Source organism: Mastomys coucha, unplaced genomic scaffold (assembly GCF_008632895.1).
Source record: "Mastomys coucha isolate ucsf_1 unplaced genomic scaffold, UCSF_Mcou_1 pScaffold20, whole genome shotgun sequence".
NCBI classification, from domain to species: domain Eukaryota; kingdom Metazoa; phylum Chordata; class Mammalia; order Rodentia; family Muridae; genus Mastomys; species Mastomys coucha.
The window spans coordinates 81,543,484-81,606,517 of NW_022196903.1; the positions used below are offsets into that span (position 1 = coordinate 81,543,484).

Here is a 63,034-nt window from a genome sequence, read left to right on the forward strand (position 1 = left end):
GCATGGCACTCTCATGGAGTCTGGCAGTCTGAGGTCTGTAGGCTTCCTTCAGGAAATGGTGTGCCTGCCATTCTCTTGGAAACAGGGCACCTGAGGTTGTCAGAGGTCCATAGATCCACAGGCTCTTGGAGAGGGCTAACTGTTCCCCTCACGGAAGCTGTGAGGAGGCAGCTGCTGCTGGTGGGCACATCCTAATTTCCTCATCAGAAACCTAATGTCGGCTCGGCAAGAATGAAGACATTCTCAGCCTTCCTAACACTGCGACTTTAACACAGTTCCTCATGGTCGTGGTGACCCCCAACCGTAAAATTATTTTTGTTGCTACTTCATAACTGTAATTTTGCCATTATGAATCTTAATGTAAATATCTGTTTTCCGATGGTGACCCCCGTGAAAGGGTCATTCTACCTCCCTGAAAAGGTGTGGTGACTCCCAGGTTGAAACCCAATGTTCTGTTTATATGCCCCTTCTGTTGGCTTTCAACACATTTCAGTACATTGGATAAATGTTCCTAGGACTCTTGCTGTGAGGGAAAGGAAAAGGCTGAGGGCAGAGATGGAGCTGGTTTCCTGGAAACAGAGATTTCACAGGGTTCTGAACACCTTGTTGGAGGAGATAGGCAGAGTACTGTTGGCGTGGCTGAATCTCTGTTCCTTTACTCTGTAGCCACTAAATCATTTTTCCTCTGCCGCTTATTTAGTAGACCTGTTGAGGATTGGTAGCCAAATTTGGGCTGCTGCAATGGCCCAGCCTCTCTTCCTAACTGCTTGGGTACCAGTCTCATATTCATGGGCTGAAGGTAGCTTCAAGAAATGACTGATGGGGCTGGGTGGTGGTGGCACACACCTTTTAGTCCCAGCACTTGAGAGGCAGAGGCAGGTGGATTTCTGAGTTCGAGGCCAGCCTTGTCTACAAAGTGAGTTCCAGGACTACACAGAGAAACCCTGTCTCAAAAAAAAAAAAAAAAAAAGAGAAATGACTGATGGGAACCAAGGTGCAGCCTGGCTGAAGTGACACACACAGGGGTAGAGGACCAGGACTAAGCACCTGTACCCTGCAAACTGAAAGGTCTTGAATGGTGGGGCTCAGAGGGGACACTGAGGTGGATTGTGGGAGCAAGGAGTTTATTAGAAGAGTTATTAATGCCATGGACGACAGCAGCAGCAGCCTGGCTGGGGCTCTGAGACAGGTCACCTGCAGACAGAGTCTGGGTCCCTTACACCCCTGGCAGCAGGAGATTTCACAGCCAGGCTCTCATCCTGCAGCCAGCCAGGCTCTCATCCTGCAGCAGAGAAGGGGAGGACTGGGATGTGTGGCCACAGTAACCATAGCTACATCTCCAAGTAAGAAATCTGGGCACTTGGAAGTCTGTTGGCTAGAGATTTATAGACAGAGCCGTCGGAGACAGGAGGGGCCCCTGCAGGTGTGATGGCTGAGCAGCAGTCTGGTTTGGATTCTATCCTGGGCCAGGTGCCCCATAGGACCTGAAAATGGAGGGCCTGTGGTATCCTGAAGCCATGGGCCAGAGCCTGGGGGCTGTGCCCTTACTTTCTGCAGTGGGGTAAGGGAGGGATATCCTCCCTTTAGGAACATCCAAGTGGCTTTAGGCCTGGAAGGGAGCACAGAGAAAAAGTCAGTGACCTTTAAGATGGTGCCTTTAAGATGGAATGAGTATGAGTATTGTGAAGCCAGAATGGGGTGCTGTTATTTGACTGGGACCTGGTTTTTGGTCCCACCCTCCCACTAGCAGTGAGCTGGTCAATGGAACCTGGAGTACCCAAGTCAGAGTGAAGTGTCCGCTGGAGGTCAGCAGAGTGGGCCTCAGTGGGCTCCATTGCAGACCCTAATTGTAGGCTGTCTTGACTTTGCCTGGGACCTGGTAGAAGGCTTTGATATTTTGAGCAAGCATGTAAGGAGGCCCTTGTGGGAAACGTTGTGAGTCAGCAGGCCAGGGCTTCACCCTGGGGATCTTGAACCCTAGGTATGGATATGGAGAGTTCTCATTCTAGGATTCTAGGCCTGAGAAACCTGCTGCATTGATCATGGCCATACCAGAGCCACTGCTTCAGCAAGGAGGTGACCTCCCAACCCCATCCCACCACCCTACCCCCACCCTGCCTCTGCCCTGCACAGAAGCTGTGCAGAACCACGCAGAGATTCAAGGACAGAAGTGGAGGTGCTGGCTTGTGCCTTGGACAAGAGTCTCAGATTCCTTTTTCATCACCTTCTGGTTTGCTTTTGTGCCCTGAGCCCCACTCCTGTCTCTGTTGCTGTAATGAGCAACAGATCTGAATTTGGAGGGCACCTGCTCAGAGTCCCAGGGTTTCTATTGTGTTTTCACATGTGAACTGGGCTCACAGAATAGAGAGGGAGAGACTGAATAGTTAGAACAGGCCGAAGCAGCAGCAGCAGCAGCAGCAGCAGCAGCAGCAGCAGCAGCAGCAGCAGCAGCAGCAGCAGCAGCAGCAGCAGCAGACAGATCAGACTCTGGAATCAAGTTTGGTGGGTGTCGAAAGCCAGCAGAAATGAACGCTCTTGCACAAAACTTAGGAGAGCCAGATCAGCAGCTTGTCCCTTAGGAGGGAGCTTATTTATGCCAGTCCTGGTTTTCAGCACCAGATGAATAAAAAAAAAAAATGAAATAAAAAGAGGAGGACATGGCTAAGTAAGGAGAAGATAGTTATTGTAGGTACAAGGGAGACAGTAGGCAGAGAGAGGCGGCCAGGCTGAGCATGGCTGGCAGGCTACATGGACTATGAGAACAAGGGGGGAGAGGGACAGCAAGAGAGGTGGCCAAAGCCAGGAGACCAAGAGATAAGTGTAGCTAAAATGGCTGAGTTATAAGGCACCAGAGGCTGGGGAGTAGGGAAGGGAGGGGTTTAGGGTGGAGGTGGTACAAAGAAGTGCTGAGAAGAACCCAGGTACTAAGAGCTTGGGGTGGGGAGGAGGATGGGGGGGGGCTGACCAGCATCAGCTTTGATATGTTAATAGCTACCTCAGCCATTCGTCCAGTATTTGAGACCTAACTGGAGACACACAAATAGTGATAGAAACAGAGGCAGTTTATTAAGAAAGAAAAGGGCACTCCTGAGGGTGGAAGGGGGCCAGTGAGCTGGGAGAAAGCCAGCTGGCCCCTCAGATTTCGAACTCTTTATATGTTATTGACATAGCAACTGCCTTCTGCACTTGTGTATTCTGGGCTTGTCTTTAGCATGCCCAGGTAGGGAAGGGTTTCCAGTTTCCTTTGCTAACTATTGTACATGTCAGTCTCCATGCCTTTCTCCATATTCCTACTTTGCTGGTAACAGCATCATAGTTTGCCAGCCTCCTCAGACTCTTGGGAAGACCAGCCTAGTGGCCACTACTGCTGGCCGCCCCTGCCCCCCATGTAATTTCATTTTCTGTTTTATATTCTCATTAGAAGCCCTGGTTTCTTGCCTGTTCCTGCCTTGTGCACCTGCTGTCTCCCTTGGGCCCTGCTACCTGCCCCATGACCCTTAGTTTGGGATTGTTTTCTATATTCTGGCTCAAAAAGGAGTTGATCTGGGATGTATTTAATAAATACCCATTCCTGGGCCTCCCCCTAGATGGTCCGTACTCTGTGCCAAGCTTTGGGGCATCCAGTTGCTTTGGGGACACAACGGTCAGTCTTCACCTGGTACTCGTTTACACCCTCGGTGGGAGGCTGTTGGCCCTGCTTGAACTCTTGCAGTAAGCTCCTCGGTCCCCTCCAATCACATCTTGCTTCTGTCCCTGAAGGGTTGGCCCCTAAGGAGCTGGGATGAGATAAGAGGCCACTGTGGATTGGACCTAGGTACCGAAAGTCACGAGATATGTCTGCTTGGCTCCCACCTTGCTGGGTCACTGATCTCACTTGAGTATAGGGAAGGAGGCAAAAACCTCAACCTCAGACAGCAGGACAGGCCCTGGCAGGGGCTTCTGAGAGCAGAATCAGGGAGCTGGGAGAGGACTAAGGCTTGAGAGACTGGCTAATTTTACTTTTGGACCATTTAAGCAGCCTTCTTGCATGCCTACCACTTTCTGGAATCCTGTCATTAGCTATAGGAAGACCCAGTACTTCACTGCTATATAGCCCGGCACATAGTAGGCCCTCAATAAATATTTGTTGAATAAATGAGATGGGATTCAAAACCAAGAATAGGTTTTGGGTATCTTTCAATCTTTCATGTTATCTCCACACACGGGGCCCAGCTCCAAGAGCTTCATGGGGTCTAGGCCACCTGTCAGGGCAGGTGTGGATCTCACCTCAAACACTAAGTACAAAACTATACTTGTGTCTCTGTGAGGGGTATAGGACTTCCTTTTAATACAGAGAGTTTTTCGTCAAATCTTGGGGATCCTGAGCTTCCCAACTCAGGAGCCAATCTGCAGCTGCTGGGGCCCCCTCCATTGCTTCCTCACTGCCATTGCTGCCTGAGTCTGTGCCACTGCAGGTCTACCTGGATCGCAGGCTCCTGGATCCTGCCCCTTGCTGACCTCTTCGACTCTCCTGTCCCCACTCTCTCCTTTGCCATTCCTTAACAGGCTATCCAGATTTCTTTGCAGGCTAAATTATCTTTTATTTATTACAATATCAATCTCCTTGTTAGAGACTTGGTCTTGACAACACTGAGTGATAGCAATCTAGAAATGACAATCTATTTTGGGACTCATGTCATCTATTAGGAGGCGGTCAGGGCCCCTAACACATCTGTGCCTTGTCCCAGCCTCTAGCTTACATGAAGCAGCTGAGGTCCAGCAAAGAGGTGGGCCCGGGAGGTGTGTCTGGCATATAGTCCAAGCAGACTTCCCAGTTCCTGCTCTTGTCCTTGTAACTGTCCCGCTAGCTGGGGTCACAGGGGCACCTGGAAGGTCACATCATGACAGATGAGAAGCCACAGGGTGGGCAGGGAATGCAGAGTGAGTTCCTAAGTTCACTCAGCCTCCTGGGGCTCTGCTCAAAGACAACCATCAGGTGTGCCAAAGGGGTTCTGCGTGTGTTTCACTGGCAAAGGGCCCAAAAACTGGCTCTAGCCTCAGGGAGACCTCCCCAAGGGAAGGGATAACTACTATTTGTTGCTTAAGCAGCATCCTGGCCCCTCCTTTGCACTGCCTGTACTGCCAATGTTAACATGGATGAAAGATACCCCCTCCCTGAAAGATATTGACATAACAGAAGAAACAAATTAATTTTTCTGATAATTATAGACTCTGGGTCTTCTCTATATAAGGGCAAATCCTATGTAAACATTGCCCCCCAAAAACCCAACAAGTATTTGAAACATTTCCACCATGAGAAGCAAAGAGGCCGTCTCTGTCCTTTTCTTAGTGTGTGCTACAGAAGGAATAAACTACATTTGTTGGGCAATATTCATTTTTCAAAACTTTCGAATTCCCCTGTGTCCCTCTGCCCCCAAGAAGTTTCATTCAGGCCCTGATCTAGACAAAGGAATTTTCAGTTCTGTAACCTAGCTATACTTTTTACTCTAAAAACTGTATTTTATATTCTCTTTACTCAATCACTGGCCTAGTAGTCTTGAGGGCCTACGTTCCATCCTGCCACCAAAAAAAGGAAAAAGTTTACCATTCTTTATTAGCACCATAATTAGCAGATGTAGTTTTTCTCTCTCAGAAATTTCCAAATTAGGTTTAAGTGAATTTTATTTTTAAGTTCAGGAAGAGAAAGGCCCTCATGGAAAACAACCACCGACCGACCACCCTGGCCAGAGCCATGGCTGGCTGTGGGCAACCTAGTCCCTTAGACCAGTGGGCCTGAGGAGCCCTTAACTGAGCAGAGCAGAGCAGAGCATAGCATGACCCAGCCAAGAGGCTGGGGCTTTCCTGTGCGTGTGGCTTGTGGGTTCTGAGTAGCGTTAGCTATTCATCTGGAAGCAAGGGTCAGAGTTCTTGTCTGGGGTAAATTGCACAATAAGTAGAGATTCTCCAGACTTTTAAGCATTACAGGACATGTTTTTCACTGTTACACCTGACAGCCCTGCCTCCTCACTCCTAGCTTTGAATAAAGAGACGGTTTTTGGTTTTGTTGCTTTTTAATGTTCCTGTGCCATAGCTAAGGTAGAAGAGCGGCGTCAGGGCACAGAAAGCCAGGGACTGTGGGTTCAGGGAGGTGGTACCTTTCATTATTGCTTGGGCCAGGACTTTGGGCACTTTTGTAAGTCTGCCTGATAAAACTTAGCATTGGGGAGGCAGAGGCAGGAGGATCTCTGAGTTAGAGAGATCCTGGTCTATATAGTGAGTTCCAGGATAGCCAGGGCTATGCAGAGACCCTATCTCAAAAAAAAAAAAAAAAAAAAAAAAAAAAAAAAAAAAAAAAAAAACCACCCGAAAAGGGAAGGATGATTCCTAGGAATCATGTAGGCATGTAGGTCCACAGAGACATTGATCTAAGGAGTGTCTGTCCTTGCCCATCCAGGTTGGTCTTCTGTTACTAAATACCAACGCCTTGGGCTTCTATTATTTTTTTATTTCCCCTCTCCCCCGGCTTTTATTATTTTTTGAAGCTTCCATTAATACTGCCCCCATCTAAATCCAATGTCTTCCATCGTCTGGAGGCTTGAGCCCCTTTTCTACTTGGGGGCCCTTCTGTGAATTCAGCTTTACACTAATCTCCCCAACACTTCCTCGTGCCCTGTTAACTGTCCACAGAGAGAGCCTCCCCAAACACGCCGTCTCAAGTAGGGTTGCCCAGTGCCATTCCTGTGACTTTTATATGTCTTTTCTTCAGCGAAAGTTCAATGCATTTCTGTGCTAGCTTGTCTCTTCTGGTCCTGTCAGCCAGTCTATGTAACCAAGTCCTGTGTAACTGGCACTCATGGCCACAAATGTTCATTTGCTTAAGTGAGCTAGGAAAGACCTCAGGCCCGGTGCTGGGACGATCCAGAGTGCCTCAGGCGATCCACAAAGCTCACAGTAAGCTCAGAGTAACAGGGATGAAGGAAAAGCGTGTTGCTGACATGGTCTTGGCCCACAGAGGATGGCCCAGCTCCTAGAAAGAAGCAGCTGCCTCACCTACTGTCCCACTACTTTTCAGCTCAGCAGTTGGCCGTTAGGTTAGCGTTGGAAGCGCCCATCCCCCGCCTCCCCATCCTATCTCCATGGAGATCCACTCTTTCCCCGCCCACCGGTCACGGAGGCAGAGGAGGGGACGCCCCTGCACTGCAGTCACAATGCCCTCTCACAGACCCTTCTCCAGCCAGTAGAATAGGGAGGGTGTTGGGGTCTTGACGATGTGTTTGGTGTCCCGAGGAGAGAGAGGAGAGAGGAGAGAGAGAGGAGAGAGAGAACCCCTCCAAGATCCAAAGGGTTACAGTACAGTGTCTTTGTGCTGGCTAACAAACCTCTGGCTGCTGGCCCACTTCTCCTGTGACCACAGTGAAGAAAGGCCATATTCCTGTATTTTCCAGGCCTTGGCAGCAAGCTCCTTATGGCTCATTATCTCAAATCCAGAGCCCTGGTCCCTGCAGTATCAGGGATATATAACAGCCACATACGGCACACCGCTATCATCTCTTGTCCTTTTATTTTTATTTTTTAAAGAATTATTTATTATTATTATTATTATTATTATTATTATTATTATTTTATTATTATTATTGGTATTTTCGAGACAGGGTTTCTCTGTATAGCTCTGGCTGTCCTGGAACTCACTCTGTAGACCAGGCTGGCCTCGAACTCAGAAATCCACCTGCCTCTGCCTCACAAGTGCTGGGATTAAAGGCATGCACCACCACCACCCGGCTTTATTTATTATTATAAATAAGTACACTGTTGCTGTCTTCAGAATAAGGTGTCAGATCTCATTACCAGTGGTTGTGAGCCACTATGTGTTTGTTGGGATTTGAACTCAGGACCTTCGGAAGAGCAGTGCTCTTACCCGCTGAGCCATCTCACCAGCCCCTAGTTCTCTTTTTTTTTTTTTTTTGGTTTTTCGAGACAGGGTTTCTCTGTTGAGCCTTGGCTGTCCTGGAACTCACTCTGTAGACCAGGCTGGCCTCAAACTCAGAAATCTGCCTGCCTCTGCCACCCAAGTGCTGGGATTAAAGGCATGTGCCACCACTGCCCAGCTGCCCCTAGTCCTTTTATTTATTTAATTTCCTTTTGATCCAGGAAAAAAAACTGATAAGATACCAAGACAACAAACAAAAAACTGAGCAAAACACAGTGCTGGTCAAATCCCTCTCAGGGCTGCTCAGGCTTGGGCCACGGAGAAAACACAGGTGAACCAAGCACTTCATGGGGTTAGAACTGGGGGGGGCAGAAGTCCTGCAGCTGTGTCAAACCTCACATGGACCCCATGGACCCCAGGATACATGGTGCACTGAGTAGTCCTTTGTGTGTGTTTTTATTGTCTTTTGTTTTTATTTTTTGTGTGTGGTTTTTTGTTTTGTTTTCGTTTTTAAAGATTTATTTATTTCATGTATGTGAGTACACTCGATATATTCAGACACACCAGAAGAAGGCATTGGTTGCCCATTACCGATGGTTGTGAGCCACCATGTAGTTGCTGGGAACTGAAGTTAGGACCTCTGGAAAAGCAGTCAGTGCTCTTAACCGCTGAGCCATCTCTCCAGCCCTGTTTTTTGTTTTTTTAAAGTCATATCTTACTGGGAGAGGGGCATGCCAGAAGAGGACAGTTGTGAGCAGCCCGGTGGGGAGTTGATATTAAACTCAGATCCTCTGGAAGAGCAGCCAGTGCAATCATACTATTCGCTTTTTAAAAGAACTGGTTCTCACCCAGCCTGATGGTACATGCCTGTTGTCATCCCAACACTCAGGACACTAAGGCCCTGTTTCCAAACAAAACCCTCAGATTTAAAGCAAAACTGAAGACAGCTCTGTAGTTGCACAGATGGGACCACAAGCTGTGACTCCTAACTACTCCCAGCTGAAGCATGGAGAGCTAAGGCAGACTCAGCTCTGTTTCCAGAAGGTCAGAGGGTATCTAGAGTAGACTAACAAGGGGAAGGGGAGGGTCCAGGAAATATACCAAAAATACCAAAGGCAGCATCAGTGTAGGAAAAGGCTTCCAGCCCTGTGCTTCTACCATTCTGGCTGTATGAAGTTGCTAGTTTTCTTTTCTCAGGGTCTCTTCTGTCTTTCCCAGTTCAATTCTGTTATTATGCAAGAATGAACTCATCAACCCTCTAGACAGGTGCCTTTACCCATTACAGGATTTGGGGAGACCTACAAGGTCATACACCCAATGTAAACTCCCGGAAAGGCACTCAAAGGTGGCTATGACTCGTCCAGTACTCTGAGGGTCCCTTCTAATCTAGGGGACACATTGACTACCCGTGGTGAGACCCCAGTAAGCCCCCACCTTCACTAGAAGGGAGAGTATAGGCTCGGGCTCTGGGTGGGTGGGGGTGTTCTTGAACTTACCTGCAGGAAACAGATTCTCTCTTGAGAATCAGCCATTCCTAAGACACTGTGCAAACTGGATGTCAAGAAATACAGCAAGGAACAGATAGTTTTCCCAGGGAAGAAGGTGCAGAGAGGGCAGATTCCCCAGTGGGAATCTGTGAACCTGGGAAAGGTTCACAGGGAAGGGGAAGATCCATTCTCTGCCAGATAGAGCCGCCTTACATCACCCCTGGCTGTTGATAGCTAAGTGGACAAGCTGGGGGAAGTCTGCCTGGGGCTTCTTGTACCTAGTCTGCAGGCAAAAGTTGGAGTTGCTTCCTTTTGATCTGAGAAAGCGATGCCAACATTGCTCTGAGTTCAAGGTAGGATGTCTGGAATTGAGAAGCTGTGGAGTGAACTAGGGTGGAAAATTTCGTCTCCAACGAGGGAATCATTGTGGGTGCTGCCTGCCGATGCAGAAGGGTGCTGTCTGCCTGCAGTCTAGACTAGATGCTTGGTTTTGGTCTTCCTTGTAGGTCTCAAGAAGAATGAATGTTCCATATGTGAACTCTGATGCAGGGGTTATGGTGGCAGGAACTGGGTCAGCCTTAGCTAGACTCTGTGTGCATGAAAAGTGTCCTTCACACACATCCCTTCTGCCATGGGCCGACCCAGTCAGAGTCCCTCAACCCCGGGGAGAATCAGGGCTCCGGTACTCAGGTGGGCAAGGAGTTGGTGAGTGACAAACAGATGCGAACACAAGAGAGTGCTGAATCTGAGTGTAATTTCTCATAGCAAGCATCAGACTTTTATAGTCATTACAGAAGAAATAAAGAAGCTAGATACACTGAGGTCATCTGAAGCACAAAGATTCTACAGAAGAATATGTACATGACAATTGGCAGGAACTAGGCAGTGGTTACAACTGAAATAAGGTCAGCCTTATCTAAGGTCAGCTTATTCTTTTTTTTGTTTGTTTGTTTTTCGAGACAGGCTTTCTCTGTATAGCCCTGGCTGTCCCGAACTCACTCTGTAGACCAGGCTGGCCTCGAACTCAGAAATACATCTGCCTCTGCCTCCCAAGTGCTGGGATTAAAGGCATGTGCCACCACTGCCCGGCTCAGCTTATTCTTAGAAGCCAGGTGTGAGATAGTCCCCATTCTAGTCTATTATATAATCCATCACCAGCCAGCCCCAGGTAAACACCTAATCTTCTGGGCTATCAGAAGTATGCACCAGGGGTCCCTCTGTTGCTAACCTTACCATGAATAATACATTACTCTAGCCCCTGGGAGTGACTCTTATTTAGTAAATTGCAATGTCTGATTTCTTTCACTATCTCTCTAACAACGCTGGAGGCGATTTGTCTGAATAAGTAACATTCTTTACGAAATTCCAAGCCAAGGATCAGCTCAGCATTGACTAGACTAGGATGTTGGAACACTGGTGGGGTCAGGAAACAATGCCCAATCTAACTTGACTATTTGCAAATCATTCCTTGGGGGCACCTCTATACCTATAATAAGACAATACTAAGAGAAAGCACACAAAAACTCTCCATTGACTATCTCAAGGACAAATATGGACCACATTCATATTAGGGGACGCCAAGGACGTCCAGGAGACCAGTTTCCTTGAAACTTTTTTGCCTCAGGAACTGCAGCCAAGCTTTTGGACTTGTCACGCAGACTCCACTGGAGTGGGTGTGGCATTCATCCTCTAACCCAGGCCTCCCCCATGTCTATAGTGTGTGTGCAGAGCTCACTCCTGGCCTTGCAACTGATACCATGTTGGCTGTGAGGCCCTGTGGGAGAAGGCTTGCCTAAACACACATGCGGCCCGGTTCCTATCCTTAGCACCTGCAACAGCCAGTGGGGAAAAAAGAAAGGTGATGGCACCTCACATCATGGTTTCCCAGGTGCCAAGAACAGCTAGCGGCAAAAGGGGATCAGCTTGCTGGGGCAGGAGGTTGGAGGTGTGGGCTCTGCTGGCTCTGCTGCCTCTGTGCCCACCCCTCCAAGCCGCTCCCCTCCTGGCTGCCTGCTTTTGCTCTCTTCCTTCCTGCTCTGGTACCCATGCTTTCATTCCTACTTTGTAGTCACGGTGACATAGACGAGCCGAGGAAAAAGCCCTCTCTAGATTGCAGGTACCTGTGGCAGACTAGCTCCTCTGGGTGCTTATGATACTCGCTTACACATTTGAGAAGAGAGGACATTTACTCGAGTTTTTCTTGAATGTTAGGTCTTATAAGAGGGAATTCATTAAGGCCACAGGACATTTAAAAGGTCATATGCAGCAAATATTCTGGAAGCTAAGGAAGGAGAGGATCCATACCCATGCCCATATTTTAAGGATGTTTTGCAGAGGGAGACAAGGATCTGGAGGACGTTCCAATCTCTCTCTTGTCTTATAGATGGGAACTCAGCAAAGGCTCTCTCTCCCAGCCCCTCCTTACCAACTGAGAGCTCTTGATCCTAAGAAGGGAACACTGGTCACCGAAATCTGCAGAGCTGTGTGAAGACTTCACGGCTTGAGAGGTCAGACTGGCTTTTTATGAGGGAAACCTCAGAGGCAAATTCCTGTGTTCCCTAAGGATGTCAACATTTTTTTCTGAGTGCTGTCCATGAAAGAAGTCCTGTCAGGAGAGCTCCTAGAAGCAACAGAGTTTCACTAGGTATAGCAGAAGTCCCTCACTGCTGTAGAGTCAGGAGAACAAGGGGTTAAATTCGAGGAACTTGAAAGCAGAGGGGCGTGTTCTCAGAACCTGGGGTGACTCTAGGTATGGCTTCTCATGGGTGGGGGTTGAGGGGGGGTAGTGTCTAATTCTTCCTTCTCACCTAGTCACTATGGCAGTGACCTTAGGAGGTCAGAAGATAGTGTAGCCTAGTGGCCAGGAGTGTCCTTGAATTCTTGGGACCAGGAATACTTTTACTCCAATTAGATATCCCCACAGGACTAGGTGGAACATTTAGACCAGCCCATTGAGAATTGCCCTGTGAGGACACTGTGTTAGATGCTACTTGTAACCTTGAGTGCTTGTCCTGATGGTTGTGGACTGAGATCCAAGCAGAAAGGTGGAAAAGCCATTGCCTCTGAAAGTGAGCAGACTGGTTAGCAAACAGCAAGTGTCTGAAAGGACCCATGAGCTGCATGTAACCTGTTACAGTTGGATGCTATTAGTCTCAGAGACAAGTCCTGCGAACTCTAGGAATCCTTATGTGGACTAGATGGGAGAATGATGGATCTCAGAGGCAAATGAGAACCAGGAGCAGAGCTAAGGAGCAGAGGGGGAAGGGCAGCAAGTGAAAAGGACAAATAGACAAACATGACTCCAGCCAGTGCTGAGGCTGATGTGCCTTTAATTTTTTCAGCCAGCTTCTCTAACATTCTAGGTACTAGCAGAGAATAGAGACAGTTTTTAGATCAAAGACAAAGTGATTAAACAAGGCAATGAACAAAGTGATCACCCGAGGCAGTAATCAAACAACACAATAAATAAAGTCCCCAAGTCACTGGTTCTGGGGGCTTACCAGATCTTGGGCTAGGGAGCGTGGATCTCTTGTGGTAGCTGAGGTGGGATGCAAACCTGCAAAGTTTTAGGATCCGAGTCTTGGCACCAATGTTATGATCATAAAAAGAGAAAGAGCTATAAGAATATGTTCTGGCGGGGTGTGGGGGAAGGGATGTCTCAGCATGGGCCCGTGAGACGCCTGTATAGTATAAATAGTTTATTTAGGGCATGGGGAGGGGAGTTAAGAGGGTAACAGAGGCAGAGAACAAAGGAGAGAGTAGAGAAGTGGGGGCCAGCCATGACCATGTGGAGAGAGGGGGAAGGGAATGGGGAGAGAGAGAGAACAAAGGGGCAAGAGGCAAGTGAGAGAAGCAGGAGTAAGAGAGAGAGGAGGGGGGCAAGCAGCCCCATTTACGGGGCCAGGTAACTGTGGGGAGCAGGATACCTGGCTGCTGCCAGGTATCTGTGGGGGTTGAGTTTATACAGAATGCTAACAGGAACTAGATGGGCGAATGATGGATTCAGAGGCAAAACCATGAGCTGTCAGCTATGGCTGATAATGAGCTAGCAGGTTGGCTTGTAAAGGTTCGAAGGAAGTTTGAGAGTCCCTTAAAGAGCCTACCAGGGCTGTCCATGTGATCATGGTTTCTGGCCAGCTGGTTGTGATTTTTAATAAGGGACCAGCATCCTCAAGGTTAATCTGGGAAGTTCTTCAAGATTAGCACACACCGGCTGTGGTCCAGAGGGACCAAGGCTGTATCCCATGCTGGCAGCTGAACTTGGTAATGTGTGAAGAGTCTTGCACATGGCCCTGGATTAGTGGCAGAAGTGCCAAGACTGGATGAGACAAGCTTTGTGTGCTGTGGAAGGCAGAACCAGAGAAGGGGTACTGGCCTGGTCCTGTGGAGTCCAGAAGATTGAGTTGAGTCTAGACACAGGAGATTACGTTCTGGTTGTAATTGCACCCCTTTTCTTCCTTTGGAATTAGGGGGGTATATATTTGTTCTGTTTGTGTTTGGGGGGAGATTTCTGCAAATGACTGCATTGGTAGATGTTTGGGTCCCAGAGCAAGCAGATCAATACTGGCTCTTGGGTTTCCCCTGATATATCAATAGGTAGATAGGTTGGAGCCTATCTAGCTCCTCTCTGCATCTGATTCTGCCTCCAGCTTCAAGTGACTGTTAGGTCATGTGGGGCTGGAGCAGAGCAAATGGGGCTTCTGGTTCCTTCCAGAGCTTGTGTGGTCTATTAAAGGAAGACAGTGGGAGACAGTAGGGTCTGAGCCATGGGAAAGTATAGACCTCACTAGCTGCTGTCTGCTGACAGACTGGAAAAGAAGCTGCCACTGTGACCCAGGACTTCTCTTTCCTCCTGTCTCACTGCAGATAGAACAATCTGTTCCAAGAGAGGTCCAATCAGCTGTGCCTCAAACACCAGGCAGAATTACATCTTCAGGAACTCAACCCTGCTTCCTTTTCCTTTTGTCAGGAGTCATGGCCCCAACATCCCTTGATATGTTTCCCTTGCAGAAATCCAGACCCACTTATATTCACAGAGCCTTCTTGTTAGCAGTCTCATGACATCACAGGATATTGCAGACTTTGTAACTTGGTCACCCAGTGACCAAAGTATAGTCTACACTTTGGTAAAGCCAGATACCATGTCAGTTTGATCCTTCGTGACCATGGATGCTCATGAACTGGATGAGTTTAGAGACTTCATAATGCATGACTCAATAGGTACAATTCATCTGGACAAAATGAGGGAGACAGGTAGGTACTTTGGGTGCAGCCAGTTATTGAGTGAGTTTCCTGTTCATTGCAAACTACTAGTTCAATAGAGAACAAATGCTTTTTGTGTATACATTAAGTTGTCATCTGCTGCTTGAGCACAATAAGAAGCTGGTTCTAGAGAGGGCCTTCCTACTTCAGACCCAACCATATTTTGTCTCAAAATGTCTTTAACAGCCTGAGTCAATCTAGCTTGTGATAGAAAGGAAAACAGCAAAATAACGAGTAAAGGCCTCTGTTACTCATCTCATGATGTAAAGCTGTCTTCCCTTTGTAATGTCCATTTAAAACCAAAAGTAGTTACAACGGGCCACTTCATGAGCTGCATGCACGGAGACTGTCCTTGCTCGCTGTAAGGTTGACTTGGGAACAGCGTATGCACAGGTAATAACTCATTCTGTATGCAGTTTGGAGTCTGCATTATTTTATTAAGGTAGTGCTGATGCTGTATGTTCCGTGAGACGGCTCGGTGTGTTTCCTAAGTGAGCAAGAATATCTGTAAAGTAAGAAGGGCTTGAGCAAGTCACATAAGATGTATAGGTCAGAGTTCAACACACTGATGTCAAACCTCTGGTCAGATCAAGGGAGTTCCTGGTCTATTCTCCATAATAACTGCAAGAACTGACTTAAAGAACAAAATATTTTGTACAACTATTCCATAGTAGTTACAGTACCAGACAGGTACCTCCTGGGTGTTTGGTAACCATATTCAGAGGCTATACTAATGTGGTCAGAGCGATATAAAGGTAGAATATTTCTACCCTTGCCCTCCAGAGACAACTAAGTTTTGGGGGACTGTAAGGCATCTCTCAAAATGTTAATAACCGTGTGTGGGGGGTCTCCTATTCCTTTGTTCAGGGCCAGACCCCACATGGCGAGCTCTACTCTATGCAGTCTATGAAGAGGAGAGTCAATAGGGAGGAAAAGTACCCTCCATGCTTTCAAGCAAGGCTTAACTAAGCAAGCCCCTGACACAGAGGGAATAGCTGGTAAAAGGAAGCCAAGGGGCCAGAGGTTCCCCGCTAGCATGTGGCTCCCAAGGACCAGATCTTCAAATGGCCTTGGCAGTAAAAATAAAACATGGTTAACTATGGCCACATCTATGGCCTTGAAAATACAGCCAAGAAGTAGGGTGGCTGACATGCCATGAACAATTTCAGGCAGCAGTTCTCAACCTGTTGGTCATGATCACTGAAGAAACACTTTTCCAATGGTCTTAGTAAATGCGACGCTGCTCAGTAGCAAAGTTAGTTATGAAGCAACAGCAAAAATTTATGGTTAGGGGTTCATAAGTGATTTTTCATAGGGCCATCAGAAATATGTTTTCCTATGTTCACAACCGCTGGTTTAAGGATATCACACTCCCTGCACATCAAACTTAAATCCGTATAATCAGTATGGGATATTTACATGGCTCTTTTTGTTTTTTTTTGTCTTTTCGAGACAGGGTTTCTCTGTATAGCTCTGGCTATCCTGGAACTCACTCTGTAGCCCAGGCTGGCCTCAAACTCAGAAATCCGCCTGCTTCTGCCTCCCAAGTGCTGGGATTAAAGGCGTGCGCCACCACTGCCCAGCTTGATTTTTTTCAAGACAGGGTTTCTCTGGAATTTGCATGGTTCCTAGTGATTTTCTTTTTGCTGAGAACAATGTTGACATGATAGGGCATCATGACCTTGCCTGATGTCCTCAATTCAACACTCTAGCACCTGCAGCTTAAAGAGGAAGGCCTTTAAAAAAAAGAAAGTAGAAAAATCAAATGATAATTTCTTCTCTCTCTGGCTCGCTCTAGAAGTGGAAGGGACCTTGGTGACTCTGACAGCTGAAAGCAGGTTTACCACTCAAGACCAGCCATGGATGTGGGAATGGCTGACCCACAAGTGCAGGAACAGCAGGCCCCTCCCATGATCAATCTACACATGGACTATCTGCTCTCTGATGGTAGGGCGTGGGTATCAGAAATGCTCTATGGAGCCAAGGTTCCAACCCTTCTGCCCACTTATTTTAATTTCTGAGATTTTAAAGTTTTTGAGCCAGTGCCTTACTCTAGCCCTGCCTGGCTTTGAGCTGGTGAAAGTCTTCTAGGCTCAGTGGCTGTGACAAGGTCATGACTTACCATACATACAGCTTCAGCCATGTTTTGTTTCCAGTGGCTAATAAAAGATCCACACTAGGGTAGGTATTCTAGGGATCAGCTGGAAGGCCCATTGCCTCTGAGCACCGAGAGTTCAACAAACATAGAGAATGTCCCCATACAGCTCAAAGAGAAGACAACAACAGCAGCTGCTCTTTGTTCTTGTTAAATTTTATTGGCATCACGTTCGTCTCTTACAGAAGAACTCAGCCTACACCCTAGAATGTAGACCTCTGAGGGGGAAGTGCTCCGGAAGCAAGCCATAATGCAGGGCAGGACCTTGGGAGGGGACAGAACTGCCAGGGCTCAACCCAAGAGACGGTGGGTTAGTGCTGGGCCACACTTGGGTGGGTCGGAAAGGAGGGTCTGCTAACCTACAGGTACCACAACCCTGAAAGGAGCGCCTTCTAGAACAAAGGTAGAGTCACCGCGACAGGTCTGGTGGGTTCTCCTTTCCTCTCTGAGTAGAATGGTGCTATAAGGGCATCATAAAGTGTTGAATAGAAGAAGAAAAAAAAAAAACAGGGAAGAAGGGAGAAAATGAGAATTTTAATTTCTGAAGTAACAGCAATTTATCCATTGTATACACTACAGTATTATGCAAATCAACCTTTTGGAAAATTTAGACACAGAAGGGAATGGTCTAGTTCAGTTTTCCCTCCGGAGATGAAAAGCTTTTTGGCTCTGAAGTCTGTGATAAAAGGCGTACATAATTCTTGTGTCTGCTGTACAGAATACTGCCACTAGCTGGACTCCCAACACACTGTAATCCAGACAGGGTTCAACCCTCAACCTTGCACGCCTGCGTTAGAGGACTTAACACACAATCCAGGAATTCCTTACACTAATTTATACATTTTAATTGGTTGCATATATTAACATGTACTATAAGATTCTTTTCTAAGAAGCATTACATAATAAATGGATACTGTAAAAAGATCTGATTAGTTAAAAGTAACAAGCATTAACAGATACATACAAAACAGCCTGCTCAGAACGGAGCCTGGGCACCAGCCTTCCCACAGGACCTTCAAGGAGGGTAGGGGTAAAAGACCACAAGACCGTTAAAAAAAAAAAAAAAATCAGATAAACACAGATGAACTGTGAACAGTTCTCTCACTCTCCAGTGGACAAAAAGAGTAAGCTTTCTATGCCCACTGCACCCCAGAGCACCCAGGGTCTCCACCATATGCCATACACAGGGCTCACGGTGGGCAGTGCCCCAGGAGCCCTGACGACAGGCACAGGCTGGAGTTTGCTTGCTATGTGTGTGTGTCTGTGTGTGTCTGTGTGTGTGTGTTTGTGTTGGATAACTGTTTGGTGGAGTTTCTTTTGGCAGCTGGATGTGAGAGCTCACGTTCTGGTCTGTTTAGAGGAGGAGGGACGCATATTGAAGGCCTACGTGTGTGTTCTTGGTCTGTGAAGGACTCTGTGCTCACTGCCCCTTCAACAACTGCAGCTTTCTGCTGAAGCCTTGGCCCGGTCATTCTTGTCCAGTTTGATGGGTTCCGGGAATTCATTGTACAGCTCCACTTCTGTTTCCTGGATAGGAGGAAAGAGAGAGAGAGAGGATGATGACTGGAATCACAGGGACAAACCCTGACTGTGTACCCATAGAGTGGCAGAATTTGTCAGGATATTCAGTCAGCAGGAGCCACAGCTATACCAAGCAGCCAGAAATGTTCTGAGCACTGTGGAGCACACACAGCTAAGGTGCTGGATTTCTGTCATTCTGTCATAGGGTTCACATCATTGCCAGTTCTTGACAGTCAGCTAGGCCCTGCTCAAGGCTCCATGGTCCAGGATGCTCCCCTTACTCCCACTTCACACTCAATTCTCTGGATTACTGTCTAGGAGCTAGTTTCTTCCCAGCATTTCTTTCCCACGTAATGCAGCTGAAGGGGCAAAGCTACTGGTGATGCTGTCAGCGCCCATGCTGTATGAGCAGAGAAGATACAAGGACTTGAGTCACCGGGGTCTTCTCCTGAGGAGTAACTGAGTGCCTACACACCAAGCCCTAGGGCCCACCCCATAGCACTGTACCCAAGAAGGGGAAAAAGTCTCCTAACAGCATTTTTATTTTACTCACAATAGCTAAAATTATACAATAAGAGGCTTACTAGGGTCCAACACCCCAAGTGTGTATGTAACACACTGGTCTTAGTGTACTTACAAAACTGGGCCACCATCATGTCAGAATGCTCATTGCCTCAAAAGGAAACCCTATACTGAGCAGCTGCTCATACCCCAGCAACCAGTCATTTTCTTTCCTTCCCTCCAAATGCAGCAGTGGAGGCCAGGACTGTACATATGCTATGTAATCACTCTGATAATGGGCCACACTTCTCATTTGATAATCCAGGGTCTTACTCTGTAGCCCAGCTTGGTCTTGGATTTGTTTTGACCTCTGTGTTACAGCCTTGCTCCTGTCCTATTGCTCCTGTTGGCAGAGCAGCATCTGGAGTACATGGGCCACGTTTTATTCAGACAGTCACCAGTTTGTGAACATCTGCATTGTTGACGTTTTGGTTATTATAAACAGCAATAAATTTATATTCCTGTCAACACTAATATACACATTTAACATAAAAAGCAAAGAATATGAGTTGACAACTTTGGACAGAATGGGTGTCAACCCCAAAGTTTGTATGCTGAAGCCCTCATGTACATCCCCATCACCATGTGCCTACTTATGTCTAGACAAGGTTATCTGTGGCACTAGCTCTCACAGAACTACAATTTTCCTTTTCAGACAGGGCTTCATATGTATCCCAGGCTGGCCTTCAACTTGCTTGTAGTTGAACTTGAACTCCTAAATCCTCCTGCCTCCACCTAGTGCTGGGAGTCTAAGGCATGTATTAACATGCTAGATTTATGTGGTACTAGAGATGGACAGCACTCTATTACCAACTGAGTTTACTGTACATGTTGCTCCTTGGACAACCCAAAAGGACATATTAGTACATTTGCTCTTTAAGCAAAGATGCCCTGTGTGTGTGGACACAGCAAGAAGACAGCCATCTATCTACATGCCAGACTGTACAACTGTGACAACAAAATGAAACATTTTCGCTGGGCTGTGGTGGCACACTCCTTTTAATCCCAGCACTTGGGAGGCAAAAGCAGGCGGATTTCTGAGTTCGAGGCCAGCCTGGTCTACAGAGTGAGTTCCAGGATAGCCAGGGCTACACAGAGAAACCCTGTCTGGAAAAACAAAAACAAAAAACAACAAAAAACGTTTTCTGTATAATCTGTATGATTGTGGTATTTTGTTATGGTTGGGCCAGTACAATTCCAACAAAAAACTCACAAGCTATCAGCCTGGGTGGGAGCGGGTCAGCGTAGCCACAGGTTGGTAGGATTGTATCCTAGATGCTGAAATAAGGGCTGGAGAGATGGCTCAGCAGTTAAGAGCACTGACTGCTCTTCAAAAGGTCCTGAGTTCAACTCCCAGCAACCACATGGTGGCTCACAACCATCTGTAATGGGATCTGATACCCTCTTCTTGTGTGTCTGACACCAGAAGTGTACTTACATATAAATAAAATAAAATTTACAAGATGCTGAAATAAAGATGGCCCGGGTAACTGTGATTGTCAACATGTGAGTCATGACTGCCTGGGGGGTGGGGGGGGTCACATATCAGACATTTACATTACAATGTATTAACTAGCAAAATTACATTTATGAAGAAATAATTTTATGTTTGGAGGTCACTACAACATGAGGAACCGTATTCAAGGGTTGCAGCCTTTGGAAGGTTGAGAACTACTGAGGTAAAGGAACCCAGCCATGGCCAAGGCAGTCTGTGCGTGCTGGAAGAGAACCATGAATGATTTAAACAAAGGTCACACTTGGAGGGGACAATGGCTGCTTCCCAACACTTACACTCACTGGAAGCACAGCTCTTTCACGGGAGAAGGAACCTTTACAACATATCTGACAGAAAGATGACTTTTTGTTGTTATATCCCAGGGTGGATGCTGAGACTGGCCTTGAACTCCTGATCCCCCAGCCTCCACCTCCCAAATGCTGGGATGATAGCATGTTCTAGCACATCTGGTGCTTTTTTTGGTATAGCCTAGGTTGTCCTGGGACTTGCCATCCTTTCTTCTTACCTTGGCTCCATAAGTGCTGAAATTATACACCCAGCTACGATGGCCCTTTTTTCCTTATGACCAAAGGCTATCAAATACAAGAACTGGGGGTGGGAAGAGAGGAATTTGGAGAGTAGACAAAGGTAATGTCTACTCACCAAGAGTTCATATGGTCACCCTGGCACATCCTCAAGGACTACCTCAGAAAGGACCACATGCTGGTATAAGGACCCTAGGTAAAAACACCCCGTTCTGAAGGTACCTTGGTCTGGAGACTTCAAAAGGACACCAGTAAAGGAAAGATGAAATACTAAGATGCCCAACAGATCTCTGGAGAACATGCTGGCCATTCACAGCAAGCCTAGGAAGAAAGCCTCAAAGGGACGGAAAGGACTCTGAAGGTGGCAACTGAGTGTCCGCAGTTAGAGTTGACACCACAGCTTGCTGGTTGGAGCTCCCCAAGCCCACATTCCTCCCCCCGCCCCCGCTCCGGTTTTTTGACAGAGGGTTTCTCTGTGTAGCCTTGGCTGTCACTCTGTAGGCCAGGCTGGCCTTGAACTCAGAAATCTGCCTGCGTCTGCCTCCCAAGTGCTGGGACTAAAGGCGTGCACCACCACCATCCAGCAAGCCCACACTTTTTCTTTTCTTTTTTGGTTTTTTGAGACAGGGTTTCTCTGTGTAGCCTTGGCTGTCCTGGAACTCACTTTGTAGACCAGGCTGGCCTTGAACTCAGAAATCCACCTGCCTCTGCCTCCCAAGTGCTGGGATTAAAGGCGTGCGCCAGCACCGCCCGGCCACACTTTTTCAAGTTAACCACCTCCCAAAACTGACAAACCCCAGGACCTTGCATATGCTAGGCAAATACTCTACATTGAGCTATACTTCCAGCCCTACTATGTTGCCCTGGCTGTCCTTGAACTTGCCATCCTGCCTTGGCTTCCCCAATAGTTGGAATTATAGGCCTCTATCCTGCCTTAGCTCACAGTTGTATCTTCTCACAGAAGAGGGTATCTGGGAGCTCTGAGTTCCATGATGTAGTTTTTTTGTATCTCTTACTTGTGTATGTACATAACTACTCTCAGGAAAAGCAATTTCCTGGTATTGAGTTGTTGGGTAATCACACCCTCTGAAGCTGGCGTTGGTTCTGCAAGAGTGATACAAGCTCAGACATGAATGACTAAAACAGCAGCCGGTATGTGATTCAAGTTTATCTCATTAAAGAGATCTGGTGAGAGACCCCTACGTGGCCTGACTGATGCACAGGAAAACAAACCAACCCAGGGACCTCCTTCACAAGGATGTCTCTGTTCTGTTCCTGAGGTTCTGCTATGTCTGGACCTCAGTACTCAAGGACCAGGCTGCCCTGAAATGCTCTGTACCTTAGGTAAGTGTGCTATCAGCAAGCCATACCCCAGCTCTGCCCCATTAGACGACTAATAAAGCTGTGGATCTCACAGGAGCTGATGCAGAATCTGTCATGACCTATCCATTCAGAGAAGCATGTTAGGGAAGAGGCATCTAGGGAAGAGCATGAGACCCCACCAGAGGGCGCCATGCAGCCTGAGGCTCTGGAGACCCACCTGTTTAAGGGCATTCCGAGCAATTGTCTGGAAGGCCTGCTCCACATTGATGGCCTCCTTGGCACTGGTCTCGAAGTAAGGAATGTTGTTTTTGCTGTAGCACCAAGCCTGTGCCCTCTTTGTGGCCACCTATGGAAGGGAGAAGGACACTAGTGACACAAAGAGCAGATGATGACTCAGTCCTCCTCCCCAGGACAAGTACAGTGGTGAGAACACATCTGGAAAGGAGGAAGATTGTGGCCTATAGACCTACAGCTCAGCCCATCTGCTGCCCACACGAGGGATCCATAGTCAGATCACATGTCCCTTAGCCAAAGGGGAATGATCCTTCTGAGGTCCACAGCTCATCTCTGATGTGAACCCTGTAGTGGCAGGTGGCACAGACTTTGCAGTATTTACCCCTTAGATCTTTCCTGCCCCCTCCCCAGCCAAGAAACAGCAGACAAAATCTGGAAAAGGAAAGAGATGTCAGAAATAAGCTGAGCTATAATTAACAAAGCTATATTCCAACAGAAGTGCTATGTAGAGTTACAGCAGAGCAACATGACTCAAGCCCACAGCACTCCTCCTACCCCAAATGAGAAAAGCAATCCCTTCCTTTAAGGTACAGAAGGGGAACCGAGGCTCTGAGAACAAAGACTGCCCCATACCACTGGGGTCAGCTGGGGGACTAGATGATAAGCACGCCCACCTGCAACTTCCCACACTAGCTATTCTGAGTCTGGCAGAGAACCCTCTGAACTCCCAGGTCCCAGAGGAGCGAGGCTACGATGGTAACTGCACTTGGTGCTTACTTGTCTGTTTTCCAGGTCAATCTTGTTTCCCAACACAACAAAAGGGAAGTTCTCGGGATCCCGGGGGCTGGCCTGGATGAGAAACTCGTCTCTCCAGCTGTCGAGGGTTTTGAATGTGTTGGGGGCAGTCACATCAAACACCAGGACACAACAATCTGCACCTCTGTAGAAGGCTACACCAAGAGACTGGAACCGTTCTTGACCGGCTGTGTCCCAGATCTGCAAGACACAAAACACCTGGTCTTTAGGAGATGCGTGTGTACATGGGTAGGAGTGACATGGTTCCTTTCTTCTCCCAGGTATGTACCTAGAACATGAAGCTACAGCTTTAAGATTAATGGACTCTGGGGTGAACTTTCTGCTGTATATAGTCTAGACAGGTCTTAAACTTCCAATCCTTCTGCTTCAGCTTCTTGGGTGTTGAAATTACAGGCTAAATATTTATATCTATAGATTTTTAACAATGCCATTTCTTTATTTAAAAAGTGGTTCCTGTTTATAACTTAAATCCAAAATTGACCAGGAATCCTGACAAAGATATCTGGAGTTGAAGTAAGCAGTAGGTCCTACTGGTTAAGCACAGACAATGTCCTACAGTGCCGTGTTTAACTTAGGTGAGGGTTAGGTTGGTAGATGGAATCCAAAGACATACAACAGACATAAAAATGAAGGAAAATTGTGTCATTCCCAGCAAGTTTTGAAAATTACTGCCCCTTCAAACTTATAAAATGCCACGCACACTTTGCATGACAGCGGTATTTGAGGCGTAAACTTCAAGGAAAGTCAGTCTCCTGCCTCTGCATTGTCGCCTGTCACCCCAAACTCAGAGGTAGCCCAGATATGTCCTTTTACTTGTGTGCTAGGGGGTCACCAAGATATCATTTCTTTACAGCTAGTAAGAGAAAATTCGGACATTGCTCTCTGACCTTCACCAATGTTCCAACATCCTAGTCAAACTCTGGCTTGGAATGTTGAGCCATCCAAACTAATTGCCTCCAGCATTGTGGGTAGGGCATTAAACCCTGGCTTGGAATATTAAGCCATTCTAACTAATTGCCTCCAACATTTTGGGTAGGGTATTAAAGCTTACAGAAAGAGACAGCATTGAGCATTCTAGATGCAACAGTCTGCATTCGGCATTTGGACTCGCTCGCACTCAGACTAGAACCAGAGCTTAGGTGGACTAGGACTTAGATTCATGCAGTCCGTGGCCCCAGGGGCCCAGAGCGCTTGGGCCTGGGGGGTGCAGCACCAGTCGAGACTCAAGAGATTGAGCATTCCCGTGCACACCTGGCCAGAACCCATCGTCCCGCTGAACAAGGGACCCCGTAAGAAACCCCAGTCCGTGGCAATAAAAGTATTAATTCATACTTGTCAATTAACAAGAACAAAAATACAGCCCTAAGTCTAATGATCCTTTTAAATTTTCTAAAGTTTTCTGGAAATTGGTGGTGGGAATAGAATCCAGGGCATTGTAAACTCTGAACAAGTTCTACTGTTCATCTATATAGAGCCCCAAATGAAATACTTTCTTCTTTATTTCCAAAATTATATCCATATATATTTTTAAAGAATTATTTATTTTATGTATGAGTTTACTGTAGCTGTCTCCAGACACACCAGAAGAGGGCACTGGATCCCATTACAGATGGTTGTGAGCCACCATGTGCTTGCTGGGAATTAAACTCACAACCTCTGAAAGAGTCATCAGTGCTCTTAACTGTTGAGCCATCTCTCCAGTCCTATATTCATATATTTATCTATCCATTACTGATGATAATTTGTGCAGACGCTACGGATGGAACTAATGTGCTAAGTTGGTAAGTTTTAATATTGCCACTGTACTTATTTCATTTTTTTTTTTTAAAAAGAGTAAACATATGGCCACAGAGACTGCTCTGCAGTTAAGACCATGGCTGCTCTTCTGGGATACTGATTCCCAGTATCCACATTGCAGCTCATAATCTCAAATTCCAGGAGCTCAGATTCCTTTTGCTGCCTGGGTGCCCTAGGCAGGAATGTGGTGCAGAAAGATACATGCACATATACATACAAGCACATAAAGTATTACCTCCACGACACTTTTTCTGAACTCTCCTGAAGTAAATGGTGCCTGAAGAAAATATCTTACCCCCAAGTGCTCTGCTGTAAATCTCTTGCAACTCACCTTTTTCCACATCCAAAATTATCAGTAACCCATTGCCTTATACTATACTTTATTCCCTGGCCATTCATTCTACATGCAGGGCTGCAAATATTACTCTTACACTTCTTTCCTCAGGCCAAAGGTTAAGATGAGGTTTAAACCATTAGAAACAGAAACTGGGAGTAGGGAGCCATGAGGCTGTGAAGAGCTGGTCCATAGCAAGGGAGGGGTCAAGACATGTCCAACCCTAGAAATCTTGTCCTGAGATTGACAGGAATGACTTCACCCCTACCCTACTCCCAAGAAGCTATCTTGCTGAAGTCTGCCTGCTTAGAGTCTGTTCTTGCTTCCAGGCTATTAAGGTTGGTCTGTGACCTGCCATTTTCTGTACTCTGCCAATTTAACCACTAGCTTACTGTGAACACATGCCCCTGTTCAGTGCCTAATGAAAATAATGTCATTCAGGGTTGGGTTAATGTGCTCTTGTACAATCTTCACCTTGTGTGACTTTTTCTCCTCTACTTTCTTTTCCGTGTGTACATTTTCACTTTGTGTGTTTTTCACCTAGGTCCTGAAGTTTCTGGCCACTCCACTTGAAGGTCATGGTCCAGCCAAGTATGACCTGTGCCCCTTAGAGTTCCTAGCAAGGCTCCCCTTGCCTGTGTCCTATCCCAGGGGTCTTCTGTGTATCTATGCTAATACCTGCTGCTTCAATATATACTTCAGACATAGCTTACCATGTCTGGGGTGTTCATGCACACCTCCTGGCTGTACCCAGTATTGAATACTGACCTGTAGCTTTTTCCTCAACAGTATCAGAAACGTGAATGGTAAAACAGCCATCACTATTCCACTGGACCTTACAATGTGTAACTCTAATCCTGGTTTCCTTATAGTAGGACCCAACGTAAGAGCCACACCAGAGCACTCAACTAAAAGCAGGCCATGACTTTAGACAGTCTATAACCCACCTACACATATGCATATATATCTGAAGATATTCAAAATACCCGAAAATTAAGACATCAAATCTGAGAAAAGGACATTTCTGGAACGAAGAGGAAAGTAAAATTGTGATAGACTCAGAGGCTCCTGCCACGGGATGGGATGTTTTTTAAGTTTTAACCTTAAAGGGACTGGAGATGTAAGCTATTGCCCATGTGTAGAGTCAGAACTGAGAAACATCGTCTACTCCCCACCCCATCCCCAGCAGACACACATTATACACCAAATGTCCAGTCACCACAAAGAATGTAAAAACAGGACAGGGAGACAGGCCAAAAGATATGGCAATACTTGTGGGACTCAGGGGTTTGGGACTGCCCCCCATTGTCTACCACCTGTCCGTATGTGTGGTGGTTACTTTGGTGTGTGTTTAGGGGGTGGAGAATTTGGAATTGAACCTAGGGTCTCTTAAGTGCTAGTAGACAAATGCTCTGCTGTTGGGCTTTGTCCCAGACCTTTAAAACAAGTGTCTTGAGACAGGTATCATTTTGATGCCTAGGCACTGACCTTGAATTTGCAAATCTCGTTTCAGCCTCCCCAGGAGCTGAAATTAAAGTTTATCCTCTTCAAAGAATAGGAATCTCTATCTTGAAGAATTTAACAGAAACACATGCCACTAATGACAAAAACTAATACTCTGTGGGACACTTAAAATTGGAGTGAGAGGGTATATGCTTCTGGTCATTTGAGGAAACCACATCCCAAGTTACCTTCCATTTCTTAGAACAGGAATAGAAACCAAAATGGAAAAAGCTGCTATAAAAAAAATGAGGATATAGAAAATTTAGAACTTAAAAAAACTGGGAGGGGGGATGGGCGGCAGAACCATCAAATTAAGTGAAAGACACCGTTAAACTCTAGAAGCATGGGCAAGCTACAGGGATTGGGCAAGGGTTCAGAAAGAACCTGAGCCTGGCTAGGTGTAGTGGTGCATGCCATTAATCCCAGCATTTGGGAGGCAGAGGCAGGTAGACCTCTGTCAGTTCTGTGGACCTCTATGAGGCCAGCCTGGTCTACATAGGAAAAAGTATTCAGAGGTACATAGTAAAACAGTGTCTTGGAAAAACAAATTAAACAAAAAGGAACCCAAGACTGCAAGAAACCAAATGCTAGCCCTAAGAGCCCCCAGAAAGAACACATGGGCAATAGCTTACATCTCCAGTCCCTTTAAAGTTAAAACTTAAAAAACATCCCATCCCGTGGCAGGAGCCTCTGAGTCTATCACAATTTTACTTTCCTCTTCGTTCCAGAAATGTCCTTTTCTCAGATTTGATGTCTTAATTTTCAGGTATTTTGAATATCTTCAGATATATATGCATATGTGTAGGTGGGTTAGGCAAGGCTGACTCACGTTATCTCCATCATAAAATGTGAGCCAATTAAGAGTTCTTACCTTGCAGAGGTTGCCTGTCTGTCTCCTATCTCCCTATTGTAGTGCTGGTTGCATAGATGCTCCCCCTTGTGTATCTGGTTTTGAATGGGTTCTGGGAATTTCAGCATGGATACTCACATTTTGCTTGGCAAGGGCTTTCTTCATCCATGGAGCCATCTCTCCAGTCCCACATTTGTTTTTGTTGTTTCACTTATATGTATGCTTTGTGCATGTAGTACAAAAACAACAATATAAATTTTAAAGACCCTGTCTCAAAACAGGGTAGAAGCTGGCTAAGATGGTGCATACCTTTAATCCTAGCAGTTAGGAGGTGATTACTTCTGAGTTCAATGACAGCCTGGGCTACAAAGTGAGGTCCTGTCTAAGAAACAGATGGATGGATGGATCAACACCTGATGTTGTTTTCTAACCTGTACACTCAATTCCTTGGTACACATGTACCTGTACAACCCCCCCCCAATACAATTTAAAAATGTGTGGTGATTGACCTCAGTTTTAATGTAAAACTCAAAGATGTTCTCCTGTTTCTTTAGTTTGGTATTGCTGTACCAACTACCTCAGTGAGATCATGAACCAGAAGACGAGACAAAAATATTGGGATTCTTTTTCAAGAGTTGTTTGTGTACAAGCCTGCGTACATACTATATAAAATGTCTCAACAACCGTGTATACTAATACACATGGGATATGAGGTACACAGACACATGGAAACACTAAATCAGCTTAACAGAAATCAACTTTATAAAAAAGGTTTTATTTATGTGTCTGCCTGTACTTGTGTACCAAACTGCTGAGAGAGCGGAAGAGATCAGATCCCTTAGAACTCAAGTTATAGACAGTAGTGCTGAGAACTGCACCTACATCCTCTGTAAAGAGCAGTTAGTGCTTTAAATCACTGAGCCATCAATTTAGGACAGCCAACAATTAAATAGTTAACTACTACCTTAATATCTGCTGTAAAAAGTTAGGAAAACCTAGAAAGATTTCTGAGCTGAAACACTGGACAAAGACACTAAGATAAGCTACAGGATGGCTCATTGACTTTAATCCCAGCATCCCGGTGCATCTTTATGAGTCATGAATACACAGACACCAACACCTCCAAAAGAAAGAAAGATAAATGAAGACATTTTAGAACACAGAAGGGACCTGTAGGTGGCTAAGTTTAGAAAGGGGGAAAAAAAAAAGACAATAAATCTAGTTAAATTTTACAAAAATTCCTAGTTGTAATATAAATTTCAAACTTAGGATTGGTGTGCAGCTGAGTGGTGGGAGTATGTACACTCAGCCTGTATAAGGCTTGGGGTCCATCTCCACCATGCTCCTAACCACACTTTTACTAGTCGCCTTCTAGCTTATCCAACAACCCTATCTGCAGCCAATTATCCATTATCCACAAATATAACGGTAAGTTTGAAAAGCGGGGAGATGTAACAGTTTGGATACAATAAGCTGGGCCTACACAAGGACTGAGCAGGTAAAGTGCTTGGCACATAAGTTTGATGATCCGTAGAATCCACATAAAGGTAGAAAGAGAACCAACTCCACAAAGTTGTGTTCTCTCTCTCCTTGTAATATAAACAATTCAGTAAGCTAGTGGTCTGGCTAGCAGCTGAGCAGTGGCTTACCTGCATGGTGACAAGTCTGTCATCCACCATCACCTCCTTGGTCAGAAAGTCTGCTCCTATTGTGGCTTTGTACTGGTTACTGAACTTCTTATTCACATACTGGTTCATGAGAGATGTCTTTCCAACACTGAAATTGGACAAAGCCCACATGTCTGAGTCAAATAAGAGACTGAAACCAAACCCTGTCTCGAAAAAAACCAAAAAAAAAAAAAAAAAAAAAAAAAAAAAAAAAAAAAAAAAACAAAAAAACAAAAACAGAGAGAGAGGGGGGGGGGAAGGAGGGAGGGAGAGGCTGAAACCACCTTGTATTTACAATTTTCAAAGCAACCTGCCTGGGCTAGGAAGAGAATTTAGTTAGTAGGCTGTTTGTCTGACACACACAAACCCTGGGTTTAACTTCCAGTACTGCAAACAGTTTAAAATCAAAAGGAACTTGCTTGCCATTGATGAAACATCTCTCTCTCACTATCACACACATGGTCTGTGATTTCCTGGAATAGCAGGGGGAGGAGCTGGCAGGAGCTAGCTCAGCAGGTATGGCAGTCGGAATAAGAATGGCCTCCACCTACCTGTTCAGAACCTCTTTGACAGGGTTTTACTGAGGGTGGGCTTTAAGGTTTCAAAAGATTCTTATCCATTTCCAGTGCTTTTGTGCATGCGTCCATGCCCTACTCTCTCTCCTTTCACTCAGCCTAGTGGTTGTGAATTGAGAAATAAGCTCTTAGCTACTGTTCCAGTACCATGCCGACACACTCCCCACCATGCTAGTCATGGACTCTTCCTCTGCAACTGTAAACCTACAATAAACTCTTCTGTAAGTTGCCTTTGCCATTGTGTCTCATCACAGCAGTAGAAAAGTAAGATAGTGGGTAAAGGCACTGCCAAGCCTACGATATGAGTTCAATCCCCAGGATTCACTGGGGTGAGGGTTCCTGCAAATTATACTGACTTCCACACATGCACCAAGCATGTGCAACAACCCACAGACATAAACAAATACAAAATAAATACATGTAATTTTAAAAAACATAGGGGGAGGGGAGATTAGCTCTGTGGCAGAATTCCGTCAATTCCAGCACAGCAGTACAAAACAAAAACAAACTGAGAAAGCACAGTGCAGATATCCATCATACACAGAACACTGGCTATAAGCTTCAGTACAGTCACACACACACATACACACTCCTAAAAGGAACTTTGTAAAGATCACTCTGGCACTCCAAACAGCACTGTAATCTCACGTGTTTACATCACTCACTGTGATCAAGCAACACTAAGAGGAAGCCACTAACGTCAGCAGTGTGTAGCCAGAAAAGAATGTTCCAAGACAGGTGTAGCACCACATGCCTGGAATCCAGTGCTTGAGAGACAGAGGCTGCTGCATTGAGAGCCTGAGGCTAGACTGGGCTGCAAAGTGAGTTCAAGGGCATCAGGCCACATTTTTTGTTTCAAAAATAAAGCCCAAGCAAAACACAACAAAACAGGGTCTGTAACAATGGCTAAAGGTAAAGGTACCTATTGCCAAGCATGATAACCTAAATTCAATCCCCAGGACTCCCACAGCAGAAGGAAGAACCATTCTTGCACATTGTCCTCTGAACTTTCATACCCACATGCATATGCACATACATAATAAAAAATTAAATGAACTTATAAAAGTTCAAAGAATGTTCCTCCCAAGGAACTTTTCACCAAGAAAACTCACCAACCAAGAGTTCAGTAAGATAAGGGAAGGGTCAAGGTAATGCAACCTAAAGAGAAAGATAAAGCTTCCCCTGTCCAAGGCTTTCCACAAGGAATACAAATATACATAGCCTAAGGCAGTAAGTAGTGCTTGCCGGGGGCATAGCTCAATGGCTGACCACTGGTCTAAGATGTGAGGCCTTGGATCTATCTCCAGCACTGTAGCACAGTTAGAATTTACAGAGGAGTAGCAGTGAGATCTGTAATCCTCAGTAAGTCTTTTCCGACAGTTCTTCTGGGCAGGAGACACTATCTCTATACTCTACCCCACTGGAATGCAATTTGAGAAACAAGGAAATACTTGTTTGAGGGTTCCTTAAGCAATTCAAGTAGGCCAAACAGACAGAAAATCTCAATAGTAAAGGACAGAGGACAGGTCCAGAGCAGAATGTAAAACTGTCTTGAGAGCAGTGAAGATGAAGCTCCAAGCCAATCTGAGGTCAAATTCATGAGCAACACTTACCCTGAGTCTCCCAGGATGATGACCTTCAGCAACACTTTCTTCCTAGAGGTCATCCTTGAAGCTGTAGGAAGGAGAAAGCACAGGTGAGCTGAAGAAAAACACTAAGGCAGACATTGTCTCCTGTGCAGCCACTCTACTCCTCCAGGAGCAGAGCCCCAGCCTTCACTCAGGCTGCCCCGTGAGCTATCCTGACCTAGACAGCAGGGCTGGGGCTGGAAGGATGAAGGTGTTCTCTTTCTTTCAGGTGCTGGGTCCATCACTGACATCAGCAGTTGGGTTTAATACTCCAAACAGACTCACAGTTCCACAAGTGAAGATTGAGCACTACTTTCTCAGCAAAAGAACCTATTTCTTTCCTTCCTTCCTTCCTTTCCTTTTGTCCCCTCCTCTTTTCTTTAGTTGTTTTTGAGTCAGGGTTTCTGTGTGGCTCTGGCTGACCTGGAAGTCACTGCAGACCAGGATGGTCTTTAACTCAGAGATCTGTCTACATCTGCCTCCTGGGTACTGGGATTAAAAGTGTGAGCCACCACAGCCAGCTAGGAACCACTTTATTGAAGGAGCACCCTGTGCTGGCTAGTTTTATGTCAACTTGATGCTAAAGTCATCAGAGAGGAGGGAGCCTCAATTGAAAAAATGTCTCTAAGATCAGGCTGTCAGCAAGTCTGTAGGCCATTTTCTTGAGTGATTGATGGGAGGGGGCAGAGCCCTTTGTGTGTTGTGCCACCCCTGCCTGGGATTTTGGTCCTGGGTTCTATAAGAAAGGAAGCTGAGAAGGCATGAAGAGCAGTCCAGTAAATAGCAATCTTCCATAGCTTCTGTACCAGCTCCTGCTTTGGCTTCTCTCAATAACTGTTACTTGGATACTTAGGCCAAATAAACCCTTCCTTCCTCGAGGTGCTTTGCTCATGAGGTTTCATCCCATCCCAGCAACTGTAACCCAAGACACAGTTCTCCCCCTCCCCAACTACTGTTTGCTGCTTTAAAACACTTACATATATCTAATATATACTCTCTATACTCTCCATTTTCTAATATTCTCCATGAGGACAGTTTTGTTTTCTATGTGCCTGGTGCCAAGTAAAGAATTATCAGGGCTGGCGAGATTGCTCAGCGGGTAAGAGCACTGACTGCTCTTCTGAAGGTCTTGAGTTCGCATCCCAGCAACCACATGGTGGCTCACAACTACTTGTAATGAGATCTGACACCCTCTTCTGGTCCGTCTGAAGACAGCTACAGTGAATTGCGCTGGAGTGAGAGGGGCCGGACTTCAATTCCCAGCAGCCACACACATGATGGCTCATAGCCATCTGTACAGCTACAGTGTACTCATACACATAATAAAAGAAATAAAACAAAATAAATCTAAAAAAAAAAAAAGAATTATCAAACATGAGATTAGTAGATGAACAATACTTCACAGTGCAACTCTAGAGACAACCTTTTACCAAAAAGCTAGGCAGCCATACAATGTGTAAAATGCTGAACCTCGGTTCATCTTCTAGCACTTGTCAATCCTTGATCTATTAACAACAAAAAAGAGCTTCTGAGTCAGCGACATCAGAAAATGAGTGGATTTCAAAAATACTACTTGTTAGCTTAGTACTGTATGTAAATTGGCAAGTACTGGTTGCTATTATTTTAATATATGTCCCAAACACAGCTCAGACAGAGAACAGAACAGAGTCCAGATGACAAGGGAAGAAGTTGCACACCAAAGTTCACAGGCTGTCTGCCAACTGCCTTTTCAATGTATGATAGCACACGGAAGATACTGTACCGACTGGCTCACAAGGAAGTGGAATCCTATGTCCTTCAAAGTGACTCTTTCCATTATTTCTGGCTATAAGGACAGTGTGGAAATGGGAGTGGTATCTCATGAACTAATGAAAAACTATTTGCTTATGACAAAAAGCAGATAATCCCTTGAAATGATTTGGATCACAGTTTCAAAGGCAACAGAGCAGCTGAGTTGCAAGGACTCTGGGCCCATAGGAAGACCATAATAAGTAGGGAGAGTGTGGAGTGAAACTGGTGCCATCACAATACCCAGAAAGCACACAGCAAGAAAGCCTGTGCACTAGACTTCCTTTATTCCATCAGCTTCCACCTTCCACCTGCAAGGTATGGGATGGTACCATCCACATTCAAAGAATGTCTCCTTACTTGTCTCTGAGGTCAGTGAGATGGCTCAGCAGGTAAAGGCACACGTGCCCCCAAACCTGATGACCTGAGCTCAATCCCTGGTCCTAAAGCCTAGAAGAAGAGAACCTATTTCTGAAAGTTGTCCTCTGACTTCCACATGTCTGCTGGGACATGCAAACACATATAACACAATAAAATAAATACAATAAAAAATTACTTCTGGAAATGCCATCACAGACACACTCAGAGGCAAGCCTTATACATCTCTGAAGTATCTCTCAGCTAAGTGAAGTCAGCAACTAAGACCAACTATCAGACAAAATCTTGCTATTCTCACTGCCCAACCCCCCTGTTCACAGTGCAGTCTGTGACAATCCGTTAAGTTCAGTGACACTGGTAAGAAAAACACCTGTGAGGAGGGTCAGGTACAGGCTGTGAAGGAAGCTGAACCCTCAGAGACCGTTTCCTTCAGCCACCGTCATACCTAGAGTTTTCTCATATTCTAAACCACACATTACATACACATGGAGTCTTACTCCTCCTCGTCTCCAGAAAGACTGTGTTGACTCAGCGAGGTTTCAGTCTCATTGAAGACTAGTTATCACTTTTTTGTTTTGTTTTGTTTTTCAGGACAGGGTTTCTCCATGTAGCCCTGGCTGTTCTCAAACTTAGGGATCTGTCTGTCTCTGCCTCCCAAGTAATTTAATCCCAAGATTAAAGGTATGTACCACTACTGCCTGGCTGGTATCACTTTTTGAGATGGATAACACTATGTCTGTGGATACATTTTCTTTTCCTTACTATGGGGGTGGGGGTTGTTAGACAAGGTCTCACTATGTAGACCAAGCTGGCCTAGAGCTCACAGGGACCCACCACTGCCTCTGCCTCCTGACTGCTATAATTATATGCATGCACCATATGGCTTGGCCACAGCTTGATTTCTTAGTAGCCTTTCTGAGTATCAGAAAAAAAGCACCTCAAATGCTGACTCTCCTGCAGTGAAGTGAGACACCTCTGAGTCACTTTCTTCAGCTTCCAACTATGGAGACTACACAGGTTGCCATCAACTTCCCACAACAGCTGACGGTGTTTCGAGCATACAATTTGGTTATTATGATGATTCTCCCATGTTGTGGAAAGGAGAATGTTGTGAATGGGCTAAGTTAAGCATCACTTTGTGCTCAGGGGGCATATCTAGCCCATGCAAGGCCCTAAGTCTGATCCTCAGCACCAAGAGGAGAGGGAGAGAGGAAATAAGAGAAAGGGAGAGGGCAAAGAGAAAAGAAGTATGTATCTCTGAATTCTGTCTGTGGGACACTCTTCCTTGAGAGGCAGCAGGAGCTGAAGGAGGATTCAGGGATGGAGAGATCTTTCAGACTCACATTTTTTACACGTGGCAAGCAGGAGACAGTAGGCATCAAAAGTGTGAGTTCCTATAAGAGTCCACTCAGCATATGGTCTGGGCCCATGGACATCAGAGTCACTCTTGGCAGAGCATTTATTCCTTAAAGGGAAAAGTTCCCTTCCAGCTACTCAGGCTCTCCCATGAAGGACACATATAGTACAAGTTACTGTGCCCTCAAGGGGCCCATGGTGGGCTTCAACATTCTATATCAGGATATATTTTGCTTTTACCAATACAGCTCAGGAGGACAGGTGACATAAGCCTTTATTGGCTCCCAGCAAAACATCTAGCCCATACTATGTAAAAAGATGTATAAGTGAAAAGTTGTTATGATTTTGATAAAAATTAGACTGTAAGATCAGTTTGTGAACGAACAAGGGAAAGAGAAAAAAATATAAATATGACTTTGGACTTAATTCTGAGGAGCTTAAGATGAAAGACTTCAATAGCAGCATTAGCTAATTCCATGGAGCACTGTGGTTTCAAGCCTGGTCTACAGAGTTAGTTCCAGGACAGTTAGGGATACACAGTTGAGATTCCATCTCAGTATTTAATCCCAGGTGAAGAAAGGGTAACCTAAGCTATACCCAGGCTGGCAGGAGGAAGGGCTGGCAGCCCATGGAGGAAAAGATCAAATGCAAGAGGGAGAAACTCTCAGCAAGGCCTGGGCTCAATACAACACCTGTGTGGAAGCCCTTAGCCCAAATGACTTTGTTTGCAGGTTAACAATTTATTTCTGGAATTTTTTGGCTTTCCAAATCCCGCCTCTGTCTCACAGAGGGTCATTTTCTCTGTGTGTCTGATTTATGTGCATACCTTTCTTTAAAAAAAACAAAAAAACAAAAAAACATAAAACAAACAAAAAATAGTTTGAGAGCTGGAGAGATGGCTCAGCAGTTAAGAGCACTGACTGCTCTTCCAGAGGCCCTGAGTTTAATGTGCCAGCAAACACATGGTGGCTCACGACCATCTGTAATGGGATCTGATGGCCTCTTCTGGCCATGTAAGCATACTTGCAGACAGAACACTCACATGATCTGGAAAGCATAATGTGTAGGAAAACTTGGGGAAAGATGATAACTGTTCCTTTGGGGGAAGGAATGAAGAATAGCCACTTTGAATAATAACCCAAGGGTTAAGTAAATCCAATTAATCGGGGCCAGAGAGTTGGATTAGCAGTTACGAGCAAGGGCTGCTCTTCCAGAGGTCCTGAGTTCAACTCCCAGCACCCACAGTGGCTCACAACCACCTGTAATGGGATCTGATGCTCTCTTCTGGCATGCAGATGTACATGAAGACAGAGGACTCACAGGCATAAAATACACAAATGTTTTTTAAAAATAAAAAAACATTCAGTAAGGTTCCCTCCTCGTGCTTGCTGGAGGCTGGACAGTGGCAGTGGCACTGAGCTACCCAGGAGGAAATTTAAAGAAAGAGCCCAAGAAGCCAATCACTGTGGAGAAGGCATGTACACTGCTACTCCAAAGTCTGAGTCCTGAATAGATGACCCTTCCACATCAAGCACATCTTCCTTCAGAGTAGTGAGACCACATTCAATTCTGTCTACTTTCTTGATGTACTGTTTAACAACTAACTTATATAAAATAGACTTACCACAGGAAAAGTGTATACAGGAGATGAAGGGAACAGAATAGCAGACTCTGGTTGGCAAGATGGCTCAGTGGGTAAATGTTCTTGCTGTTGAATCTGGCAATTGAAATCAGTGCCCAAGACCCACAGGAGTAACCCGACCTGCCCAAATTGTCCCATGACCTCCACAAGTACCTCAAGTCACAAGAACACCTCCTAGTCCCAAAATGTACTCCAGACAATATAAATGAAATAACATTTCTAAAGCAGAGAGCTCAGAAATACACTATTATTACCTTAAACAATATGAAGCTAAGGGACTGAAGTTGAACAGAATTGAAAGTGGCAGTAAAAATTCACTGATTAAAACAAGAAAGACCGGGACTGGAGAGATGGCTCAGCGGTTAAGAGCACTAACTGCTCTTCCAGAAGTCCTGAGTTCAATTCCCAGCAACCACATGGTGGCTCACAACCACCTGTAATGAGATCTGACACCCTCTTCTGGTGCGTCTGAAGACAGCTACAGTATACTTATTTATAATAATAAATAAAACCTTTGGGCCTGAGCGAGTGGGGTCTACCGGAGTGAGTGGGGGGGGGGAGCGGGGCTGATCAGAGTGAGCAGAGGTCCTAAAAGTCAATTCCCAACAACCAGATGAAAGCTCACAACTACCTATACAGTTACAGTGTATACTCATATACATAAAATAAATAAATCTTTAAAACAAACAAAAATCAAGAAAGACCAACTGGAAATGTTGGAAACCCCCAGGTCAGACAATACAAATGCCGGTGTCCTCTAGCACAGTGGAGAGAGAAGGCAGGAAGCAGTGGCTCAGCTACACTTTCTGGAGTGCCCAAGAAAACTGAGAGACAGAGTGACAGCTGATTCTGAGAGGGCAAGAACGAAAACACCACCAGCCAGGTGAGGAAGGAAGGGAATGAATGAGTGGCTTTGGCTGGGTCACTGCTGTAAAAATAATGAAGTCCTTTTGTGAGGAGACCTTCTCGGGTAGAATTCAGGAACTAGTTGCACTGAGTTTAGCTATGAACCCCAAGTCTAGGTTCGACACTTCCAGAGTGATGAAAGGGCTCCTTCAGGTCAAACTGCCTTCCGGGATGTCTGACAATTCTGAGATGTGTAAAAAGCCCAACCTTACCCTCAACCTCCAATCCTCCAGGACTCTTCCTGCACTACCTGGGCAACTCAGATGCTACATAGGAGCTGTGTCACTCTGCTAGCTTGAGAGGGAAGGTGAAACAGCACAAACTCCAGGAGTCTGCCTGAAAGGCAGCCATGTTGCCATTCCTGGTGGGAACAGTTACCAAATCACCATCCTCTTAATGAAGCCATTGCTTCCACCTGCATGAGTTTGTTTTTCACTTGTTTTTGAGATGCTAAAATGTATTAAGACTTCAAGTCCACAGCCCAACAGCCATGCCTAACTTGTAGTTTAATTTAGAATTACCAACTCTAAAGAAATTCAAGGGGAAAATGCTACTAGAAACTGTAAAACAAACAAACAAAAAACCTTGAGTGGACCTAGGATGAAATGATAAAGTCAAAAACACCTGGGATGACAACAATACAAAGTTGCTCAAACATCTTGCTCTTTTCCTGTATTTCTATATATGCTTCATATATATGAGTGTTTTCTTACATGAATCTATGACCAAATGTGTGTCAGATGCCTGCAGAGGGCAAAAAGGATGTTGGATCTCCTGGAACTGAAGTCATAAGACACTTCTGAGTCACTGTATGGATGCTGGGACTCAAACCTGGGTCCTCAGAGGACCCAACTCTGATCCATCTCTCCAGCCCCATGTCTTATATTTTAGTCCTGTTCTCTCTCCTGTAGATGCTAGAAGCTCTACTCTTATATTTATTTTTATGTAGATGAGTGTCTTGCCTGCATGTGTATATAGGTATCATGTGGAAGCTCTACTATGTGACTCCTGAATCATGCTCCTGACAGTACTCTTCAATCCAGGACTATCAACAAGTGCCATAATAATCTTCCTTTATTCACTAACAAATATCAAAAGCAAAAATTAGCACTAGACTACAGACAGAAACCATACCAAACACAAGAAGTAAAATACTATGAATTGGGAAGGAGACACTAAACAAAACAATGTAGGGAAATGTCACAATGAAACCTGCCAGGTTGTATGCTGACATGTATTCATGTGTAGAATTCGAAGATTAAACTATGCAGCAGGCAGTTATGACAGCTTCAAGAACTGAGAACGAGTTCTGTAGAAGAACTAGCTGAGCCTGGGCCTAAAGTAGAAAAAGCAGCAATGGGTTTCAGGTAGAGAGAACAGCATGTGCAAATCTCAAAAATCAGGCAGCCTATTAGCCACATCACATGGGTCCTGCAGGCCAGCAGAAAGTCCTGAAACTAAAGGTCCTAAAGACCCAATGCAGGGGTGGGGTGGGGGGGTGGGGGGGATGCTGTAGCTATCTAGGCAAGAGATGATGACATTAGGAGGAGGTGAGGCGAGGAGGAAACATTCAGGGGCAAAAGAGATTTAGGCAAGGCCCTGACTGTGATCAAGCTGGACAGAAGGAGCTTAAAGAAATGCAGGATTCAGCTAGACAGCTTGGCAGATAAAACACAGAAGGTGAAACAAGAGGATCCAGAGTTTGAGGCCAGTCTGGATATGTGGTAAGGTCAAGGCTGCATAGGCTTGTAAGATCTTGTCTGGGGCAGCATTTTCTCTGTCTAATCACATTAGGGCAGTGACAGGCCAGTGATTGGACAGGAATAGAGAGGTGGAGCTAGAGTTGGAGGAGAGGAAAAGTCAGAGGAGCAGGAAGAGAAGGAGTTTCTTCATGGAGTCAGGATGATCAAGAGTCAGACCCCAAGTGGTTAAAAACCAAGCAAAGGTTTTTACAAAATAGATTAATTGGGTTAGAATATTGTCTTTTATTATTCGGTTCTGAAATTATCGTATTGGTTTCTTGTAAATTGTGATCTTATTTTCTAAATATTCCGGCAACATTTGTCTCAAAATAAAAATAAAATAAAATAACGTGCTTATTTGGGACTTAAAATTTCACCCAAAGGAATGCTTGTTTGTGTTGGGATTTTATCACCCTATGCTAAACTGGAAACACTAAGGAAACTGATAGAAAGAGCTGCCTTCCAGAGGACTGCTATCTGGGAAGTCAAATGAAACCATCACAACACCAGGCAGTCCAAGTAGAACATGGCAAAGGTAGGGACATTCCAGCAGTGCTTCCAGCTCTACTAGGGATGCTGTTTACTCTTATTCAAATGAAGATCTTAAACCTATAAGTCAACATGAGAAAAGGATTGCTGATAAGTCTGGATAAGAAAAAAATCTCAGCCAGGCAGTGGTGGCGCACACCTTTAATCCCGGCACTTGGGAGGCAGAGGCAGGTGGATTTCTGAGTTCGAGGCCAGCCTGGGCTACAGAGTGAGTTCCAGGACAGCCAGGATGACACAGAGAAACCCTGTTTCAAAAAAAAACAAAAAAAAAAAAGAAAGAAAGAAAGAAAAAAGAAAAAAGTCTCCGGCGGGGCAGTGGTGGTGCACAGCTTTAATCCCAGCACTTGGGAGGCAGAGACAGGAGGATTTCTGAGTTCGAGGCCAGCCTGGTCTACCGAGTGAGTTCCAGGACAGCCGGAGCTATACAGAGAAACTCTGTCTCGAAAAACAAAACAAAACAAAACAAAAAAAAAAAAAAAAAAAAAAAAAAAAAAAAAAAAAAGAAAGAAAGAAAGAAAGAAAAAAGTCTCTGAAGCAGCAAGATAATGAGTGTTCCTTATGCTCTCCCTTACAAGGTGGGACCAATTTAATTTTTTAAGATGCTATTGATCAAACATGCTGGCAGGATCTCACACATACTAAGCAAGCAAGTGTTCCCCCAGTTGGAAAGAATATTTCTTTTTGCTCAGTAGCCTGTGATTCCCTTAAAGGGCTGACTGAAGAAGAGAGCAAAAATCCAGGAAGATTAGATGAGATCTAAAAACTAGAACTGGCGGGCTGGAGAGATGGCTCAGCACCGACTGCTCTTCCAAAGATCCTGAGTTCAAATCCCAGCAACCACATGGTGGCTCACAACTATCTGTAATGAGATCTGATGCCCTCTTCTGGAGTGTCTGAAGACAGCTACAGTGTACTTACATATAATCAAATCTTAAATAAATACATCTTTAAAAAAAAAACCCCAAAACTAGAACTGGCAACTCCCCTTTCCATCAAATTTCAACAAATTCTGCTCATGGCTCTGTATCTTATTGCCATGAGGCAAGCTGGTATTCATTTACTGCTAATTTCTACAAGTCAGTCTTGGTGCCCTTAAACACTACTGTCCCTTTGTGTAGCCACAGGGAGCTTATGTGGTGCTATCAAAGGTGACCTATGTATGGCACACTGCTCGTAAGGTGACAGGAAAGAAGCTTCCCTAACCGTATGGCATCCACCTACACCACTAGGGAAAACTGCTCTACCCAGCATGGTACACATCCTCTCAGCTACTTCGTAAATGGTAATTTGTTGCTTAGAACTTAAGGCTTACAGAGAATAAGGTTAAATGGTCACAGCTACAGATTATGAAGCTGGACGGCATAGCTTGAATCCCACTCTTCAATGACATTTTTTTAACAAGACATCTCCTGAGAGCACTTAAACATTCAATTTTCAAGGATATCAAAATACCCAGACAGGTATAATTATAGTTCTAATTATAGTTCTACTTAAAAGTTTGTAGTTTTTATTTTTGGTGTGGAATATTCGTGTATCCAAAGCTGACCTTTAAACTCCTCATGTATCTGAGACTGAAGGCCTTGAATTCTTTGTTTTGTCTCCATCTGCCAAGTGCTGGAAGGCAGGCTCCACCATGCCTTCCTTGACTACCCAGTTCAAAGAAAAGTCTAAAGGAACTTCAGATCATATCCCATACCCTAGACAAGAAGCAGAGACTCCAAACTCTAAGGAAGATGACTAAATGATGATCACTAGGGAAAGAACCAGGCTTAGACCTGTGAAAATGCTCAACAGATGAAGTACTTGCTGCCCAAGCCTGACCGAAAAAGACTATTCCACATAGCTCCTTTCTGACTTTTACATGCATATCATGGCAATCACATACACAGACAGACACACTCCTGCCTGTGTGTAGACACAAATAATATTTATGGAAGAAAGAAAAAAAAGAATGAACAAACAAATGAATGCACCAGAGCGAGCCAGATCGGAGACAGCCATTTCAAGTCCAGCCTTGAGGGGAGGCACTGCAGCAATGGGAAAACCCAGGTCTAACTCCCATCCTCTCAACACAGTCCACTGCATGAACTCAAACATGTCTCTACCTTCATGTGAAAAACAAAAATCCTAAGATAATGCAGAGACAATCACTACTATGTCATCTGACATAAGAAATATATCTCACGAATGGCCTTAACACATTAGGGCTTTAGTAATTTAGGCAAAAGGCATTTATTTACCTAATCAACAAGTGTTAGTCTATCCTTACCCTTCACATGACATTGTTCAAGAGACAATCTCTTTCAACCAATTGGAACATTCTTGGTTCTTCCAACTCTTCATGAAAGATAATCTAGACTCCCACTGTCCAAGTACCCACCTTTTATCAGACTAGTATGTCTCTTCAAAAGTGTGCACATACAACTAACTACCTGCATCCATATGCAAGTGCAATCCATTATGAGAACAGATCGCTAGGCATGGCAGCCCGTGTCTTTAATCCCAGCACCAAGGACATAGAGGCAGACAGATCTCAGTGAGTTTGAGGAGTATGGAGCACACAGTGAGTTTCAAGCCAGTCAGGGTTATATAATGAGACCTCAAAACAACAACAAAACACAAACAAAAAACCAAAATTGATAATAAGTTACCTAAAGACAAAGGATAACAGAATCTTAAGGCTCCTCCAAAGCTTTCCTCAGCTTTCAAGTTGTGAACTATACATGTCACAAATATGATTAGCCTTAGTAGTCACGGCAACTGCTCTCTCTGACCCTTGGTTAACCTTCACTATGCTACCATCCGCCATTAATCTTGATCCTGCATTCCCCAAAAGGATGCTAATCAATGACCAGGTGACCTTAGATCTAGTGGGCACAGTACATACACCAGTGCATCTATGGAATTACCATCTTTGCTGGGGGATGTTGCTAGGTAGAGTGCAGGACTTGAAGACGCTGTGGGAAAATGTCTAGAGACACAAGTAGGAAGGGAGAATGGAAATGGGAAAGCTGTGGAACACTGGTCAGTACCTGAATCTGCAATTTAGTCACTACTGACCACAGATAGCTACACTTTAATGAAAACAGTTCAATAAATTAAATACTGCTCTTCAGCAGCAGTAGCCCCATTTTAAGTGCTTAATTAATAATCACCAGCAATAAAAGGCAGATATGAACACTTGATACCAAGACAGAAAGTTCTGCTGCACAGTGTGGATCTAAACATGTGAAGTATTTTACTAGGATTAATATATAGCCTGTCACCTCAAACCTCAGCCTATAATTACTTCTTGTTTCATTACCCAGTATTGAATCCATTTCTCCCCCTCCTAAAGGCACAGCATAAATCTTGGCTTTTCAATGCCAAACGATGAGTAATATCTGATATGTGAATTCTTCACAAGAATAGTACACTGTACATTTCAAAATATTTGTGACCACTGTCTCAGCAGACCATAGGTGCTCCAACACTACTCCGGACTCCCAAGACTAAGCTTGTCAACAGTTCTAACAATCATGAGTAACACCAGAGCAAAGAGAAATTGAACCAAAACACCAGATGGGTAACAGCCTAGGTCATACCAAGTGCCTAACTAGAAGTCTCAAGCCCCCACACACCTTTACAACCTGTACTGGCAGTTCCTCAGAAGACACCACTACTGCAGTACACCAAGGACCCCTGCACCCCCATGTTCATTATGACACTAAGAAAGGACATGCTATCAGTCAGATATCCACCAAGAGATAAATGGATTAAAATGGGGGATAGAGCAGCCATGGCAGAGAACACCTGCAATCCTAACACCTGAGAGGATCAGGAACTTGAGGTCACTCTCAGCTACACAATGAGTTTGACATAAGACTGTCTCAAAAATTAGAACACACACACACACACACACACACACACACACACACACACAAAGAGGGGCCTGTGAAATGGCTCAGTTTGCTGACGTAAGTTCAACTCTTAAAGCCCATATGAAAATAGAACTGACTCCAAAAGATGACCTCCAAAAGTGCATTAGTCAGGCTTCTCTAGAGTCACAGAACTTGTGGATAGTCTCTATGAAGTACGGGACTTCGTCATGACTGTAGTCCAATTCCCCGACAATGGTCAGTTGTGAATGGGAAGTCCAAGGATCTAGTAGTTGCTCAGTCTCATAAGGCTAGAAGTAGATTCCAACAGATGTGTTGCCAAGTAAATGCAAGCAGGCAAAGGAGAGCAATCTTCCTTCTTCCAGTGCCCTTACGTAGGTCTCCATCAGAAGGTGCGGCTCAGATTAAAGGTGTGTACCCCCATGCCTGGATCTGGGACTTGTTTTGTCCCAGGCTGATCCTGAACTCACATATCTCCTTGCCTTAGTCTCCTGGGATTCATAGCCAATATACCTCAAGATTTCCATGCCAAGATCCAGGTCAGAAACTTGTGTCTCCCAGACTCAAGATCTGGATCACAGGTGAGCCTTCCAATTCTGGTTTGTGGTTCATTCCAGACATAGTCAAGTTGACAATCAGGAACAGCCATTACAAATAGTGTACACATGCATGCACAGTCTTTTTTTTTTTTTTTTTTTTTTTTGGTTTTTCGAGACAGGGTTTCTCTGTATAGCCCTGGCTGTCCTGGAGCTTACTCTGTAGACCAGGCTGGCTGGCCTCGAACTCAGAAATCCGCCTGCCTCTGCCTCCCAAGTGCTAGGATTAAAGGTGTGCGTCACCACCACACAGTCATGTTTTAAGCCAGAAAAAAGGAGGGGAAATTTTTATATATATATATATATATATATATATATATATATATATATATATATGGAGAGAGAGAGAGAGAGAGAGAGAGACAGACAGACAACGGGTGCACAGCCCTCTTATCCTACTTTTATTCCTCTTCCCCAGTGTTCACTCTTCTGGTACCTAGTGGAAAAGGTCATGAAGGTTAATGGAGGAGCCCTTCTGTGTACCTGTGACATGAATTCAGTTTAAAACTAGTCTTATCTCAGGGATGAAGAGATAGCTCAGTGGTTAAAAGCACTAATTGCGGGGCTGGTGAAATGGCTCAGCGGGTAAGAGCACCGACTACTCTTCCGAAGGTCCTGAGTTCAAATCCCAGCAACCACATGGTGGCTCACAACCACCGGTAATACGATCTGATACCCTCTTCTGGTGCGTCTGAAGACAGCTAGTGTACTTATGTATAATAATAAATAAATCTTTGGGAACAACATGAGTAAAGTGGGGTTGACCAGAGCGAGCAGGGGTCCTAAAGTCAATTCCCAACAACCAGATAAAGGCTCACAACTACCTGTACAGCTACAGTGTGTACTCATATGCATAAAATAAATAAATCTTTAAAAAATAAAAAAGCACTGATTGCTCTTCCAAAAGCCCCGAGTTCAATTCCCAGCAGGCTCACAACCATCTGTAATGGGATCAGATGCCCTCTTCTAGTGTGTTGGAAGATAACTACAGTGTACTCATATACATAAAATAATAATTTTTAAAAAAAGGTGTGTCTTGGGGTTTAAAAAGAAAAAAAGACCATGGCCCAGAGGTTAAGAGCACTAACTGCTTTTCAGAAAGTCCTGAGTTCAAATCCCAGCAAGCACATGATGGCTCACAACCATCAGTAATAAGATCTGACACCCTCTTCTGGGGTGTCTGAAGACAGCTACAGTGTACTTAAGATTATAAATCTTGGGCTGGAGAAATGGCTCAGTCATTAAAGGCTAGGCTCACAAGCAAAAATATAAGAGTTTGGTTCCCAGCACCCATGGCGTCTTCCAGCCACCTAAATAAATAAATAATATAATATAATATAATATAATATAATATAATATAAAAAATATATAAATCTCTGGACCAGAATGAGTGGGGCTGACCAGAGCAAACAGAGGTCCTGAATTCAATTCCCAGCAACCACATGATGGCTCACAACCATCTGTACAGTTACAGTATACTCATATATGTAAAATAAATAAATCTTAAAAAAAAAAAAAAAGACTAAAATCAAAAGCTGAGGGAGCTGGAGGGATGACTCAGCAGTTAAGAGCATTTACTCCTCTATCACAGGACCCTACTTCACAAGAAACAAAAGAAATAGAAACCCACTGAACACCAGCTACACTGGAGTATGGGGCACTCTTCATCCTAGGCAAGTACTCTATTAGCTCATGATAGCTGCAGTCCAAGAATTATGGAGGATATAACAGGCCATAGGACCTTACAGTCAGAATGTGTATATAAAAAGACATGCACAGAGCATATTTTCACCCTCTGCCTTCTGGTCAATACCAGAAGGTATTGAAGTCAGCCTCTACGTGACTTCAAGTATCCCACTCAAATGCTTTCCATGTAAGCACCCTCAGAGACACAGCCAAAACAATTCAGAGGTAAGGACGTGGGCATCCAAGGTCTAATCAAGCTGACACATGCTGTCATACCTAGATAGACATGAAACCTAGTCTAGCACCCGTTTGTGGTTTCAAGTAAGATGGGGTGCTGTGACACTCAAGACCTTTTCTCTTTTTTTGTATGGTGCAATTGGACAATAGAGGGGGAAAGTAGGACTTGAGGATGGAGTGAGGGGACTGCAGAGAGAGAGAGAGAGAAGAAAGGACATAGAGGTAAAGAGCTCACCATGAGAAGAGATGGACCATGTGCACATGGCCAGGAAAAACAGCAAGTAACAAGGGACATTACGGCTGAGAAATAAGCCAGAATAGCTCTAAACCTGCTCCATCCAGACTTATGGCTTGTAAATAAAATACCTAGATTGTGTTTTTTTACAGGCTATATAGAACGATTAATTCTATTCATAACTGGTTTCTACCCAACCTTGAGCATTTAGTTCCCAAATAAGAGACATATATCCTCTATAATAAGCCTTAAGGTACTAGAGCTGCGCAGATATCAACCCTCTGCTATTTTGTCCACTTCTCTATCAGAAACCAAGATATCCTCTTGCCATGTTCTGCCTGGCGCTAGCACTCATTTAAATATCAGCTACACATGATGGCCTGCCAGTGATTCCAGCAGGCAGAAAACAGAGGTAAGAGGCCCTGGAGCAAGTTGGCAAGCTAGTCTAGCTGAACCAGCACAAGCTGAGACCCAACCTCTCAATATGTATAGTGAACAGAAGACAGTCAACATGAGCTCTGGCCCAGAACAGCTCTCGCTCTTATGCAAAACACACACACACACACACACACACACACACACACACACACACACACACCATGCGCATATACACAAACCAAAAATGTGCCTTCAACAACATAAAATAAGCAAGAAGATTAAATGTGGCCAATTTTATACCACATACATTGTATCACAATACAAATTAATTTAAAAAATGTCAAGTATGTGTTTGTTACTATGTTGTTGCTACTAGACTTAGGAGAAAAAGAGACTATAAACCAAAATCTAAACTTGTGCCAGCCTTTTACGACCTGGCTGCTGTGATTGGAGTAGCTTTATTTTGGGGAAGTTTCACTATGTTTAAGGGAAGTAGGGCTTGGTGTGGAACTTGTCATCTGCTTGCCTCAGCCTCCAGAGAGCTGGGATTTCAGGTGTGATTTTCTGTGATGCCCGGCTTGCTCTGATGTAAAATTTGAAATCATGAACTGTGACTCCACCACAACCTAGTTCTGAGCAGTCAAGACAATTTGGACATTCAGAAATCCATGAAATAGAACATAAATTTTGGGTATGTTATAATTTTGTTTACTTTTTGAAACAGAATCTTTCAACACTATCTTTGTAACACCAGGCTGGCCTCTGCTAGGTAAATTAGCTGAAGTTACAGGCGTTTGCTTGCAATATCCAGAAAAGGCAGATCATTTAAACTAGGAATGTTCCATCAGGCTGTGGTAGCACATATCTTTAATCCCAGCACTCAGGAGGCAGAGGCAGGCAGATCTCTGTGAGTTCCAGGCCAGCCAGCCACTCTACAGAGTGAGTTCCAGGACAGCCAGGACTTTACAGAGAAACCCTGTCTTGATTTAAAAAAAAAAAAAAATTAGGAATATTTAAGTGGAAACTTAAGGATTCTTTGGAAAGTCAGTTGGACGTTGTTTTGCTGGTGCAAACATGTGAAGGGACATTTCGTTAAAGTGGACACAGGTGTGAAAGGCTGACTCGTGAAAGAACGTTTCGCTGAAGCAGACACAGGAGAGAGAGAATGTTCTGTTAAAGCAAGCATGTGAAAGTACAAGTGATGAAGGATTTTTGAAGACAGGCTCCTACCTCTAGCTCTATGTAGACCAGGCTGGCCTCAAATTCACAGAGCTCTGCCTGAATCTCTCCCTCAGTGCTGGAATTAAAGGTACTTCTCACTGTGGTAAGCTAGTGTTTTGGTCAGTGTTTGCTGCCTTTTCTTTTCTCTTCTTTTTTTTGGGGGGGGCGGGGGGTTCAAGACAAGGTTTCTCTGTGTAGCCCTAGCTGTCTGGAACTCACTCTGTAGACCAGGCTGGCCTCGAACTCAGAAATCCACCTACCTCTGCCTCCCAAGTGCTGAGATTAATGGCGTGTGCCACCAGTGCCCAGTGTTTGCTGCCTTTTAACTTAACTGGAAAAAACCCACCTTAAATGAGAGCAAACTCAGGCTGGAGTAAGAGAAACTGACCACCAGTATGCATCAGTTTCCAGACATCAGGGATACAAGTAGTCACCACTTTATACTCCTACTGCCATGATTTTCCCACTATGATAGGCTGTCCATTTTCAAATTGCAAACCAAAACAAACTTCCTTTAGTTGACTCTTCTCAGGCAGTTGATCATAGCTCTCTTCAATGTCTGGAGCCATGGCAGAGGCTAACAGCACTTGCTGCTCTTGCAGAGGGAGTGCAGGGGTTTGGGTCCCAAAACCCACATGGTGGCTCATGACCATTTTCTGGTGATCCAATGCCCTCTTCAGACCTCCTCAAGCACCAGGCACACAAGTGCTACACATACATACGTGTAGCAAACTACATGTGTATCCAGACTAGCTAGCCCACAAGGTTCTAAGCAATTTCTGCTTCTTTTCTCACTCTAGGAGTGATAAGATTAAGATGCACACTGCTGCATCTAGCCTTCTATGTAGGACCTAAAGATTGACTTGGGCTGGGAGGTGGCATACGCCTTTAGTCCCAGCACTTGGGAGGCAGAGGCAGGCGGATTTCTGAGTTCAAGACCGGCCTGGTCTACAGAGTGAGTTCCAGGACAGCCAAGGACACACAGAGAAAACCTGTCTTGAAAAACCAAAAAAAAAAAAAGAAAGAAAGAAAGAAAATGGGCCCCATAGGATGTCAAACTGTATCAACACACACACACACACACAAATAAATGCCTTAAACAAATCAAGACTTCAAGACTTTTAGGCAATCCTGCCTGTATTCACTGATACCCTGTACTGATCTACCTTGAACTTTTATTTCTGAACAAATCCCTTGTATTTTGTTGGGGTGGGAGAATTTTTTGTACAACTAGATCTATAAAAATAACTATTGTTCAGGCATTGTAGCACAAGACTTGGAAGGCAGATGCAGGAGGATCTATGTGAGTTTACGGCCATCCTGAGGCCAGTGAGTTCCAGGACATACAGGACTACACAGATACCCTGTGTCACAAAAGAATAACAACAAAATTATTGTTTGTTCACAAAGGTGGAGCTGAAGTTGTGGCTCAATGGTAGATGGTTGTCTATCTAGCAGAGCCATGGGTTCAGCAGCCCAAAACTACAGAATGATACAAAAAGCCACTAATAACAAAGTCACTGAAATCTTAACTTTGAATATGGCATGTAATATCTTTATACTATCCTCTTCTGCTGATGGTCCTTTTTTTTTTTTAAGATTTATTTATTTTATGTATATGAGTACACACTGTAGCTGTACAGATAGTTGTGAGCCTTCATCTTGTTGGGAATTGACTTTCAGAACCTCTGCTCACTCCGGTCAGCCCCACTTGCTCAGTCCCTGCTTGCTCCGGCCCAAGGATTTATTTATTCCTATTATAAATAAGTACACTGTAGCTGTCTTCAGACGCCCCAGAAGAGGGCATCAGATCTCATTATGGGTGGTTGTGAGCCACCATGTGGTTGCTGGGATTTGAACTCAGGACCTTCAGAAGAGTAGTGCTGAGACACCTCGCCAGCCCAGCCCTTCCTTATTAAGTTTTAATTTATGTACTTCAGTTATTTAGTGCAGAAAACCTGACTCCGTCCACAGGCCTTTCTATAGTACAGTGCTCAGCATCATGCATCCTGAGGCTGCCTGCGTGCTGACTACACTTTCACTTCCCCCTGAATCCCAAGGATAGAACTCAGTGTTCTCTACAGCAGCAATGAGAAACAGAAAAGGCAACCAACCCACTGCTCAGTTTCTAACCAGTACTGTTTCAACAGGCAAAGTCACTAATTAACTATACATGCCATCTGGCCATAACATGCACTCACTCATTCTAACTACACACACTAACCATATGAAAGGGGAATCTTTCTAACCAGGCCTGCTTTAAAACCCTACTTGGCTTTAAAAAAAAAAAAAACCTTGACCAGAAGGCTCCATCCTTCAGAGACAACAGCAGATAGTAGGTCCTCTACAACTCCAGACAACTTCATTAAGTTCGCATATCTGCAAGCCATAAAGCTGTCCATTTGGCAGCAACAGCTGGGTAGGTGCAGAGAGACAGACTTCATATGACATAGACAAATGATTAGTACAGAAGATAACAATGAAAAACAGGAAGACCTAGCTGACCCATGAACTCCTGTTTAGAAGGCAATCATTTTCCTCAATTTAGACAGCTAAAAGTTTCTCTTTTTTTAAAGATTTAATTTATTATTATAAATGAGTACACAGAAGAGGGTATCAGATTTCATTATGGGTGGTTGTGAGCCACCATGTGGTTGCTGGGACTTGAACTCACGACCTTCAGAAGTGCAGTCAGTGCTCTTACCCACTGAGCCATCTCTCCAGCCCCCTAAAAGTTTCTTTAAAAGTTCTGAAAAGAAAAACTGTCCCAATGATCTACTCTGTGAAAACTAATTGTCCCAAATAAATAAATAAGAGGTGGCTCAGCAATTAAGGGCAATGACTGTTCTTCCAAACGATTGACTCCCAGCACCCACATGGTAGCTCACAGCCATCTGTAACTCCAATTCCAGTGAATCAGATACCTTCTTCAAGCCCCCTCAGGGAATCGAGCACAGGAGTGCTGCCAGACATATGGCAAGACATCCAAACATAAAATTAAAAAATTTTCAATTAATAAAACAGGAAATCCACCACTGACAACTCTCCACAGGAGAGATAAAAGAAATCCAGTTCACAGACAACAATTAACAAACAGTAATTCTTCTACAATGTAGATTATGAAGTGTGAACTTTTTGTTCCTGTTATTGACTAGTGCAAGTGCATGCTCCCATGTGGGGGGTGTGTAAGCCAGAGGCTGACACCAGAGTCTTCACCTATTGCTCTCTCTCCAACTTGGATTTTGAAACAGTCTCTCACTGAACCAGCAGCTCACCATTTCAGCTACACTCACTGGCTAGCAAGTCCCTGAGATCTATCTTTGCCTCCCAACCCTACCTCCCTACCTATGCTGGAGTCACGGGAGTGTGCCAGCACACCCAGCTTTTTTGTAGGTACTGATCCACACTCAAGTCCTCCAGCTTGCACAGCAAGCACTTTACAGACTTAGACACCTCCCGAGGCTGCTTCCAAATACTGCAGGTAAAGCCTGGAGAAGGCAGAATAGGAAATGCTTCATGAGTATAATTTAAAACAAATTTAACACTTGCTTTGTCAAGAGTAATCCATTACTCCATTACTCTGCCCCAACAAACCCAGAGCTCTCAGGAGTCAAAAACAGATCTTCTACCACTCTACAGCTGTAACTAGTGGACAACTACCCAGTATCTTTACCAGATACGCTAAGAGGGCAAGTACTTAGCTTCTTCACTTCTTGAGGACACCTTAGGAAAAGCTTCCTCTCTAAGTAACCAGCAGATTCTAGATGGCTGAGTCTGCTGCCACACTGATTAAAGGACTAGAACAAATGACAAGTATTTGAAGCAACTTCAACGGAGTTCTATGAAGGACAAAAAACTGCCTGGCTTACGAAAACACACATAAAGCAGAAGGAACCCGCCCCAGAGACGGAGGAAAAGACGTGAGCAGAGGGGGTGGAGGGAAAAGTATGTATGTGGGGGTGGGGGTGGGGGTGGGGTGGGGGGTAGAGATGTGAACTCATGTAATAAGACAGTATCTTGAGAATGAGGACCAGACAAGACAATTAAGCACTAAACAACAGACAGCTGGAGAAAGATCCTGGCTAAAACAAAACATCACACGTGGGCCAAGGAAGGGCTACAAGCAGAGAAAGAACACCCCTTTAATTCTAGCACTTGGGAGGCTGAGGCTGGCAGATCTGAGTTGAAGACTAGCCTGGTCTTACAGAGCAAGTTAGCTTATTTTTCCTTTTGCATATCAAGAATGTTCATGCAGGAGTATGAAGAATGCAGGCCCAGGATTTAGCAAGTTGTGGAACACTTGCTGAGTATGCACAAAATTCTGGGTTCTAAAGAACAAATAATCAAGTTCAAGGCTAGCTTGAGCTAACAAGGCAAAAAAAGACTTCTCAAAATCAAATAAAACAGAAAGCCCAGCAGCAAGCCAAGAACCTTGTGTTACTGTGTCCATTCAAAGGTAGTTATAAAGAACAGCCTCACCTGCTATATCTGCTAATGCTTCAATATTTTCACATCATAGCTACCGAACAGCAAAGTATATCTGACTTTTAAATAATGCTGAAAACACAAAGCATGAAATTAAGAATGCCACATCCTCATAGAAGATGTCATTCTCACGTTAGGGTCACAGAACTCTGCAAACTTAAGACATTAGGAGCTAGTCTCGCCCTTCTATGTAGTGCTTCACAATACTGAGGGGCTCCTTGCTTTCCTCACCTGGAAGAAAGTGACATGTCAAGAAGTCTCATTTGAATTTGTGAAGTGATGCAATGTACAGACTATTCAAACTGTTATAGGTAACATACTCTCAGAGGGAGAAAAAAATAAAACCAACTTTCAAAAAGCAAGGTCCTTGGAAAGCAATTCCATTTTTTGGTGGTGGTAGTGGAGTGTGGGGAGTTGAGCAGGGAAGAGAGGAGCTGGATTAAGAGGCAAGGGTGATATGGCTTTTTTATTTGTTTTTTGTTTAGGCAGGCAGGCAGGCTGAAATACAAACAGCTAGTCACACAGGCAGTTATGTAAGAACTATTTCAACAGCTTCACAAGTTTTGATTCCAACCTCAGATATCAAACACTTCAATCAATGATAGCCTGGCCTCAAACTTCTCAGAGGAAGCTACAGGGCCAGCTTGCTGAAGAGCGAAATCAAATTAAGTCCCTTCTTCTACCCCTAGTCTTCCCACTCTCACATCCTGTTAAATGCAATTTTGGAGTAGGAGTATAGAACAGCAGTAGAGTGACTGCCTAGCTCCTGGGAGGCCCAGTCCAACTGTAATTAATAACAAATTTGCACAACAAAGCCATTCCTCTCCCAGAACTAGCGCTTATCCAGCTTCTTCAGCAGTCTTAAGGTTTAACAAAGAAAAGTCTACCTGGTACAGCATTAACAGTGGCACCTGTTAGCTGCAATGCCTGCCTTCCCACTAAGTCACTCTTCCATGCCAATGTTATTCCAAAATCCACTAAGGTCCTCTCTCCCACTTTAGTCATGGAACTTTAACATTTTCTTTAAGCTATTTTTAGTCTTCACCTTCCTGGATTCCACAATTATTCCTGAATCTTCAAGACTCTTAATTTACATTCCCCACAGTATTTTCTTATAAGAGATAAAAAATCCAACAAAGTAACTACTGGTCTGGAAACTACTCACATGCTACTAAAAGCTAAGTTATACTGCAGAATTATAGCTGCAGAATTTTAAAGCCGAGGCTGAGATGTCGGAAGAAGCAAAGCCATGTAATACTTCAAGCTAAGATCTGATTTTCAAAGTTCAAGATCATTCAGCCAAAAAGTTGGGAGTTTGATACCAGCAAGCACCAACAGGAACACCAATAAGAACAGCAAGAGACCAGCTTCTAACATGTGCATGAGGAACTCCAGCACTTTAAGGACAACACAATGTCAGATCAACAGCTTCTGAATGCAAGCACCCTCTGCTATGCTGAGCTACTGACTCCACAGGTGACTCGTTGGGTCAAGCCCCAATGAGAGATGGGTCAAAATCAAAGACCATAAAAGCAAAGAACCACAGGGATGGCCATCAAACACACTGAGTCACTCTGGTTTTCTCAGAATGCTCAGAACAGTCATCACTGCATTGTTTTCCTTTCTAAGGCTCTAAGGGATCAAGTCCAGGTCCAGGCACATGCTAATCAAGCATTCCTCAGCCTTCACCTCTAACACAGTTAAGCAGCATTGTTAGTAGTCTCGAACTAGGGCGAACTGCTCTAGGAACTATGTCCTGCCCACTCCAGGTCTCCCCGCACTGGTAAGGGTTAGGGAAGGGAAAAGGAGGGCGCAAAGGGTTAACTTCTGTGAGCAGCAGCCCTGCCCATCAAAGTGAGAGATGGCTAAATTATGACCCACCCCACCTCCACCCTTGCCCATTCATGCATTCCAAGCTGGGCCCTAACTCAGAATGGGACTTACTGATCTTTAAAGGGGTTACAGGTTAGATGAGGTCATTGGGGTTGGCCCTTAGTCAGCATGGCTGAAAGGAGGTGGTCAGGACACACATAAACAAGGATGATTATATGAAGGGCAGAGAACAGTTTCAAAAGCCCTCTCAGTCCATGCACAGCTCAGGTGCATAGCCTCTAGAACCGTAAGGAATACACTGCACTGTTTAACTGACAGGGTTCATAGAACACAAGCAGACTCAACTTGGCTTCGTGTCCTTTTGTTCTCAAACTGTGTTTCAGGTCTCCCTTTCTCCCTCCGGTCGAGAGAAAACCCCGTTCATGAAACTGCGAGACAGTTTCACCTTGCCTTTCCACTTTTTATTCATTCATTTATATCTTGAAACAAAGGTCCTCCTTCATATGTTACCCAGGCTGATCTTGAACTCCTAGGCTCAAGAGATGGTCCACCATCAGCTTCCAGAGTAACAAGACTTCAGATGCATACCACACCACCAACGAAATATTATGGTGCAATGAAAATGGAATTAAAACCACATATGACACAGGTTTCAGAAAAGGCATGGAAACCAGATACAGAGGAATGACTGCACAGTGGATGATTCCATTTACACAAAGGAATTCAAACCAAGTAAAATTAGTCAGTGTGTTAGAAATCAGCTGCAGCTGGCTTCACGTCCTGAGCGTGGGAGTGGGATGGGACCAGGGCTCGAGGAAATGTTCAATAAATAGCTTTACAAAGATGAAAAAAATCTACACTTGCGTTAACAGCAGTAAGGAGATAATGGATTGAAAGAGGCACAAGGAGTCTTTTAAGTTTGTGGGAATTCTTTAAACTGTTCATTTATTTCCATATAGATATGTACTTATTTAAAAAGTGGGGCATACGTGGTGGCACATGCCTTTAATCCTAGCACTTGCGGGGCAGAGCCAGGCAGATATCTGAGTTTAAAGCCAGCCTGGACTACAGACTGAGTTCCAGGATAGCCAGGATTACATAGAGAAACCCTGTCTTGAAAAATAAAACCAAATAAAGTAAGTTAAAATATATATTTGAAGAAAAAAAAGTAGTTGGTATGGAATCACTTTTTTCTACTTACTACTTTTCTTACGGTTCTGATTAATTCAATAATCACCAAGAAAGACACGACTTTAAATAAGTTAATGGAAGAAAGACATATTTGCATAAGGAATCAACAACTGAGACCTTCAGGAAAGCCATGCAATAGAAAAGGCAGGTTGGCACTCTACTCCAGCTGGGCCACCCAAACTAGTCAGGACCATCTCAACAAGTAACACAAGCAACAACAAGTGCACAAAACATTACTCCCTGGGACGTGAAAGTAACACAAATACCAGAAAGTACTTACAGGAAACACTGGATAGGAGGGCCTATACAAGACAGTAATGTTCTTCCTGTAGTCACTGACTGAATGACAAAGGACAAAGCACTTTTTTTTTTGAGACATGCTCTCTTTATAGCTCTGGCTGTCCTGGAACTATATAGAGCAGGTTGGCCTCACTCACAGAGATCCAACCGCTAAGACTAAGACTAAAGGTGTGTGCCAATATATCCAGCCTTTTTTTTTTTTTTAAAGGCAGGGTCTCAAAAGGTATATGCCACCATACCCTAGAAACAGTTCTACTAGGGACTGCAAAGATGACCTAGAGCTTCTTCAAGGTCCCAAAATCTGTAAGTGCATGGAGAAATAAATTTTGGCAGCCTAGACTACAAAAGGCTCTATTTTAAAAAGAAGCCCAGGTATGTGCACGTGTGAGGGTCCACTAGTTTTCATAAAGTGCAGTCTGAAGTTTTTAAAGATAAAGTCATATAGTTTTGTTATTGTGGTCAATTCAAAACTAAATTGAAATAACTTTAAAAATTACACTGATACAAGAATAGAATAAATGTTGTTAACTATTTTAATTTTATTGGCATGTATTTATGACATTATCGTATTTATGTAGAGTGCATCTTGTTCATGCGCAGTAATTGTTATAGGGTTGGTTCCTGAAGTAAAGTGAGTTAACTCCCTGAAGAGGCTAGTTGTCACCTGACGCTGGGAAGCATCAAGAATCTCCTTCCCTCTGTCTGGCAGCAGCATCAGCAAGGCTGATGGAGGAGTAGGCCAGGCTGTACGATCCCTACAGACTGCACAGGTCCTCAGGCTGCCTCAAATCTGTTCTGTGCCAACACAGGCAATCCTAGGAGACCAGGAAACGGATAACAGAATCAATCAATCACATCTCCAAAGCAGTGATGACATCAGCAAAGCCAACCTCTGGCTAGACTCCCACCCTGTGCATTCATTACTGCACTCCACATCACCACTGGAATCAAATCCCAAGCTTTCTTTTTTCCTTAAGGGGACATTTTGCAAGTAGCTGTTCTAAATTTGGTGTTGGAATCAGTCTGCATTACTAAAATGGAAACTGGTCAGGGAGAGAGTCCTCAAGATGGCTCTGATCTAACTTATCATGTCACTCACCTTTGGGTCACAATCACTGCTTACAACCACTATGTAAAGCCAGGCTTTAGTTATGTTTTATTTAAACTTTAAAACAAAGAGGCAAATGATCTTCAGTTTTTAATGTTCTCTAAAAGGTGAACAAGATGAGGATATATAACAAGCAAGAAAATACTCTGCAAAATCTCTGCAGCAACTGTGGACAGTGCAGCACCCAGACCACAAAGCAGAGCACAGCCCAGCACAGGTAAGGGTCTTGGTTACAATGAGAAGAGCAACACCAAGAGGTGCAGAAAGAAGGACACAAGTCGTAAGGGAGTTTCAGAACCCTTCTAAAGAGGAGCTGCTGTTCAGCCCAGCTAGGAGGCCACCACCCAGTTAACTTCCCCAAGGAAACTCATCTACCTCAGCCACATTTGCCAACTTGAATGGAACTTAGACGATTTTAATTGAGGAAAAATTAAAGACTGATGCCAGACCTCAGGGAGGATAGATGCAGAACATGACGACTGAACCTTAGAGTCTGGGTTCACACTATTATTTTCATAGAAAGTTACTGACAAATATTACAAAAATACAAAAAAGTATTACCAATACAGATCTCTGAAGACGGAGGGAATAACAGCATATCCAATGCTCAAACTTTCTTGCCTCACTTGGTGGTGGAACCAGAAACTGATTCACACTCCTTTCATACAAGGACTGCTCTTACAGGGTTAGGACCTCTGAATGAGACACAACTGACACCAAAAAAAAAAAAAAAAAAAAAAAAAAAAAAAAAGACAACCAGAAAAGTCACCATGTGGTTGCCAGCAATCACCTGTAAGATTACACTAACAAAGCTATTTTTAGAGCACCTATCAGTTCCACCCTCCTTCCTTCACTCATGTGGTTCTACCTTCAGTGTAAAGCCTGGGCCCTTGAATGGAGGGAACCAGAGAGCCATGGGAAACAGAGGACACAGGTCTTCTCCAGCATGCATCACTAGCTTTCTTGTCAGCTAAAAAGGAAAATCTGGCCTTTGCTCACACACTACACTGCATTGTAGAAGGTAGTAGCATCTATTTCCTCTCGAGGGAGGACAAAAATATCATTTACAACAAAAAGGGAATCAAGTTTAGTGTTGATGGTTACTCTTCAAAAGAGGTGATCAGTCATGCACCAGAATATGGACCTCTCTTACAGGAGCAAACCATACAAATACTGTTCCTAACTCTGACAAGGGGAGGTGGGGAAGGCTGAGGTTGGCTCAGCTGCTGTTGGATAGGCAAGCGTGAGGACCTAAGTTCAGATCCCAGGACTCACATTTAAATCAAGAAAAAGTGCCAGGCGGTGGTGGCGCACGCCTTTAATCCCAGCACTTAGGAGGCAGAGGCAGGTGGATTTCTGAGTTCCAGGCCAGCCTGGTCTACAGAGTGAGTTCCAGGACAGCCAGCAGGGCTATACAGAGAAACCCTGTCGCGAAAAACAAAAAAACAAAAAATCAAAAAAAAAAGAAAAAGGGTCAGTACAGAGGCATCCATAATGCGTGCGCGCGTGCGTGCGTGCGTGCGTGTGTGTGTGTGTGTGTGTGTGTGTGTGTGTGTGTGTGTGTGTGTCTGTATGTATGTCTATGAGCTCACTGGTCTGTCTGTCTGTCTGTCTATGAGCTCACTGGCTAGCCTGCTAGCAGTGGATAAGCTCCAGGGTCAGGGAAGAGACCCTGTCTTCAATAAATAAATAAATAAATAAGGCAAGCAATTAAGTAAGACACCCAATATCCACCTCAGGCCTACACAGATGCACATGTGCATATACCACACACAAAAAGTTGGCAAATATTTCAAGTTGTTAGCCAAAACAATACACATCTGGATATATGATTCACCTGAGGGAATAAAAAAATAAAAATAAAAACTACTTTTTGCAGAAGCCCCAGATTCTTTCTATAGCCGAGTCATTCCTGAACAGTTCCTGGCTCTGAGACTCACCATTTTACAATTCTTTGAGGACAAGATCCATCCATAACTGAATCCCTGAGTCAGGACCCAGTAATGCCTGACACACATATGGAAGAAACACGTCTCCTAAATGAAGGTGCCAGTCACTTATCTCTTCTAAACTCACCCATTACATACGTTTAAGGCCTGTAAGCATACCAGGCCGGGCAGCAAAATAAACTACAGACAACTGAAGACACCAAACTGTAGTTTGACCAGCTTCAGAAGTAGTTATAATTCACTTTCCAGCTCTTACACTCAATTCTGAACCAATATTTCCAAGATTGAAGAGAAACATACCAACAGGAGATTTTATTAACCCAATCATGTGGGTATCAGCTGCTTAAGTCACAAGCAAGAGACAAGAGTTTATTCTTTGGGAAGTCAAAGACACAATTTTCAACAGTGAAGAATGAAACAAGCTAGGTTGTTGTAGACATTCTTGTAGAAAGGTACACACAGTAGGCATGCCAAACTTGACTCAAAGAAAAGAGCTGGGCAAGAAACCTATTCAAATCCAATACATACCTTGCCAGAATTCAAGATCTTCTGGTTCGATGACTCTACACTACCGTACACAATATACCTTGTAAGTCACAACTGCAAATACAACTGCTTTAAGGTAGGACTAAGAGGCTCTCAAATGACATCACTGGACAGGAGGTGGAGGAGGGGGGTGCTGATGGACAGATAACAGGTGGCAAGCTTTGGGAGCATCTAGAGTACAAGAAGCCAGAGGCCAGTGAGTGCTAAGAAGTAGTCTGACTGCGTCTGCTTCAATCTCTCACTCTGAAACTTTATCGGCGGTGTGACCTTGGTGAGCGACTTAACCTCTCTGTTCTTCACTTTCTCAGTCAGTGGGCACTGCCTCGGTGCTTCTGAGAGCTGACCGGAGAACAGGGTACTTTGTGTGTGGTCTTGCCACGCAGCCCAGCAAACGAGGAATCTCAAATTACTCTCAACATGCTCACGATGATGAGCCAGGAGGACGCCAGGCCATTTGAAAGGCACTCGGGAGGTCCTTCCTCCTGGAACTTCGGAAATAGGATTTACCCCTCAGGACCCTGAAAGCTCCGGTCTCCCAGTGCCGGCTGCGGGCCGGGGCGTGGGACGCTCCGGGCGGCGCCGCCTCGCTGGCTGGCTGGTACCTCTTCCCACCCAGCGGGCTGCCGGCGGGGACGCTCCCAGCCCGCAGATCCCCGTACCCGCCGCCCGCCGATCGCCCTGCGCCCTCCGACCTCCGCCCGCCGGGCGCCGCCCCGCCTGGGCCGGCCCAGCGCTGCGCTCGCCGAGGACGCCAGGCCCGGAGGCCCAAGCCGCGGCGGGGGAAGGGCGGTCGGGGCCCGCTGCTCACCGCAGGGTCAACGGAGGAGGAGACACAACGCAGGCCGCGACAGAGAGGTCCGACTCCGGCTCCAGCAGGCTCCTCGGAGCTGCCCGGCCCCAAACACCGTCGCCAACGCCGCCGCCTTGGGCTTTATGGTCAGAGCTCCGGCCTGGCTCCCACTTCCGCCACCGCCGCCGCCCCGAGCGGAAGTGTCTGTCACGAGACGCCCGACGCCAGGGTTGGAGGGCGGAGCCCCACCTCCAGCTTGCGTCACGTTCCGGTCGCGTCAGGTCCTAGCCTGGCGTCTAGTGGGGTAAACATGGCGGTTCCTATATGGGGGCTGCCATCTTTGAAGGCCGTGCGGAAGCTGGAGCGCGCCATATTGGACCAAGAACGGATAATGCAGTGGTTCCCTCCCCCCACCCCGTTCCCATAAAGAGCGCTAAAGGAGGGAGAGTCACTTGGCCTTTCCGAGAGTGTCCCCCTCTGGGACTCAGTCAGTCAGCCATGTGTCAGGCAGGGTGTAGTCCAGGGTCTTCTGAGTCTACTGGGTACAATCTCTAGTGTGGATGGAAATGATCAGTTACAGTGACCTCAGAGATGCAGGCCCAGAGATGAACTAGAAGCTACTTAATACCTACCTGTGCAGGGTAGATGATCTAGGAAAATGGGAAAAGAGCTAAGAGGTTGCTGAACTGAAGAGACGCGAGGCTGATTTTACAGGCATGAAAGATATCACACCCACCAAAACTGACACAAAGGCCTAATCCATCAAAGTTCATATAGTTCTGGGAAAGTCTCAAAATGTACTAACTTTGCTTTTTAGCTTCTGTAGTTCCGATTATGGCGAACTGCTCTTGTTAACTGAAGTATGTCAACCCAGACCGTGTTTTTTTTATGCTTAAAAGCTCACCCTGAGAAAGGCTCGGGTTATACTGGGGTATTGAACACCCAGTGCAGTAACTAGTCACCTCTTAGCTTAAACCCGTGTCTGAACAGGCTTCTCTGGTAAATAAATGCCCCATAACATGAGTACATGCTCTAGCATGTAGGTTTAAGGATTAGGGAAGGTTTGTAGGTCCTAAGGAATAGGGAGAACCAAGACCTTTCTGCCAAGATCCCCACCATTTGATATAACAGACAGTGTTTAAATATGCATGCATAGTGAGAAGTTTGCTCAGTTTCAATCACTAGTTAACTATTATTTGGCCATTCAACTGAATACGATGAAACTAAGATAATGAACAAAGGAAGTCTGTGTGTATTCATATGCAAAGTGAAATCTTCAGGATTTATTAAGTGACAAAGTAGGCTGCAAAAATACATATGTGACAGTTCTTGGTTCTTGTTGGGGAAAAAAAAAACCACCTACTTGCTGGGTACGAATTCCAGCAACTAGTTATCTATTAAAATTTGACTGGAAAGTAGGACCCTTATGAATCTGGTGGTAGAGTCAGACTTTCCACAGTTGTAGGGATGCAGGAAGTTGGTTCAGGCCCTGTCTCTCTGCCTCATGTTGGATATAGCATCAGCCACCACATGGCAGTTAGACCAGCAGTCTGGAAGCAAATCTGGATGTGGCTAAGAGCAGTGATACACTTGACCCAGGGAGGACAGTGGAAGGCAATCATGAGGCCCAATAGGAGCTGTGTCTGTTTTTCATCTCCTCTGACTTTTGTTCCCCTGGAATAACTCAGAGAGGAACCAATGCCCTATTCTAAACTCATGGACTCTGCACACACATGTTGCTCTTACATACATTCAGGCAAACACTCATACGGGTAAAACAAAGGAGGGGAGGTCAAAATTAGATAGAAAGTGGCTCGGTGTGGAGGCTCACACCTTTAATCCTAGCGCTCAGCAGGCAGAGGCTGGAAGATCTCTGTGAGTTCTACGCCAGTCTAGTTAACAAAGTGAGTTCAAGGTCACCAGGGATACTTAGAGAGACTCTATGTAGCTTTGAGTGCTGGGATTAAAGGTGTGTGCCACCACCACCCACAGGTATTGGGTTTGTGGTAACTGAAGAAGACACTGACATTGAACTCTGACCTCCCTATATGTGCATAAACACACCCCATCCACCCCTACTTGAATATGAGGAAAGTAAAGGATTAAACCCATTAAGTAATTAGTGCAATGCAAGTGATAAAATGGTCTTAGGCAGCCAGAAGTGGTAAGCCTAGCCTATAATCCTAGCAATCAGGAAACTGACACCAGAGGATCGACAAGAGGTCCGCCAGTCTGGGCTACGTATAGAAAGCCTATCTCAATAAACAAGTAAAATGCTAAGGAATAGTGATGGAAAATAGATGATACCAGGCATGGATGTCCTGAAAGTTATATCTGAGGAAGCAACACTTGAACAGGACAAACTGACACACATTCGGCCAACATGAAAAGAAAACGCTGCATGTAGCCATAACAGAGCAAAAGTTTTGTACAGAAGAAAGCATCTTGTGCAGGGAATAACAGCAGCCAGTGTGGTTGAAGCAGTGCAGGTGAGTGTGTGTGTGTGTGAGTGTGTGTGTGTGTGAGTGTGTGTGTGTGTGTGAGAGAGAGAGAGAGAGAGTGCAGGGATTAACAGCAGCCA

General features: G+C 44.8%; 1 protein-coding gene and 1 long non-coding RNA gene across 2 annotated transcripts; one reads left to right on the plus strand and one right to left on the minus strand.

Annotated features, from left to right (window-relative positions):
* Window positions 1–16,947: 16,947 nt before the first annotated feature.
* Rab7a (RAB7A, member RAS oncogene family) lies at window positions 16,948–60,669 on the minus strand. The gene is made up of 6 exons (XM_031382487.1): window positions 60,472–60,669; window positions 31,645–31,705; window positions 29,439–29,565; window positions 23,267–23,485; window positions 22,473–22,601; window positions 16,948–18,337 (listed from the first exon to the last, which is right to left on the minus strand). The coding sequence occupies exons 2-6, from the start codon at window positions 31,695–31,697 to the stop codon at window positions 18,242–18,244; spliced, it is 624 nt and encodes a 207-aa protein (XP_031238347.1). The 5' UTR covers window positions 31,698–31,705; window positions 60,472–60,669; the 3' UTR covers window positions 16,948–18,241.
* Window positions 23,457–26,137, plus strand: LOC116099217. The gene is made up of 2 exons (XR_004122165.1): window positions 23,457–23,565; window positions 25,981–26,137. It is a non-coding gene; the product is annotated as an uncharacterized LOC116099217 (long non-coding RNA).
* Window positions 60,670–63,034: the final 2,365 nt, after the last annotated feature.

Excerpts from the sequence above, each read along its gene's own strand:
- Rab7a (XM_031382487.1), bottom strand. The coding sequence starts at position 31,697 with ATGACCTCTAGGAAGAAAGTGTTGCTGAAGGTCATCATCCTGGGAGAC. Across the intron at positions 23,486-29,438 it reads ACAGACTTGTCACCATGCAG|ATCTGGGACACAGCCGGTCA; the intron begins GTAAGCCACTGC and ends TGTGTCTTGCAG. Across the intron at positions 18,338-22,472 it reads CTCGGAATGCCCTTAAACAG|GAAACAGAAGTGGAGCTGTA; the intron begins GTGGGTCTCCAG and ends CCTCCTATCCAG.